This window comes from Bubalus bubalis, chromosome 12 (genome assembly GCF_019923935.1).
Source record: "Bubalus bubalis isolate 160015118507 breed Murrah chromosome 12, NDDB_SH_1, whole genome shotgun sequence".
Lineage (NCBI taxonomy): Eukaryota > Metazoa > Chordata > Mammalia > Artiodactyla > Bovidae > Bubalus > Bubalus bubalis.
Genome location: NC_059168.1, coordinates 87,312,121 through 87,373,068, shown reverse-complemented (window position 1 = coordinate 87,373,068; position 60,948 = coordinate 87,312,121). Strand labels below are relative to the sequence as shown.

Below are 60,948 nucleotides of genomic sequence, written 5' to 3'. Positions count from 1 at the left end.
CCACTTGCAGAGCTGACATTTGATACTGGCCAAAGGGCGGGCGGATGCAGCCTCACCTCATCTGTCTCGGAGAGTCGATGGGCTTCTAGACGACAGGGTCGCCATGCGCGCCCCACATCTAATGGCTCGGGTAATGGAATAAAAAGCTAATGAATTGCAGGAGGCTGAGCCTTTGTAAACTGACAAAAATGAGCTCTCCAAGAAGCGACAGCTGGTGCATGTTTTAAAGTGACCTCCAAAGGGTCCAACTAGCAGCTCAGCTGGTAAAGCATCCGCCTGCAGGAGACCTGGGTTTGATCCCTGGTTTAGGAAGATTCCCCAGGAGAAGCGAAAGGCTACCCACTCTAGTATTCTGGCCTGGAGAATTCCATGGGCTGTATAGTCCTTGGGGTCACAAAGAGTCGGACACAACTGAGAGACTTTCACTTGATCTCCAAAGGAACCCCATTCCTGGAGCCCCTAAGGGACCATCCAGGAAGAACAGCCAACCAGCAAAGACCTGCTGTGGAGGTGATGGGATTCCAGTTGAGCTATTTCAAATCCTGAAAGATGATGCTGTGAAAGTGCTGCACTCGATATACCAGCAAATTTGGAAAGCTCAGCAGTGGCCACAGGACTGGAAAAGGTCAGTTTTCATTCCAATCCCAAAGAAAGTCAGTGCCAAAGAATGCTCAAACTACCACACAATTGCACTCATCTCACACACTAGTAAAGTAATTTAGTAAAGTAATTTTTTACTAGCTCAAAATTCTCCAAGCCAGGCTTCAGCAATACATGAACCGTGAACTTCCAGATAGATGTTCAAGCTGGTTTTAGAAAAGGCAGAAGAATCAGAGATCAAATTGCCAACATCCTCTGGATCATCGAAAAAGAAAGAGAGTTTCAGAAAAACATCTGCTTTATTGATTCTGCCAAAGCCTTTTGCTGTGTGGATCACAATAAACTGAAAAATTCTGAAAGAGATGAGAATACCAGACCACCTGACCTGCCTCTTGAGAAACCTATATGCAGGTCAGGAAGCAACAGTTAGAACTGGACATGGAACAACAGACTGGCTCCAAATAGCAAAAGGAGTATGTCAAGGCTGTATACTGTCACCCTGCTTATTTAACTTCTATGCAGAGTACATCATGAGAAACGCTGGGCTGGAAGAAGCACAAGCTGGAATCAAGATTGCCGGGAGAAATATCAATAACCTCAGATATGCAGATGACACCACCCTTATGGCAGAGAGTGAAGAGGAACTCAAAAGCCTCTTGATGAAAGTGAAGGAGGAAAGTGAAAAAGTTGGCTTAAAGCTCAACATTCAGAAAACTAAGTTCATGGCATCTGGTCCCATCACTTCATGGCAAATAGACGGGGAATCAGTGGAAACGGTGTCAGACTTTATTTTTTGGGCTCCAAAATCACTGCAGATGGTGACTGCAGCCATGAAATTAAAAGACGCTTACTCCTTGGAAGGTAAGTTATGACCAACTTAGCATATTCAAAAGCAGAGACATTACTTTGCCAACAAAGGTCCGTCTAGTCAAGGCTATGGTTTTTCCAGCAGTCATATATGGATGTGAGAGTTGGACTGTGAAGAAAGCTGAGCGCCGAAGAATTGATGCTTTTGAATTGTGGTGTTGGAGAAGACTCTTGTGAGTCCCTTGGACTGCAAGAAGATCCAACTAGTCCATCCTAAAGGAGGTCAGTCCTGGGTGTTAATTGGAAGGACTGATGTTGAAGCTGAAACTCCAATACTTTGGCCATCTCATGCAAAGAGCTGACTCATTGGAAAAGACCCTAATGCTGGGAAGGATTGGAGGCAGGAGGAGAAGGGGACGACAGAGGATGTGATGGCTGGATGGCATCACCGACTCGATGGACATGGTTTTGGGTAGACTCCGGGAGTTGGTGATGGACAGGGAGGCCTGGCGTGCTGCGATTCATGGGGTCACAAAGAGTCGGACAGGACTGAGCGACTGAACTGAACTGAAAGACCGGCTAGCGAAGGCTTCGGACTGCGCAGGCGCCTCCTCCTCCCGCCGGCCCCATCCCGGGCAGCTCGCCCCGCCCAGGTGTCCAGCCTGGCCCCGCCCCTCCGCTATCCGCCCCGCCCGGATATCCGGCGTGGCCCCGCCTCCCGGCCGTCGGCATCATGGCGCTATGCGAGGCTGTGGCGAGCGGGAGCCCTCTGGTCTGGCCTCGGGTTCTGCTTTTCGGAGACTCCATCACCCAGGTGACCGCCGCTCGGCCCCGCGTCCAGTCCGCAGGTCCCGGCTCGGCCTCTCCGCGCCCCCTGGGCCTGCGGCCCCGGCCGAGAACCGCGAGCCTGGTTTCTTGGCCGATCCCTGGCTCCCGTTTCCCCCGACTGTCCCGAGGTTGCGGGGCCGCCGCCCCCCGCAGCCCGCCGCCCTCAGGCCGGTCGCCTCCGAGCCCGGCAGCGCGGGCCCCTTCGTGACACCGCCCCGGTGGCTCGTTTATCGGCGTGGGTAGTGACGGCCTCGGGGGGGCGGCGCGGCCTCGCAGTACTGGACCCGGGTCTTCTTGAGTCTTCGGGAGCCCGTTTGACGGAGGAGACCGTGTGCGGGCGCGTTCAGGGGCTCGTCCCGGCCGCGCCCTGGGGTCACAGGGCCCGCGCTGGCTGCCCTTTCCTCTCCGCGTCATTTTTCATGGAAATCTCAGCAAGCCCTGGCACGCTGTCTCCAGTCGTGTTGTCTTCCTGCTCAGTGACCGTTGTCCTTTTCCCTGAAAGGGACTTTTTTTTTAGTTAATATTTTTTTATTGAAGGATAATTGCTTTATAGGATTTTGCCGTTTTCTGTCAAACCTCAACATGAATCAGCCATAGGTATACATATGTCCCCTCCCATTTGAATCTCCCTCCCCATCCCACCCCTCTAGGTTGATCTAGAACCCCTGTTTGAGTTTCCTGAGCCATACAGCGAATTCTGAAAAGGGACTTTAAAACTCGCTCACAGCAGGAGCAGGGCACTCTGGTATCGCAGAGCTTCCCTGGGCAGGTCGCCTGCACAGGCCCCAGGGTGGGGCTGAAGCACTTTCTGCAGTTTTGTATTGCCTGGGCTCCATGCAGAAACCCTGGAACCAGTTCACCTCTGTGCTTCCTCTGATGGAACAGGTTGATCCAGAAAGAGATACCTCCAGGTGTTAGCAACCAGGGTTCTTGGCCTTTCCCTAATCAGTTGGTGAGAGACCAGTCAAGGAATTCAGGCAAGGCTTGGTTGGAGCTCCTGGGGCCACATGGAAGGAGTGAAAACAAGTAACATGTTCCCTTGCTTGCTCCCCAAGGTGGGGCAGACTGGTTCCTTAGATGGGGTGAGGGTAGGTGTGAGTCTTGGGGTCCTGAGGGGCATTGGCTTAGGTGGTTTGCCCAGGCCCCAGTGTGTTGAGTGCAGGGGGCACTGGGCAGTACCTTGCTTTTGCTCGTAACACCCCACTTTTGTTCCCAGCTCTTCAGAAGTGGCAATTGGATTTTTGGTCTCTGTATCTTGTCCATAATTGGCCCCACCTTGGCATGGATGCAGCTATATTTAGCCCCTTAAGGTGTCTTTTTATTTTGTTGCTCCCCTCTCCAGAGGCATACACTGCAGCGAAGAGCCAGATCATCTTTTCACCCAAGATTATTTCATCTCTCATCAGAGGAAAAATAGATGTTCTTACTTCAGGGAAGGAGTGCATATTTAAAATTACCCTCTTGCGGCTTTTATTTTGTTAGTTATTTTTCTCACATTCAGACATGACTTCTTAAACCAGTTTTATTTTTAGGCTCCTGAGGACTTTCCAGATTCCACAAGGGAATGTATATCAAAAATACTGAGTTCTCTAATTTCCTTATTAATTCAACTATGGTGAGATAGTGTAATGTGGATTTCATTTCCTAACTAGACAGTTGGTTTTATTTCTTGTATCTCTCTTAAGTATCTTTTCTAAATAACAGTGACACTAATACAGGTCTCAGTAAGGTGCAGCCGGGGAGTTCGCTGGTGGTCCAGAGGTTAGGGCTCTGTACTTCCACCACAGGGGGAGTGCGAGTTCACTCCCTGGTCAGGGAACTAAGATCCTACATGCCTCATGCTGTGGCCAAAAAATAAATAATAAAATGCAGCTGACTGGCTCAAATCCTGTTGCCAGGGAAGACCCCTCACTTCTAGAGCGCTGCTGCAGCGCAGCTACGGTAATCCCTGAAATGACCTCGGAGCAAAGCGAATGGTGCAGGCCAAGAAGTCAGAGAATGCAGAGAGAACAGGAGGGGGGTTGCTGAACAGATTGTCCTGATGACATGGATAAGTGGTAACCGGCTTTTCTTTCTTCAGTTTTCTTTCCAGCAGGGTGGATGGGGAGCGTCACTGGCTGACATGCTGGTCAGGTGAGAATAGTTTCTAGATTGATGCTTGAGTGCTTATTGATGGAGAAGAGAGGGAATGGTGGTGCCCAACAGTAAGTCCCTCCTCTCTTCCTCTTTTCCACCTTTCCCAGTTGGTGTATGTAAAGGTGTGGGGGGGCGGGGGGTAGCACTCAGGTTCAGTTAAAACTTGGCCACCACATGAAACCAAACCCTCAAAGTTGTGAAAAAATGTATCAGGGGTTTGGATCCAAAACATATGGCTATTCACTATCTAAACAAGACAAGTTCTTTTTCACTTATGACCTGAATAATTAGCAAGGAAGTCAAATGAAATAAGACAAAATATGTCCCGAAACTATAGTTGGATTCCTTTTTGGGTAGAGACTTTTTCCTCCCAAATTCACTTTATAAAATATAACAGAAAAGAAATATATATATAGCAGAAATAGTGGGGGTGGTGGGGGGAGAAATAATAATGATTTTGACATCCCATTTGCCAAAATTCATTTAAGCATATGCTAATGGAATTATTAAAAGGAAAACATGCCCCAGCTCAAGAGGTTAAGAAATATTTAGCAAGATTTCCACACTAGAAACAGGAGACACTAGGATCTGTGACTGGGTTTCAGTAAGCCGATCAGCAGTTTTCTTTTCCTCCTTCAGAAGAAACAACAAGCTGGGTGTCTGCCGGCTTACATTACTTGATAGTTTTCTTCAGCAGTATAACTAACACACCAAGAAAATACATTTAACGTAATTTCTGAATTTGAAGTGTTTTAAAATGTCTTCATTTCTTCTTCATCTCCTAAACTAGAAATGAAAAGAATGACTTTCCAGCTTTTTCTATTTCCAAATGCTTTCTCTGTTTAAATTGACTTAATCTAAAAGCCCAAAAGTGTTGTTTCATTCCTGTTTTCTCTCCTGTAAGAAGGGTAGGAGGTTCTAATAGCTAACTTAATTTCGTGCTCACCAGGTGCCAGAGAGGTTAAAAACACTTCATGTTTATCGTCTCATTGAATCTTGACAGCTACCGGTAGCATAACTGGGGAGTCCTCCCATCCATTATAGCTGAGAAAACTAGGGTGGAGAGAGGTGGGCGAGGTCGCCCAATAGCAAGTGTCAGGTGTCCTGGCCTTGAGCCCAGGCTCCTCCCCTCTGCAGATGACAGGGACCCTGCTCTCCTGTTGGAGGGTGAGTGAGCTACTGGGTGCTGCTCAGTCAAGTACTGGGCTCATAAGAAGTGCTCAGCAAACGCTAGCTTTTGTTTTTAGTAATTCAGTACCTGTTTAATTGATCGATTAACCTTTCCTGATCAAATAGAAGATACTGAAAAGCAGAATATTCCAATCATCTGAAACTCTAGAAATGTCTCACCAATAACTGTTTTCTGAATCATTTTAGTACTAAAATCTGGTCAGAACTGTTTGTTTACAGGTGTGATTGCTAAGTGAGTGAGTGAAAGTCTCTCAGTTGTGTCCGACTCTTTGTGACCCCATGGACTGTATAGTCCTGGAATTCTCCAGGCCGGAATACTGGAGTGGGTAGCCTTTCCCTTCTCTAGGGGATCTTCTCAACCCAGGAATCAAACCCAGGTCTCCCACATTACAGGCAGATTCTTTACAGCTGACCCACAAGGGAAGCCCAAGAATACTGGAGGGGTTCCCTATACTTTCTCCAGGGTATCTTCCCAACCTAGAAATCAAACCAGGGTTTTCTGCATTGCAGGTGGACTTCCCTCGTGGCTCAGACGATAAAGCATGGGCCTACAATGCTGGAAACCCGGATTCGATCCCTGTGTTGGGAAGATTCCCTGGAGAAGGAAATGGCAACCCACTCCTGTACCCTTGCCTGAAAAATCCCATGGACAGAGGCACCTGGTAGGCTACAGTCCATAGAGTCGCAAAGAGTTGGACACGACTGAGCGAATTCACTTTCACTTTTCTTAACCAAGTGAGCTATGAGGGAAGCTTGTGATTGCTAAAGACCATTTAATTAGAAGCTAGTTAATTTTCAGAACTGAGAGTAATTGTAGGGAATTCCCTGCTGCCTAGGACCCAGATTCAATCCCTGGTCGGGGAGCAAAGATCCCACAAGCCACACAGCCAATAAATAAAGAAAATTATGTGTATTTCTTAAAGATGAAGTTGTAGACCATGTATGGATATGTCACATTTTAAAAGCATCTTGTGACAGAAAGAACAAAACTGAGCGGCTGTGGCTGACCCACAGGGAGGCCTGCGTGGGCTGACATCTCCCTGACTGGGGCTCTGCCCACAGAGCCTGCCTCCCCGTCCCCTGGGCTCTCTGACCTCAACCAAGGCCACTAGAGCCTGTTGTGAACCAAAATGCCATGTGGAACAGAGACTAGCAGCTCAGCAGCAGGGGTTCCTCACGTGGGCGCCCTCAGCCCACCTTCTCCCAATGGGCAGGTCCCCGGAGCAGCACACCCAGCATCAGAGGCACTGTCTGCATCACGCTGCGGTCCCCAGTCCCAGCCTGCCCTCCCTCTGTGATGCTCCTTTCCGTCCCACTGATAACTGCCCTTTGGAAGGACACGTTCTGTCTTTAGCCATGTGAAACTTGTTGTGAGTATTTTTTGCAGACCTAAGCCTGGAACTGATTTGATTCAGTTTAAACACTGAATTAACGTACCTAATTACTTACCTTACTAAGAATCACCTTACTGTAACTGCCCTTCTGTACTTCCTGGATGAGCATGCGTGTGCACTGTTGCACCGGACTCTGCGGCCCCATGGACTGTAGCCCACCAGGCTCCTCTGTCCATGGGATTCTCCAGGCAGGAATACTGGAGTGGGTTGCTATTCCTTTCTCCAGAGGATCTTCCCAACCCAGGGATCCAGTCGAGTCTCCTATAGCAGTCTGGTTCTTTACACTTCGCCCCCTGCCTGCATGGAGAGCAATACGCTTAAGAAATGGAGTCCCATAGGGAATCCCGAAATTTTAGCTTTAAGTAAAATCTTTGTATATTCAGTACAAAAGCATTTTAACAATTCTTAAATCTACTTAAATGCTTTTGAAATTTATTGATAAATATTAACACTTTGATTAATTCTTTTAGCCTCTGAACTTAAATTCCTATTGTTAGCCAAGAATTTATGTGAAAACCTTTCTTAATTTTCCAGTTTCTTTAGCCATTTGAATAACGTGGGCACTACTGATTGTGTTAGTCAATCCAGAGAAACTTGGATACTCTTCCCCTTTCAGACAGGAACTGTAACAGTTTCAACCCTGGGCCTCACTAGCAGTTTTTTCCTGGTTCCCAGCCTTATTATAATGACTTTTTTTTTTTAATCTATAATGGCTGGCATTTATTGAGCTCCTTATATAGATCTGGCCACTATATTACTTTTAATCATCAGGTAACCTAGCAGATGAGGTACTAGTGTTCACCTCTCAGTGGTGGGGAGACAAGCTCAGGGAAATTGAGCGGCCAAGGCCTTGCTGGTCGGGGGCGGCGAGGTCCAGCCACCGGCTGCTGTGACCGCAGCCCTCACTGTGCCGCTGCCACACCACGCGGGCGGCGCAGCTCTGCTTGTTTTTTAAGTGCGGCAGGGACATAACCACTGGATGATGTAAGACAGACTTAGCAGATTCTAGAGTGCTCCACTGTCGAGTGTTCTAAGTGGAGGCATTAGAACGGCTAGTCAGGTTTTTATAATCATTATACGCTAAGAACACAAGACTCAGAAGTAAATGTTCCTGAATTTCTGTTGTCGCTCCGAAGACTCACAGATGCTGAGCTATCAGAGCAGAGGCCCTCCTCCTCCTCTCTTGGGCCTTTGGTGCCCCAGCTTCTCTGCTTAGTTGCTTACATGTAAGAATTTGAACCAGACAACAAAACTAACCGCATCAGTTTGCTAACCATAAACTGAACTCAGATTCACTGGGGAAAAAATTGTTTTAATGGGTAACTTGAAACATTTACAAACCTACCAAAGATCATAGCTATTCAGTGTTAGCTCCATTTCCATGGTTTGTTTTTTCAGCATTCCATACAGTACTGTGAATCAAGTCATATAGTTTTAAAGAGGAATAAAATGCCTGTTAGAACTGGTTTAAACTGAAACACAACTAATTTACTGAATCAAAAATTACGACACGGGGTGGTAGTGATGGCAGTGTCGTTGGTGACCTGAACACATGCCCACTGTGGGCACTGCAGACAGCGGGGGCGCGCGGGCAGCCTCTGCCTTCTGCTCCTCTTAAAGGCAGCCCACCAACCAGGCATGGCACCAGCGAGTCTGCACAGCCCCTTCGTCTTCACAGCCTCTGTCACGGAGGCCTGGGCGGACTTCCCTGGGTCTCGGAACCAGGAAGGAGTCTGACGTGCCTCAGCCCGGCCCTGCCCCATCCCACACGGTAAAGCCGGGGCAGTCAGCCGCCGGGCACTGCCTGCCTCCTCACAGACACACCCCCTCCCTCACCAAAGCATGGCTGCAGGGGGCCGAAAACAGTTCTCTGCCCACAATTCACCTTTAAATTTTTTTTTTCGTTTTAGAAAATGTGACGTCCTGAATCGTGGATTTTCAGGTTACAACACCAGATGGGCCAAAATTATCCTCCCCAGACTCGTCAGGAAGGGGCGCGGGCTGGACAGCCCAGTGGCTGTCACGATCTTCTTTGGTGCCAATGACAGTGCGCTCAAAGGTACAGGCACTTGTTTCCCTAGGCCTTTTGTCGCTGTTTTCTGTTAAAGCCAACTTAAGTTTCTACACTTTTTTCAAATGTTTTCGTTATCTCCCAGGAGGTAGTTTTGCCAAACTTACAGTAGGTTCCCCAAGTTTACTTCCATTCATTTCTTCTGTCTTCAATGTCAGTCGGTTTTACTCCCGACCTCGCAGAGGCCTGGGTCCTCGGCAGACCTGCAGCTTCTGGAGTTTAATGTTTTTGGAGTCCATCTGTGCTGCGCTCGGTTCCTGAGGTCCCTCTTTAGCTGATGCAGTTGGCAGGAGAGAGCCAGCTGTACACGTTGCGGTGCGACTCACACTGACGGAGAAAGGACCGCTCTGGGCAGCGGCACCCTGACCAGGTTTGAGTCCCAGGCCACGGGAAACAGGTCCAAACAGGAGACGTGTCTCCGTATTTTTGGAAGAACTGTTTCTGTGACTGGAGGCACAGCTGGCGAGCGCAGGCCCCTCTTCCTTCCCTGCTCGTGAAAGGAGGGCCCTCTGATCAGAGTAACTGAGAGGAGCAGCGGCTTCCTCCCCTCTCCGCAGCGCAGGTGGGGCCCTCAGGTGAGGCTGAGAGCAGGGAGGGGGCAGCTCCCAACTGTAATGAAGGCTTCTTGCACCTGTGAGGTTATAAACAACAAGTGTTGGTAGAGACTAGAAGTGCTCTCCATGAGACAGAAATTTCCCAAAGAAGTGATTTCTTTCAATTCAGGACAAGGAAAAACAAGTATGAAAACAATGGAGGAAATTGCCAAGGGAAAAAATATAGATTTATGAAATAAAATAGCCTATGTCAAAAAAAAGAAAATGACACATTAAGGAAAGTATTTGCAAAAGCATGACAACAGAAGGTTAATGTTTTTAATGTAGAAATCAATCAGAAAAATATTCACTCCAATTTTAAAAAATGGGCAGAGGCAGGAACAGATGGATCACAGCAGGAGAACTGTAATAGCCACTACATGTTCAGAAATGTGTAAAGCCTTCCGTCACGCACAAAGGGAAAACTGAATATTGACTCTCACATCAGTGCATTTAAGCAGCATTACTACAGCTGCCAAGTGGAAAACAGGTGCTCTTACAGGGCTGGAGGAGGGGCGGGGACAGGGAGGACTTGAAATCTTTCTGGAAAGCTCCCATCCAGACCCCCTCATTTAGAAACCTGGCCAGCCAGGGCCATGTGCAGAGACGTCTCTGTCATTTACAACAAAACGTTGGCATGCTACACAGTAAGGAAGTAGAAGCGTTCACTGTGGTCACCCTACAACCAGGCACCAGGTTTCTGAGGACTCCTTGTGAACACAGACACGCTTATAATGTATGTTTAAAAAAAACACAGTATGGTCATTTATCTTTAGTGTGATGTCTCTTCTTTTGTGAAGTATACATTTCGGCTTGGAAAGGACTGGAAAGAAGTATAGCCAAGTGCCAGCAGTAGTTCTCTGGGTGGTAGGATCATGAGTGCTTTGACTTTGCTCCTGAGTTACACTTCTGTGGGGTTTACAAAAAGCCTGCAGCGAGCCTGCGTGAGCCCGTCTAGAAGGAAACCTTTGCAGCGATGCCAGCTGTGCTTAGCTTCTTACTGAGCTTCCTTCCCGGCAGGCACCTTGCTCTCAGCGCCCGGCACACTTGGCTGAGGTCATTTCACAGCAACCCCGCGAGGCAGACCCTGCTGTCACCCCCAATTTACCTGCAGGAAACGGAGGGCCAGAAAGGTGGATCATTTGTCCAAGGGCACAAGGCCAGCCAGTGACAAAGCCAGGCTAGAACCTGGGCAGGCTCCCTCCACAGCTCGGGTCTCCTTTACAAATCCAACCTTTTGGGTTCATGACGACAGGACAGAAAAGCAGGAGAGGCAAGCGCACTTACAAGGCTCCAAGCCAGGGCCACTGAAGTCCATTTTATGAAGAACCCTGCGCTGGAACTCTCCCCACTTCCCCGCCCTCGGTGCCACACATTTCCCCGGCAACGTCAGGGTCGGGGCCCACCTATGAACATGCATCAGCCTGACCTGTCACCCCTTAAAAAAGCCTGCTTTGGGGCTGAAGTGTCTGTCTCCCTCCTGAACAGACGAGAACCCCAAGCAGCACGTGCCCCTGGAGGAGTTCGTGGCGAACCTGAGGAGCATGGTGCAGTACCTGCGGTCCGTGGACGTGCCCGAGGGCAGGCTCATCCTCATCACACCGCCCCCGCTCTGCGAGGCCGCGTGGGCGCAGGAGTGCCTCCAGCAAGGTGAGTGTGGGCTCCCGGACACAGGGCTGCATCCTCAGGGGTCAACTCCCTGTCTGTCCGCTTTCAGTCAACAGAGGTCACAGAAGAGCTCCCATCGTGTGTCCTGTTGACAGAAAGCGTGTAGGGGCCAGCCCTTTGCAGAGGAACTGAGTGAGCACTGTGGTCCCTTGCGGCTCTCACCGCCTCCGGTTCAAAGTCAGATGGATGGCTCTTCCCCCGTCCGGCAGCAGCCTCTCATTGCATACGCCAGTTGAGGCATCCGGGCCCCGCAGTCTTCCCCACCACACCCCGTGCCGGCCCCCAGCCTGACTCCATCCACCTCCAGCCAGGGCTCTAGCCAGGCCGCTCAGCTCCCCCGGCCCCTATCTGTCCTGTGTCCCCTAAATGCCCTTCATGGCTCCATCAGCCTTGGTCCCGTGCTGGGGAGCAGGACACGCGTGACCTGCGAGGCCCGTCCTGTGTCCCCTAAGCCCCATGGCAGGCCAGTTCGGGTCCGTCAGCAGGTACCCATTCACCTGCGCTGAGCCCTCCAGGTAGTAGGGCTTGCACAGAGGCCAGCACCTGGGTCTATTGGTTGCACCTGGATTTTCTTTTCTCAATAGGCTGCAAGTTAAATCGCCTGAACTCCGTTGTTGGTGAATATGCCAGGGCCTGTTTACAAGTAGCCCAGGACTGTGGGGCTGACGCACTCGACCTGTGGACCCTGATGCAGAAGGACAGTCAGGTACAGTGGTGTGCACACTCCTGGGGGGACCTGGTGCAGAGGGTCGGATGGGTGGTCCTCTCCCCCGCTGGGATGGAGTGGACGCGGGGGAGGGGACATGGAGACGCTCCGGGAGAGCCTGCAGTCGCAGCGCCCCAGCTTGGCCATGTTCTCCCCCTGCATTCAGCAGCTGGTATGCTCTGGGAAGCCCTCTGACAGGAGTTGGCACACAGTGAAACAGATGAGCAGTAAATGGTCGATGGCGTGGGAAAGTACTGCTGCTAGAGAAAGGGGCTGGCGGCTCTCAGCGTGTCACGTCCGAAAAAACTTCCCAGGGGTCTAAAGCTGGGAAGGTCTTCCTTGGCAGTCACCTGCTCAGAGCAAACTAACGCCCAGGAGCGGTGCAGCCTGCGAGTCCTGAGCCAGCTCCCGATTCTGCTGGGCGGGGTGGGGAGGGGCTCGGCTCAAGCAGAGGAGAAAGGGCTCCCACGGTCAGTGTTCTTGAGATCGGGGGCCGCGGGGGTCTGGACTCTTGGCTGGACGGTACAGATTCTTTTTACCTAATCGTGCACCTGTCAATATAATACCCAGACTAAAGAGTCAGGACAGCTCAGGACCCAGTGTGTCAAGCAGTTTCTCATGCGTTTCACTTTGTTGATCACAGTCGAGTGCTGTATTCACTCAGTGATTCTCTTCTTCCATCTGCCGGAAGGACACATCAGCTCAGGCGCTTTCTGATGCTGTGAGCGTGGGGCGCTCCGTGTGTCCTCCGCAGAGGACAGGGGGCGTGGGACGAGCTAGGGCAGCTCCAGAGGGCCGCCGGGCAGGCTGGGGACCCGCCGGCAGACCAGCACACGCCTTTAACCGGGTTCTCTCCCCCTCACAGGACTTTTCCTCCTATTTGTCAGACGGACTACATTTATCACCAAAAGGAAATGAGTTTGTGTTCTCCCATCTCTGGCCTTTGATAGAGAAGAAAGTCTCCTCCCTGCCTTTTCTCCTCCCCTACTGGCGAGACATAGCAGAAGCAAGACCAGAACTGAGTCTCCTGGGAGATGGGGACCACTAGTCACTGGGAACCAGGTCCTGCTGTCTCTCTACAGAACCTGAAGTCGCTGGTGCACAAAGACCCCAAGAAAAGTGGTCGAAGAATTTTTTTTTAAATGTTTTAAGTCTTTTGCTCATGACTCTGGAACAAAAAGTACCGTCTGCCACCAAGATGAATAAAATCATTAGAATTTTCTTAGGACAGCTTTGTACCTAGGTCCATTATGTTTTGATAATAAATATTTATTGATTGATGCAGGTGTCATCTGTGCCACAGCTACAAAATATGCCCAGAGCAGCTTGTTAATAAGTGGGAAAAAAAGGTAAAGACAGTTTTGTTTCTTAAAAAGTCACAATTTTATAAAAAATGGTTTTCTTACATTCACTCATACATACACCCACACACCCCACTCACCTTCTATCCGACTGCAGGAGTGTAACTACAATGTGAGAGTATCATGACTAGAGACAGCAAATACCATGAGGTACAGGTTCAAGTATTAGTGTAACAGGTATCTGCGTAACAAACGTCCTTAGGAAAAAAGATACGATTTGTCACAGGTTTGGATGATTGCCCTCAAAGCTTAAAAGTTATCTCAGTTAAAATGTGTTGGCTGGTGAGCACAGTTCAGAACTTAGCAGGGGAAGAAAGCTTTTAAAGCAGATCAGAATTCAACCTGATGGTTTTATCCTTCACATAGTAAACACAGACGTTACTGAAGCACTAGATCAAGAATGAACACAGGTGAATACCAAGGGTTCTTAGAAGTCAGTTGTGTGGGGAGAAAGCCCCAGGCCAGCACATCACACCCTGTTCCTTCGGCAAGAACCATCTCACATAGCCTCTTGGCCACTAGTGTTTGAGCAGAGGCAACCATACCCTTATTCTGAAGTAGTTCAGGTTTTCTAAATGGCAAATGTTTTAAGAGCATGGTAACAGTGCTGACACGTGAAGATACTTACAAAACACAGAAAAACTGCCCAGCTCACTAGGCTCCAAAAACTGTTGGCAGGATTTTGTAGATTCATTTGGCTATAATTTGTAACCTTCACTATAAGCTGCTGCTAAGTCGCTTCAGTCGTGTCCGACTCTGTGCGACCCCATAGACGGCAGCCCACCAGGCTCCCCTGTCCCTGGGATTCATTGTTTTAATTCTAGAAATTAGAAATTCTAACAATTTAGAATTAAGAAACATTAACCTATTTCTTAGTGTAATTCCCTTCTTCTGTTAACAGGTTCTAGGTAATACCTAGAACCACCTAGAAACAGAACCCGCATTTTTGAGATAATGTATAACTTGTTGGTTTTATCACCCTTTGTCTTGAAGGCAAAAAGTAAATCTGTGTCTGGTTACCCTCACACAAAACCACTACATGCCTATGTTCACTAGGTCATTACAGTGTATTTAAAAAAGAATCTGATCATCTCCCTAATCAGTGCTGTTCTCAATGTAAAAAGTTAATTTACAAAAACGTAAATATTCATAACCTAATCCAGCCATAGTTTCTGCTTCTGCACCACAGGTTGAAGGATACTTTAAAGATCAAAAAAACTGAAACCTGAAAGCCTCAAAATAAGCCAGATTCACCTTACCTCTTCAAAGGAAAAGGGCCTGACCACACCAGTATTACGTATGCAAAGGAAGTCCAAACACATGACCAGCATCTGCTGTGAAGTCACTTCCTTATTTCTCCCAAATCTTCACAAAAAATAGGCAGTGATTTGGGGTCAAATCCCTAAAAAATACTCTGTCCAGGAAGTCAGAGAGCCCAGTACACAGCTGGGGACTAGCACTCGGTCTCCTTGCTGTCCACGCGGTTCTGACGCTGCAGCTTGAAGGACGAGGCTTTTTCACTTCTGGTGACTGGATGGTCTGTAAGGTCCTCGAACGACTTGGCAGCTGCACTGCTATTTGGGAAGGGATCCTTCTCAAAGCCATCCTCATCGGCATGCGAGTCCGTGCTCGGGTCCTCCTGGATGGTGTCCATCCGCTGGTGGTCCAGCTTCGGGGCCACGGGCGCGGAGGGCGCGGGGGGCATCACGGGGGTGGTCTGCAGGCGACCAGGGGTCTGGGGCGCAGGAAAGGGCTTGATGATGCGCACCGAGGCCGAGTCCATGCTGCTCAGCATCTCGACGTTCTGGAGAGACATGGGGCAGGGGGTGAGCCCCACCAGACGGCCGCACCCATCAGCACCCTGATCCCCACCCACCTTCTGAGGAAAGCACCCTCAGAAGCAATTAAACAGCTTCCAAGTGTCCTGACAACCCATGTGTGAAAACCCAAGAGAGTCAGAAGAACCCTTGTCAAGTTAAGATCCTAAGACAGGAAAAGCTCTCCAAACGTGAAAATAAGTCAGCGCCGAACAGCCAACTACTCAGGGCAGCAGGGAGGGCAGAGCGGGGCTCCTCTGTAGTGTCAGTCTCCATCCAAGCGACTGACTAAAAGATCACCATCAAGAGGTTCATGTTCACATCCTGCCTGCCAGAAGACGGCCCTCCAGCCAAAGAAGGCACAGCTGGGGAGGCCAGTGAAGGTGTCTGCTCAGCAGGCCTCCAAACACAACCAAAAATGACTTCCTTTTGTGTGAGATACTTACACTGGGGTGGAACAGAGACAGAGACTCAAACTGCTTATCCAGTTTCTTATCCTAGAAAGACAAGAAAAGCAGGGTCATTCCTACAACCTTCTCAGTAGAGGCTCCGTCCTCCTAAGCCCCTCCTAATAGTAACTAGTGAAGAGCTAGCTTAGAACTTGAGTTGTAGGAAGAGGGAGCAGGTCCAGCAGATGAGAATGTGAGTTCTACTCAAGCTTGAGGGGTTCTGCCACAAGTGTTTCCTCTTACACTTGAAGGAAGTATGTTTTTTGGCATTAACTGCAGAAACAGGCAAGGTTCAAGTGCTGTTTTTCTGAGAGACTTGCTCCACACCCGGGCAGGAACAACCAGGGCACCTCCATGCGTGCTCAGCACTCAGAGACGAGGCTGACCCTAAGGGCAGCCCTAGGAGGTGGAGGGGCAGTGCCCGTGGCCTCATTTGGCACTGACCTCAAAGTGCCCCAGACCCCCCAGCCTCAGTACTCTTCTCAGCGTGTCCTGAGTTTCTGTGGCCCAAACTCTGAGAGGACCTAGGCCTCAAGTCCCGAACTGGCTCTCAAGTCATACTCTGCAAGGCTGGACACACAGTCCTCCCTCCACCCTGCTCCCTGTCTGGGGCTGACTAGTGACAGGTGACCACGAGCGAGGCAGGAGGCCGAGCCCAGGCCTGACTGCCCTGACCGTCTTCTGTGCTTGGAAACCAGCCACTGCCCGCCCTCCTATCGGCAGCTCTGCTCAGAAATCAAAGGTCAGGCCTCCATAGTGGATGGCACTGTTGCCGTGTATCAGAGCTTCACCTCTTTTAACAGAGCGGGACTTGAGCAGAGGTTTCCTCAGGCTCACCAGGCTCATCAACCGGAGGAAGAACCGTCACGAGACAGCGCGCGAGGGAAGGCAGCCAGGGCCACGAAGACCCGAGAGTTCCCTGCACCGCAACCTCCCACGTGCTCACGGGAGGCACCCTGCTCAGGGCTTTCAGAGCAAAGACCTGGAAGCCTGGGTCTGAGTGCCTCGTCTCTGCACAGCAGACAGATCTTCACTTTCCCACAGAAGCAAGGAGAATGGATTTATAAGAAAACTTATAAAGTGCTGGAGCTTCTCAGCGTGCAACCAAGCTTGTTAGCTGTTACTCGTCTTGAACAATCAAATGACTGCTCGGTGTCCTCACAGGGAAGGATCTGAACACCCCAAACGGTGCTGCCGGGACCCTGGACGAGACGGGACAGCTCTCTGGACAGCTGCTGGTTGCCATCTGCGCTGTGACAACAGCCTGAAAACGCTCAAGCCGCAGCTTCACTCAGAAGTCCTAGACAAGTCCAGCTAAACAGTCTCTGGTGCGTAGAAAGTATGAAATTCCTCAGAAATTACACACGAGAACAAAACAGCCACACAAAAAAATACCATTTTTTAAAATTTAGTCTTTTAACAAGATACACTTTCCTGGGTGTAACACCGAAAATGTCATTAGAAACAGGTCAGAGTTTTCTCAGAATAAATCTTACTTTTCAAAACAGCCCTATGGTTGGAGGTGCTCAAGTTTAACAAAATGTTTTGATTACTTAAAAACTGGTGACTCACCACACAATGGACCAGAATGCTGAAAGGAATCCAGAATATCAAGGAGAAAACCAGGACGGAACCGACGATGTTGTCTGCTAGAAACTTCCCTGTGAACAGTTCCAAACAATGAATGTCCTGAGCAAGGACTCAGAAGTCGAAAAGCAGTGTTCTTAGAGTATCATCAGGCGTCGGGGCACAGACTGCCGGCGGGGTACCGCGACGTGGCTGGCATTGACAGGCCGGAACCATGCCACCCACGCAAGACCGAGCACCTCCCCACTCACGGGCGCTCTCCCCAGAAAGGCCCAACGCACTTGTGGAGGACACGTCACATCCCGGGGCGGCCCACCGGTCCCCAGAGGGACGCCGCAGGGGGCTCCTGCTGGAGGAGGCTCCTACTAGGAACGATGCTCGCCAAGACAGTGCTGCTGCTGTCTGGGCACTGTGGTTATTTCTGGGACTAAACTCAAGTATGCACCCTAGACATAGCGTGCATCCTCACTTCTGGAAAATCTGAGACCCACTTGTAAATGAATGATTCTCACATCACGCAGGATTCTGGCAATCTACAGCTTGTAGTCTACAATCTGATGCACGCTTATGCTGTCAAGAGTTCATTTCCAGTAAAGCCGTCTGTACTTTCTCTTCCCTTGTCTGAAAATCTGTGTGTCCATGCTATACAGGTGCAGACCTGTAAGTCCATTTTTTTTTTAGCCAACAAAGTCACTTCAGAACGTAAATGGTGACTATTTCCATCCTCTATTGAAGGACTGTTAGTCGCTCAGTTGCATCTGACTCTTTGTGACTCCAGGGACTGTAGCCCGCCAGACTGCCCTATCCATGGGATGCTCCAGGCAAGAATACTGGAGTGGGTTGCCATTTCCTTCTCCAGGGGATCTTCCCAACCCAGGGATCGAACCTGGGTCTCCTGCATCGCAGGAGGATTCTTTACCCACTAAGCCACCAGGGAAGCCCACTGCAGGATTCGGGCATATCAGTCTGAAACCACACTTTCTAACGTTGTTGGGGAAGTCAGCTCAGTTCTAAGCAGCCTCCCACCCAGGGAAACCATGTACCGAAAGTATTGATGCTCAGCTTGTCAATGAACTCCCAGAAACGCTCGATGACATCCTGCACTCGCTTCTCACATTTGCCCTGAAAACAAAAAACATCAGGTGTTATTTCGAGGGCCATGCATTTAGAAGGAACGTGGCTTCCTTCATGTTAAAACACAAACTAACGTGAAAAGGGATCCACTGAAACCAAACAGCCCAAGAGACCCACCTGACACACTGAAATGGGGACCTAAAATCCATTTTTATAAGTGAATTTAGAGTCACAAGACACACACACACACAAGGGATCCACTGAAACCAAACAGCCCAAGAGACCCACCTGTGACACACTGAAATGGGGACCTAAAGTCCATTTTTATAAGTGAATTTAGAGTCACAAGACACACACACACACACACACCCGGACAGCCTGCAGAAGCCTTGGGGACACACACACCCACCACACACACACCCGGAGGGCCTGCAGAAGCCTCGGGGACACACACACACACACACACACACACACACACACCCCCGGAGAGCCTGCAGAAGCCTCGGGGACACACACACACACACACACACACACACACACACACACACACACACACACACACACCCGGACAGCCTGCAGAAGCCTCCCAAGCCCCTAGCCTGCAGAAGCCTCGGGGACACACACATACACACACCCACACACCCACACCCACACCCGGACAGCCTGCAGAAGCCTCCCAAGCCCCTAGCCTGCAGAAGCCTCGGGGACACACACACACACACACACACCTCGGGGACACACACACACACACACACCTCGGGGACACACACACACACACACACACACACCCGGACAGCCTGCAGAAGCCTCCCAAGCCCCTAGCAACCCTCTTCTGTGAGTGTGCTGGGACAGTCGTGTTTCTGTGAGGAGCACAAGGATCTGACGAAGGCCGCCGACACATCATTCCTACGTACTCTGTACCCATTTCAAGGTCAGAGCCCACAGTTCTGCAGCATGAGTTTTACAATTAGCCTAGAAAACCAAGTAAGTGGGAAGTGAAGTCGTGTCCAACTCTTTGCAACCCCATGCACTATAGCCCACCAGGCTCCTCTGTCCATGGGATTTTCCAGGCAAGAGCATGTAAGTGGGACTCACTGCCTGCAAGCAACCAGCTTTAGCATGAAGCCCCCAGGGCCTGTGCAGTCTCCCGAAACACCCACGGAACCTGCCTGGACTCACATGAGGACAGTGGTCAGACGTGGCACTGTCTGTGTTCTGATTTCCTTCCGCTTGCAAAGCCAAGCATTTACAAAACAAAAACTTCACATGAATAAACACTGTACATAAATACTCACATTCGTATCACAGAAGCCTACTGTACAGGGCTTGCCCTTCCTCAAAAACAAGTTCTTCTGTTCGGCATTGACGTAAGGCACGCAGCGGCCCGAGGGGTCCCTGCAGCACACCTTGCACGAGTTGTCGGTTTCTGAAACGGAGCAGAGCCTCACATACACGGTCCTCTGCTGCCCTGACCCTGCTGGGCCCCCAAGGGCGGGGTCGGGCTGGCAGGCAAGGGCCACCTCCGCCCCTCCTGCCTTGGACACGCACTCACCATTACACGCACAGGACTCCAGCCTCTGCTCGCGCTCGCAGAAGGGCACACACTTGCCGTCCTTACACTTGCCGAGATCCAGGCACACGGTGTCATCGGCGGCGTTTCCAGGAGGCGGGCACTCGCTGCTGTTACCTGCAGCGCGGGGGAAACGGGCGCCCTGAGTCACCCGGACCTGCTTCATCGGGAGCTGGGGAGCACCATGCCGAGCACTACGCTACCCAGTGTCCGCTCAGCCCCGCGGCCTTGCCTCCGTCAGGACCTACTCGTTCCAGGTATCCTGCTTTTTTACCTCTTCATAGTGAAACACAACGTGCGTATGAAAGAATGTGTATGTAAAACAGATCCCTACTGCTGCCACTAACACAAGACGCCTGTGAGCCCTGACTTGACTGCACACTCCCCCAGCGGGCCTCCTGCCCACAGCCCTCCCCGGCCCACACGCCCACCCTTCTTCACCTTCTTCCATTCCTCTCACCTCAGAACCTTAACGCACGCTGCTCAGCCCCCAGAGGGTTCTTGTCTCCCTCTTTCAGGAGGCCAGGCTGGCCTTCCTCACCCTTTACATTTTCTCTCAAGCATCTCCACCCCCAGATGACCTGAGAACCACACCTCCACTGGAGGCCCCTCACCCCATCAGGCCCCATCACTGCACACCTCTCCCCGCCCACAGCACCTCTTGCAGTGTGCATCCGTCTGATTATCTGTGAGGCCCCATCACTGCACACCTCTCCCCGCCCACAGCACCTCTTGCAGTGTGCATCCGTCTGATTATCTGTGAGGCCCCATCACTGCACACCTCTCCCCGCCCACAGCACCTCTTGCAGTGTGCATCCATCTGATTATCTGTGAGGCCCCATCACTGCACGCCACCCCTCCCCCTACAGCACCTCTTGCAGTGTGCATCCGTCTGATTATCTGTGGTTCTTTTCTGTTTCTGACCACCAGACTGGTAAGCTCTATGAGATCAAAAACCAAATCTATTAATGAATCAATGTATGTCCAGTTCTGTCACACTGTAGGTAAACCACAGATATTTCTTGAAAGAATCAATGATTCTTAAGGACAAAGAAAAGCCACCCAAAAATGTTAAATTCAGGAGAATGGGTGAAACTAGTGACTCATTCTGGAAAATGAGAAACACAAGCAGTTAGAAGTCCACACTAAAAGAGAAGAGAAAACGACTGTATGAAGACACTATAGGCCTGGCCTTTCAAGTGAGGAATGAAAGTTAAAGTCATTCAGTCGTGTCCAACTCCTTGCGACCCCATGGGCTATACAGTCTATGGAATTCTCCAGGCCAGAGTACTGGAGTCGGTAGCGTTTCTTCCCTTCTCCAGGGGATCTTCCCAACCCAAGGATCGAACCCAGGTCTCCCACATTGCAGGCAGATTCTTTACCAGCTGAGCCACCAGGGAAAGCCCCCAAGTGAATCAAAAGAATTCAGACCTAATGGTCTGTGAACTTAAAGGACTCTGCCCTTTTCCCCACAGAAGCAGACTTTCATTAACTACCTAACGCAGATGACACACTTAGGCTGTTAACCTTTGCCTCTGATTTTATAAAAATGTGTCACGTGTGCTGGGCATTCAAAGTGTCATCAAGACTGTCTTACAGACAACTCACCCCCACTGAACGCAAGCTCTGGAAAAAGGACAGCAAGTTCAGTGCAGGTTTATACTCTGAACTGTCACCACATTTATGTCATGCTGCTCTCAGCAGATCCAAAAAAAAAAAAAAAAGCTTTTGTTGAACATCTGCTCTTAAAAGATTAAAATCAGAGCATGAAGATGCACAGGAAAATAATTAAGAACACAGCATCACCTATTCAGCACAGTCCTCCGCGTGGAGCAGGCACCGGGGTCCCCCAGGGGATGCCGTGATAGAGCACAGGCTCTGTCCAGAGTGGCTGGTGCAGGAGGCCCAGGGACGGGCCGGAGCATTTCTAACAGGAGCCCAGGTGATGCTGCTGCTACTTCATATAAATACCATGGGAACAAAAGTCTCTTTGATAAGGAAATCTTTTTTCAAACTGTTTTACATGTATTTAAAAAGAAAGCACCTTCCTGAAACTGTTTGGTTATTACAGTAAAGACTAACACTGAGCACAGCCAGAAAGTGTTTTTTAAAGGTTGACTGAGATATCCAGGCTCCTGATATGTGACAAACTAATGTGATACTGACAGATGGCAGAATGTCTGAATCATGAGTAACAGAAAATGCACATTTAAAAGCTGAGGGAAGAATCGAAGTGAGATAAAACTTCACATCCACTAGGATGGCTGTGATCAGAAAGACGGGGGAATTCCCTGGCAGCCCAATGGTCAAGACCGTGCTTTCCACTGCAGGGGACACGGGTTTGATCCCTGATCGGGAAACTAAGATCTTGCATGCTGTGCAGAGCGGCCAAAAAAATAAGACAAATAATAACAAGCACTGGTGAGGATTTGTAGAAATTGGAACCTTCACACATGCTGGTGGGAATGTAAAATGGTGCAGTCACTTTGGAAAAAAACCTGGTAGTTCTTCAAAGGATTAAACAGATGCACCACAGGACCCAGCAATTCTACAACTGGATACACACACACACAGACACGAGAGAAATAAAAAGCTAAGTCTACACAGAAACTTACACACAAATCTGCATAGTAGCATTACTCACAGCAGCCAAAAGCAGCAACAATCCAAAATCCATCAATTGATGAATAAGAAAATGTGATATATCCATACAATGGAATATTATTCAGCAATAAAAATAAATGAAGGACTGATTCATGCTACAACATGGATAAATCCTGAAAACACTCTGAAAGCAGCACACATATTGTATGATTCCATTTACATGAAACATCCAGATCAGGCAAATCCATCAACATAGAAAGTAGAGTAGTGGTTGTCTGGAGCTGGGAGAATGAGGAGATTCGAAATGATAGCTAAAGGGTCTGGGTTTCTTTCTGAGGCAATGAAAACTGACTGGTAGGTGGATGCACAAACATGAATATACTAGAAACCACTGAACTGACACTTCAAGTGGACAGGCGGTATGATATGCTTATTATCTCTCAATAAACCTGCTCCAAAAATCAAGCCAAGCAACCAAAGGATACATAAATTAAAAAATATAAGACGGGATAGATACACCAGACAAATAAGGACACCATGACCACACAGGTAGCAAACTGAATATTAAACAATTTAAAAGAGGATATGCATAACTGTTTCACTCTGCTGTGTGCCTGGAACTAACACAGCACTGTAAATCAACTGTACTCCAATAAAAATTTCAAAAATTAAAAAAAAATTAAATCACAAGGGTCAGAAAGGAGCATTACATAGTGATGAAGGAATACCAAGACCAAGAAGATGTGGAGAACGTGTACCTGATAATACAGCTTGGAGATTTTTGAAAGGAATAACTGACAGAACTACAGGGAATATTGACAATCAATACAGATAATCTTAAAACTAGCTTCAGATAGATTAAAGTCCTAAAGATGAAAGAAAATTACGAAGCTAACAGAACCAACTGTGGAAAATATCTTTGTAATGATGCACAACTCAAAATATACACACACACACAGAAACAAAATGACAGATTTAATGAGAGGTTTCTGTTCCAGAAGGACAACAGACAGGAGGAAGGCATATGCAGTATTTAAACCAGATAGATTATCATGAAAGAACTCCTCCAAAGCAATAACAGCAAAAATTAAACCCAATTTTTATAAATGGACCAAATAAATGAACTAATTATGTGCAGAAGAAATCTAAATAGCTAACAAATATACAGATGTTCATGGAAAATGTAAATAAGGAGAAGAAATCACCTTACACTCAGACTGGCAAAAAAGAGCTACGTAATACAGTGTGTTGACAAGGACATCAGAATACAGGAACCTGGACGCCCCACGGTGGCACTGACTAACCCATACTGCTGTTCCAGAGACCACTGGAGTGCCACCCTCCACGACTAGGCAATTCCATGCTTCCCTATGCACCCAGGAAGCCCTCATGGCTCCCAAAGGAGATGTGTGAGGATGCCCAGTGTAGTCCTACAGGCAGTATTAGGAGAGAAATCCTAGCGGCTATTGCTTGGTGAACAGATAAGCAAACACAGTGTATCATAGTAAATCACTGGAAACCCAGCAAGGGCCCAAAACAATGAACTAGACACACACAGTAATACAAAGCAATAGAAAACACAATTGTAAAAACATGGCATCGAGTTTTCAAAATAGATCTAATGTAGAGTATCATTTTAGCACATTAAAAGCACACATGTAGAGAGTTTCCCGGTAGTCCAGTAGCTAAGACTCTGTGCGCCGCTGCAGGGGACCAATTTGATCCCTGGTCAGGAAACTAGAGCGCACATGCTGCAACTAAGACCCAGTGCAGCCAAATAAATATATTTTTTTAAAATGTACAGAAAATAACGGGCTTCTCAGGTGGCTCAGTGGTAAAGGCTCTGCCTGCCAATGCAGGAGATGCAGAGATGCAGGTTCAACCCCTGGGTCAGGAAGATCCTTGGAGGAGGAAATGACAACCCACTCCAGCATCCCTGCCTGGGAAATCCCCTGGTCAGAGGAGCCTGGTGGGCTATAGTCCATGGGATCACAAAGAGCTGGACAAACAACTTAGCAACTCAACAACAACAGCAACAAAAAATAACACTATCTCAAGGACATACACCTATCCAGGCAAGTATCAAAGACACTAAAGCTGATGCCTATGAAGGAAAGGAGAATGGAAGTGAATGATCGCAGGTCCTGCACTGACCAATGCGAAGTGTGCTGCGATCAACTCAACTCTGTCCGTGAGGTAAAAGGTTCGAGTCATCTGAATGAAACCCAACTCTGCTTTCAAACGCAGGCATGCCCACCTGAACAAATTATTCTAAGAGATCCACCAGGAGGACATACCTGTACAATAAGACACGCCTTTGCAAGTAGCGTTAATGGCCTCTTGGCACTTCTTCTGGGCCGTTTCGAACTGACAGTTTTTACAGCAAGGACTGTTCCTGTCACTGCAGAGGAAGAGCACACAGTCCAAGTCAACGGCCAGCATCACAGCGCAGACTACGGTCACGCCACAGGCCCCAAGAGGGCAGGGCAGAGCCTCCTGAGGCCACCCACTCCTGCACAGACTCCCAGGTGCTGGCACCACCAGACATGGTCCCTCTGCCCTTTCTGATGCAGACACGGGCAGCAGAGTGGTCCACAGTGACTCATCTTTAAACCACCTTGGTGTCCTTGGTTTTCATTCACTTAATAGATTTTTTTTTTAAAGTGACTTTTTTTAAAAGGGACTTCCCTGGTGCTCCAGTGACCTCCCAATGCAGGGTGCATCAGTTTTCAATACTTGGTCAGGGAGCTAAGATCCCTCATGCCACATGACCCAGCCAAAAATTAAAGCAAAAAAAAAAAACAAAAACAAAAACCCACCCCACAAGGCAATCAGTAGTCAAGAAACTAGGCAGCCTGGTCAGTACTTACAGTGTTAATATGCACTGTATACAGTTCAATCTGCCATAAATTAAAGCTACCCCCTCTACTTCTCAGCCAGGCACAGGACATTAAAAATGGGAATATAAGACTTCTTTCTAACTTGTAACCTGTAATAAGTTAGAGATTTGTAACTAAACCTTCCTCCACATTTGGTTTCTGTGATTCAACAGCATTCTTTAAGGCTATTCTACACCATAGATACAAGTAATGAGTTTACGTCCCAGAATTGTTGTTATGAAAGAATGTGGCCATAAACCTCCTTGCTAAGTCATCTTCGTACATCTCTGCTTCCTTAGGATTCTCTGTACCACGGCATCGCTACAGCAGAGAGGATGCAAGACCGAGGATTTGTCATGGAATGTCAAACTGCTTTCCAGAAAACATTTTTTTTGCTGTACAGGGGTAGACACACACTTTCACAGGCCCTCTAATGATTCTAAAGGCCCTGGTTTTCAGCCCACGGTTCTGGGGCATCCCTCGTTGGGCGCCCGCACGCCTGGCGTGCCGCAGCCCTCACCTGCACTGCACACCCGGCCTCAGCGTGCAGTCGCTGTTGCAGCACGTGTCGTTGTTGAGGTACATGATGCCGGGGTCGCACTCCTCGCCCTCGTCCACCCTGGAGTTCCCGCACACTTTGTTGCTGCGTTCCTGGAAACACTCCTGGGACTTGCTTTCAATGGTCTTATAGATGGACTGTTTACTGCAGTTTGAAAACATCTTAAGAAAAGAAAGGCCACACAGGACCCAAGATAACATAAAAATTCAGGTAAGCGCTTATTCTCCAGGGACAAACTTTAACGCAAAAGCCACAACCAGAACCAGCTTGAAGGCTTATCAGGTTCACTGTTGCCTTTAAATGCCATTTGCTGGCACCTTCCTCGGCAGGAGGCTAGAAACATTATGTGAATTTGGTGAAGAGCCTAAAATTCTTCACAGGAAAGTAAGCTACACAAATGCGGAGACCAAACACCTCCACCAGTCAGGCATGAGCAGAGTCACCAGACTAAGCTCAGTGACTCAGTGGCCGAGAGTGGCCCCACTCAGAGTGGCCCCACTGCGGGGACACTGGGAACCGGGCAGACCCCTGTCTTCCTAGATACAATGATCCAGGCCTGCAGAACACGTCTGCTCTGATTCTCTGAATTTACATCAGTCATCCATGTTTAAAGTGTTTTAACAGCTGAGTTTAGTAAGAGGTGTGATACTTCATATATATGTGTGTGTGTATGTATATATGTAGTCTATTAAAAGATTAAATTCCAAATTATTACCTAAATGTCTTCATGGGTTCCCAAGATCTTAAGTTTGAGTTGCTACAGCTGACCCCTAGCTTGTCCACTTGATATGCAAAACCATAGAAATGACCTACATTTGGGCATTTTTCCTGATGCTCTAAATAGAGTCCAGTTCCCAAACAATTTGAAAATATCAAGAAAAGCAGAACAAGATTTGGGTAAAACTCAGCCTGAGTACTTTTAGAGGTAGGGCCTCCACAGTCTGCAAATGACTAAAATGGCTTCATCTGCCACCCAAACAAGTGCCATAAGACCCCTGAGGAGCAGAGAGCACAAGACCCTCATAAGACAGTATAAAACATACACTCGTCTCTGGCCACAGCTCCTGGCACAGAGCTCCTGAAACCTCCATAATTTCCTAGGTAATAGGAGTGTCTTTTGTCGTAATGAGCAGACTCTGAGTGGGCTCCTGAGTGGGCAATGGTCACCAGAAAGACCAAGCCATGGTTAGAAGCTTGGAATTTTCAGCCCCACTTTCCATTCTCTTGCAAAACGGAAAAAGGACCAGACAGACATCTATGAAGACTTTCAGTTCAGACTCTACAAGTGAGTCACAGCCACTCTCAGGAAGTCTCTGAAGCTGTTTCCCATGTCCCAAGTCAACGAGTGTCGAGTATTCCAGACACCTTCAACAGAATATGATGTCTCTACTTACTTGACAAAGTAAATATTATTTACTGCATACCAGGTACCCTGAATGAGCATTGGAGACAGAGCTGTAAACCAGAAAGGCAAGCGCCTTACCCACAGGACACTTACATCTGGCAAATTACATATTTTGTTGCAAAAGTTTATTAAAATATGCAAATTATGAAGCAATGTAGAGCTAATATGAATGATACGCTTATAAATGAAAGAAAATTTTAAGTGAAAGTCTAAGCCCACCAGTCCCTGCAAATTAGAATTCCAGTGCAAGGCATTAAATAAATTAACTTTCCATACAGCTCAAAGCAACACATGATTAATCTTGACAACGCACAGTCCAAATGAGCAGATTTAGATGGACCACGTTTCAGGGTGCTTGGTAACATGCAATTCCATCCCTAGCTGCTGCTGTTCAGTCACTCAGTCATGTCTGACTCTTTGTGACCCCATGGACTGCAGCACGAATGGAAAGCTTTTCTGGGCTCTCTTATCATTCAGCATCATCTCTTCTTCCCTAATCACATTAAAAACAAAAGCGCCAGAAGACACGTACCTTATTGTTCTCGTGGTCGCCGCTCACAGCTATGGGGTACATGACATACTTCCCCCCCTGGTCCTCATTTGGGGCACATTCCGCCAGACCATCTGGGTCGTGCTCTGCTCCAAAGTTGTGCCCCAATTCGTGAGTTGTAACGAGGTCAGCTTCCTGAAGGATCACACAGGGAAAACGTTACTTCCTAACACCTAACCATCACCTGCTGTAGCCAGCTGGGCTCCACTCTCTTAAATGGGACCTGATCAGTCAGATTCAGATCAACAACAGGGCAACAGCTGGACTATGACTTCTTCTATCAGTTATAGAAATTAAATGGAATATTTAAGATTGTATTGAATACTGTTAAGTAGTATTACATGGATGAATTTAAATCAATGTGAGAAAATATAAATTAAAAGATAGACTGGAACACTCAATGTGGAACCAAACACTGGCCATTCCAAAACTGCCTGGCACTGATAAACCAAAGAGCTAATAACCAATCACCCAAGCCCCTCGCCCTCCCACCTCTCATCTCAGTCACACTCCCGTTAGATCTAAGTGTGGCGGGAAGGTTAAAACTAGACAACTAAAGAAGAGCAAAACAATGTTCCTTATCCCAGTGACTGAATTCCTGTCCAATGACAGTGACCTAGACCTAGAGGTTCAGAATTTTGTTCAAAATCCAGTTGAAGGGTTGTACTGAACCTATCAGATCACCAGAGGAGTTCTATCTGAATAGAATGGTAAATTTAGCCAGTAAAGCTAAAAAATTTCCCATATTTAACTGCATGAGATAACAAATTACTGATTTTGTTTTCCCCTGAGATGGGAGGGGGGAAATCACTCCATGGACATGAAAATAATCTATACATATTTTACAAGACACTGTATGTTTTTTTTAAAACAAAGAGTCCCAATTCTGAAACCAATGTGTTGAAGATTTCCAAGTGTTAATATTAAAATGGTAGTAAAGAAAACTTTGCATTTTTAGCAAAAAATATTCAAATCCCAAAGGTTCAATATGGGGAAGTAATTCCATACTATGCTTTGGAAAAATTCATTAGTGGATTCTCCAATCCACTTCAAAAAAACAGACTAACATTTTAAGAACTGCTTATCATATTTTCTTCTTTCATCCCATTTCACTTTTTTTTTTTTAATTCACCAAAGTCCGTAATTTATATTAGGTTTGCTCTTTGTGTTGTACTTTCTATGGGTTTTGGCAAACATATCACGTCTTTTCTTTTTTAAAAAAATTATTTTTGATGTGGACTATTTTTAAAGTTTTTATTGAATTTTTTACAATATTACTTGTTTTATGTTTTGGTTTTTTGGCCATGGGGCATGTGGGATCTTAGCTTCCTGACAAGGGATCAAACCTGTACCCCCTGCATTGGAAGGCAGAATCTTAACCACTGGACTGTCAGAGAAGTCCCCACATAATGTTTTATATCCATCACTAAAGTATACAGAACAGTTTCAACACCTGAAAGAAAACCCTCTGTACTCCACCTACTCATCCCTCCCTCCACTCTTGGCAACCACTCATCATTTTACTGCCCCCATGGCTTTGCCTTTTACAGAATGTCATATAGATAGAATCAAACAGATTGTCTTCTGCTGCTGCTGCTAAGTCGCTTCAGTTGTGTCTGACTCTGTGAGACCCCATAGATGGCAGCCCACCAGGCTCCCCCGTCCCTGGGATTCTCCAGGCAAGAACATTGTAGTGGGTTGCCATTTCCTTCTCCAATGCATGAAAGCGAAAAGTAAAAGTGAAGTCACTCAGTCATGTCCGACTCTTCACGACCCCATGGACTGCAGCCCACCAGGCTCCTCCATCCATGGGATTTTCCAGGCAAAAGTACTGGAGTGGGTTCCCATTGCCTTCTCCTTGGCTTCTTCTACTTAATAATATATTGACTCTTTGGGCCAGACAATTATTTTGCGTGCTTGTGGCGGGTGGTGGTGCTGTCTTGTATATTATAGGCGGTTTAGCAGCATCCCTGGCCTCCAAAAAATATATATAATATACATTTATGGTTACTCCATGTGTTTATAACTTGATAGCTCTTTTTTAAAGTGCTTAATAGTATTCCATTATCTGGATGTACCAGTTTGTTTATCCATTCACCTACAGAAAGACATCTTGGTTGCTTCCAAGTCTTGGCAATCACTAATAAAGCCGTTATAAACATCCACCGGCAGGTTTCTGTGAGGACTCCTTTGACTACATACTAAGGGTGCTGAGTCCAATGTAACACCCGAGTATGTTTATTTTTCTGAGACACTGCCACACTGTCTTCCTAAGCGATTGTATTAATACCATTTTGCATTCCCACCAGCAATGTATGAGAATTTATGTTGTTCCACATCCTCACTAGCATTTGGTATTATCACTACTTTGGATATTAGCAATTCTATTAGTTTTATAATGGGCTCTCCTTGTTTTGATTTGCAACTGCCTAATAACATACAGTATTGAGCATCTTTTCATTATGCTTATTTACCATCTGTATATCTTCTTTGGTGAGGTATTTATTAAGATCTTTGGCCTATTTTAAAATTGGGTTGTTCGTTTTTTTTATTTTTGAGTTTTCAGTATACTCCTTATATGTTCTGGATAGCAGTCCTTTATCAGGAGCTGCAGATGAAGGGCTCCAGAAAGGATGTCTTTAGGAAAAACAATAATACCAACTGGTCTCAAAAGAAGTTTGACAGCTGACAATATTTCTTCTTTATACTTTTCATATTTGTCACTAAAAACATATATCTGTTTAGGCAGAGACAAAGAACAGTATGCATTACTTTTTAAAAAGATATCTACATAAATATGTAACTGCTGAGGTCCCACTACAATAAACTCAAAATCTACTCTTTTAAAACTTGAAGAACATACCTTTGTAAGGATGGTTTTACCATAATTTTTTGTGCTGGTCAAACCACTATTCAAATAGATGTTTTTCTTTCCAATTGGACTGTAATAAGCTACAGGAAAAAAAAAACAAATGGCTTGTTCAATAATTATAATGACATAATTATATCATAATCCAATCACCTTGCTATTCCCACATATTTCACACAACAAATGGAAAACTTACCCTTTGGACAAACACCTCCGTGACTGTTCGCTCTGGGAGAACCAACATAAGCTAAGCCAAGGGTTCCCATATCAAAATCTTGGTACGTGAAAAGATGTGCTAGGCAGACTTTCGATGCTTCTTCAGCAATATCAAAACTAAATTGCTTTTAAAAAAACAAAGTGCTCTTAATTAGATTAACAGTTACATCAGACTAAGAGATGTTTCAACTAAATATTCCAGAATACTACCATACTGTACAACTGCATTTTTTTACATTTTTTTAAAGCCAAAGTATAGTTGTTATAAAATACTGGCTATATTTCCGTGTTGTACAGTATATCCTTGTAGCTTATTTTATACTTAACAGTTTGCACCTCTTCATCCCCTACCCCTATATTGCCCTTTTCCTCTCCCCCCTGGTAACCACTGGTTTGTTCTCTATATCTGTGAGTATTTCTTTGTCGCCACATTCACTAGTTTGCTGTATTTATGGATCGCATATATAAATGGTATCACACAGTATCCTTCTCTAACTTATTTACTTATCATAAGACCCTATACATCCATCCCTGTTGTTGCAGATAGCAAAATTTCATTCTTTTTCATGGCTAAGTAATATTACACAGATACAACACTCTATGGATCTCAAACTAATAACAGCCTTAATTCCCCTCAAGCTTTGAAAACCTGACTTCACTTCAGTCTTGTGAGACTCTAACCGGAGAATCCAGATGAGCCACACTGTGCATGGACTAAGCCTAGAAACCATCAGATAAACAAAGTGCTGTTTTAAGCCACTAAATTTGCAGTAATCTGTTACAGCAGCCATGGGAAGCTAACATGTTAACAACACAGAAGATAAATGCTATCACTTCACAGAAGGCCATTTTACAACAAAGCAAAGGTATAGACAGCGTGTGTGTTAGTCACTTAGTCGTGTCCAACTCTGCAACCCCATGGACTGTATGTAGGCTGCCAGGCTCCTCTGTCCATGAAATTCTCCAGGCAAGAATACTGGAATGGGTTGCCATTTCCTTCTCCAGGGGAATCTTTCCAACCCAGGGATCGAACCTGTGTCTCCTGCATTGCAGGCGGATGCTTTACCATCTGAGCTACTAGGGAAGCCCATAGACAGAGACCCAGGGACAAAAATGATAAATTGTATCTTGTCAGGACAAGAATCCATATGGCATACAGTATTTATGTTATCCTTAGTTACCAGAATAAAAACACACAAATTTAAAATTTCCTAGAGTACTTTCAGATCTCCACATTACACCTCTACCATCTAATACATTTTCATACCATTTGGTAATTACTGACCTCAGAGATCGACTAATAAGCTTCAAAGAGACCTGAATTAACAAAATCATGTATAAGAAATTTATTCAGAATAAGGTGGATATCCATTTATCTCCTAAAGCCCCATTACTTCACTAGATTCGCAGAAATTTTACCATTAAGAAGCATTGCTTTCTAGCAATTTTCGCTTTCAGTTCTTTCCACCTTGCTGTCTGCCCAGCGACAGGGGAAGAGGTCACCACTGGATCAGCTGGGGTGTGCTGACCCTGGTGCTCACCACCTCTAAGACATCCCCTCATTAACACAGACATGACCCATATTTTTAGAAATCACAGAATGGTGTTAAACAGTATCACACTCAGGGTTCCACGACCTACCTCTAGCAACATCTTCACATCCCAAGCATCTTTTTCTTCATTTGGGTAACTTTTTGCCATATTGAAGTGCCTTTCACCAGGTTTTACCACTTGTGGAGACTTGAGAATGCGAATCTATACTTAAAAAGATAAAACACTTAGAACACTTCAGAAAAGTTCACAAGACTAAAATAATACTGCATTGTTTCAACTAAAAAAGACCATTGACCATTCTTAAAAAAAAAAAAAGTTTTAGAGTCAAAATTCCATAAAATTCTTCAATTCTAACATCCAATGATTAAAAACAAACCGAGAAGCAAAATGGTATGAAAAATATGTCAAAGAATGATTTATAAATTGTAAGTGTGCTCCATTTTATTTCTTCATTTAGTTGGAAAAAAAAAAAAAACCTAGGTTCCATGAGCCTAAAATCATTTATTCCAGTGATTCAGAGATAAGAATGAGATGTACAGCTCTGCACACCACAGACACATGAGCAAAAAAAAAGGAAAAAAAAAAAAAGGAGTTTTTCCTTATACATATAGCACAAATTCATATTAATCCTACTTTAAAAAAAAAAAAAGGGATGTTGGTTTCTCTCCAAAGGCTAATGCAGAAAGGAACAAAGTCATGCTCAGCTCACTGTTTCTGGCATCTCTTCCATATCTGCCTGCCTACAGAGGGGATACTGCAGTCTGCTCCCCCTCCGAGTGGTAAACTCACTGGGGTGGGCTCTGAAGCTCTAGTACTGGGTGATCAAGATCCATTCTGGGATGAACTAGGTGGGAGACCACTGTGACTGCACATCTAAACCACATTCTCCAACCCACCTATCTTCATTAAAGAAGCTGGTATTTCAATCTCCTACCAGATCTAGTTTTTTTCAAATGGGTTCCAAATTCCTAAAGCAAAAAGCAGCTTTATTTATTGGTCTGCTAAAATTCAAATATGCTGCAGCTATTTTAAAGTGAGACACCTTTATTGTATCATAATGGGATAATCATCAACATATTCATGAAATGAAAAAGCAAGGTGCAAAAGAGTACAACGTACCACACACAGACAAACACATGCTATACATGCATAAAATATCTCTGGGGAGATGTGGATGAAACTAGCGACATGGATGTCTCTGGGGAAAGGAACTGGTTTGACAACAGGTAGCTGAGGAGACTTACTTTTCACTGGCTTTTGTACCATGTGTATATATTACCTATTCAAATAAAAACTTTAAAAAGGAAATGCAAAAGAGTAAAAGAAAATGGAAAAGGGAAAAATAATTCTTAGTTTTATACAAGTACTATAAAAGTGTAACATTTATTAAAAGTATGATACATGATTTCAAAAGCTTTTTTCTTTTTGTTCTCTATAGTCTACACTACAGAACCTGTAATATGGCTACTTTAGTACAAACAACCTGATAAAAAAGAGATAATTTCCTTAATTTACATGTCAAAATATCTGTCCAAAGTAATAACCAATTTCAGAATACTTGTTAATAACAAGTCTTATCAATTTGGAACAATTTTTACTATGTGATATAATTAGGATGACATCAATACATCAGTGATGGACATCATTAACAGATAGGAACTCAGAAGATTCTTAGGAAAAGAGATCTAATGGTTCTATATGTATAAATGCCTTGAAAACATACACATAGCATTGTTGAATGAATTTTCTAAGGCTTCAACAATGTGTTAGAATTCTAACTAAAGACATTAAGCATAATCAAAAGTAAAGCAACACAGAAGAAAAAAGGCCATGAATTCAGAAAAAAGGGAAGATCTTAGTAGCATAAGGTTTCCTGCCTAAAAGAAGCCTAAGAACAGAATATTTCATAATCTATAAATAGTATCAAAACACTTAAGTTTATCAGATAAAAATCACTGACATATCAGAATATTAATTCATGATTAAAGTAGAAGATAAGTTTCTGGGCTGTTAATACAAGTGACAAATATTTATACCACGCAACTTAGTTGAACATTATAACAAACATCCATTGATAAATACCTGTTCTATCTGTATTCCATAACCTTTAAAACCTGCATTGTCCCATGAAGTGTTTCGATAGATGTCATCAACTCTGTCAATTAGCTCTATCTGTGTGTATAAAAAGAGAGTAAGAGAAAGACATTATGTATATTTTACCATTCTTTGTGGTCTAATATAAGTTCTTCAGGGATTAAAAAAAAAAATCAATTTAAATACCACTGTAAAAGTTTCACCAAGTAAAAAAACTGACATTAGGATGTTACTCTTAACGTTGACAGTTCTATCAAAGAAATTATTCCTAGCCTCAAACTTAAAATGTTACCAGAATAAAGCAGTTGCACAATTAACCCCCAATTTCAGGTAATCAACTGCATAAAGAATGGAAATATCAAGTAATGGGTTTTTTTTTTAAAAACTGCCACTCAACTATGGAAATCAAAGTTAATAGTCAGTTTACCTAAAATAGCCCAAAGAAGTACTCTGTTCACTCTATCTCTTGCCACATACTTCAAAAAAAAAAAAAATCCTTCAGAAAGTAGTAAGGAGCAGTGGCACATACCACCACCACTATCCCAGACCCTCCCTAGGCAAAGTTCAGCACCCAAGCACAAGGCAGAAACAGGAGTGAGCTCTCACCATGTCTCCTCTCTCCCGTCCTCTGATGGGGGTGGGGGGAGAGGTAGAGTAGAGACCACTGAGGGAGGAGGGACAGTATAATAGCCAAGTATGATCCAAACTACAGTAGGAACAAGATACGCATTACCTATCTTTTCCTTAAGAGAAGACTTTACTGTTCAAACTGGGTAAACAAGGTTTGTTCTGGCAACTGAGAAGCATGTTACAGGTCTAAGAAATTGTTCTTTGCTTATGGTAACTCTAAGACCAAGAAATTCAATTTCTGGGAATTCCATGTGGTCCAGTGGTTAGGACCCTGCCTGCCAATGCAAGGGACACGGGTTCAATCCCTGGTCTTGGAAGATCCCACATGCTGCCCAGTAACTAAGCCTGTGTGCCACAATTATTGAAGCCCGCATGCTCTAGAGCCTGCAAGTCGCAACTAGACAAAGTCCACACTCAGCAACAAAGACCTAGAGCAGCCAAAAGAAAAAGAGAAATGCAATTTCTAAGACAAGACCTTACATTATATTCATATTCCTGGTATAATGAACAAAGAAGTAAACTAACAGCCCCTAATACAAAACCCACACTAAGAAAAGAAGCCTCTCAAGAAAGAATACCTAGGCTTCCCTGGTAGCTTGGTGGTAAAGAATCTGCCTGCCAATGCAGGAGACACAGGTTCAGTCTCTGATCCAGGATGATCCCACATGCTGTGGAGCAGCTGAGCCCTACACCTGAGCACCCAACTGTTGAATCTATGCTCCCCAACAAGAGAAGCCACAGCAATGAGAAGCCCAAGCATCCCAACAGGAGAGTAACTCGCTGCAACTAGAGAAAAGCCCGCACAGCAACCAAGACCCAGCACAGCCAATAAACAAATTAATTTAAAAAAGAAAGAGTTTCTTACTTAGGAACAAGACCTATAGTGACTTCACACACTACTCCTACTACCCTCGTAATAAAATTACTTGACATGGAGGGCAAGGGAAAGAAGGGCACAAAAAAAGCACAGTATGGGGCCAGCAAGGCGCGGAGAAAGACGGCTTTGCTGCACTGGGCTCTGCAGCACTACAGAATGAATAGCCACATTCTCTTTAACTCCCTCAACGTCACTTCAGTCACTGCCAAGTGATCACGAGGAATGAGGTCAGACTGATAAAAAATGTAATGAAATATGATTCCCTTGACTTTTAAAATGACAATAGTAAATGCTGAAAAATCCAGCATCAGTGGTTCTGTAATCTTGCCTTCAAATCTCTGCGCTACAGTTACGCCACTACAGTTCAATTTATTTCACCCAGTTACCGTCTAACGATTAGATATTTTACATGATACAAACCAAGTGACCAATCCCTCTGATAGACACATATAAGCAAAAAGAACACGCACAAGTTCATACAGATACTTCTTCCCCCCACTCTGGAGTATACACCCATATGTCCCACCAAGGGGACGACGTCATCACAACAGTGACGTTTTCACAGAGTTCAGGTCTATAAAGACAGAAGGTCTACGTTATGAACTTTCCTTAAACATAATATGCATAAAAATTCTGATGTGCAGAAAAGCCTAGTTGAAAAGTAAAATGGTTTTCAAAAATTTGAAAATAGCATCAACAACTAACAATAATCAAACTGCATTATTGTTTAAATAATGTTAAGAACCTCAGGTGATAGACCTCAAATATTCTAGGAAATCACAAACCATCTGAAACTGATCTCATTTCATGACATTTCAAATTACAGCAGTCTTCTCTTAAATGGCACTTGCCCACCTAAGGAACGTTTCTGCCCATTACATCCTCCACTGTCAAATACTCACCAAGTAGTTGGTAGTTGTACTCTCTTCCCCTCTGCCCATGTATTTGTAAAAGCGATGATCTGCTACCACCAATAATTTACACGTGTTCTTCAAGGGATTAGGGTCAGCTCGTCTCTTCACCCGATGAACAAGCTCTAATATGAATTTGGATGCACTATTAAATCAAAATTCACCAAAACAAGGAGTTTTTTTTATAGCAAATTTTTAAATCTAGCATATTTTTGAAACAAATATTATTTGAGCTCAGTATCCTTAACAATATCTTGAACAAGAAAAATTTGGAGAAAGAAAAGTGAAAATTAAGGATGAGGTTTTCAAACTGTAGAATTCAAGGGACTTCCCTGGCATTCCAGGGGTGAAGACTCCGCACTGCCGCTGCAAGGGCGCAGGTCAGTCCCTGGCTGAGGAACTAAGATCCCGCATGCCTTGTGGCACCGCCAAAAAAACAGTAATAATAAAAAAGTTTTAAAAAAAAAGTGTAGAATTCAAAAGCAAGGAAAAGTGTAAAAGTACTTCACAGAATAAAATAACCACCTATCTATTGCTTGACTATGGAGGTGTCATTTTCTTCTAGAAGAAGTCTACAAATTAACTAAAGTAACAGTAAAAATATCCAGATAATCCGACATTAAAAAATTAGTGAGGGGACTTCCCTGGCAGCGCAGCGGTTAAGACTCCGCACTTCCAGTGTACCAGGTGCAGGTTTGATCCCCAGGCAGAGAATTAGGATCCACAGGCCACTTGGCATGGCCAGAAAAAAATTTAAAAATAAAACAAAACTTGATTTTTTTTTTAATTGGAGGTTAATTACTTTACAATATTGTATTGGTTTTGCCATATAGCAACATGAGTCCGCCATGGGTGTACACGTGTTCCCCAGCCTGAACCCTCCTCCCACCTCCCTCCCTGTACCATCCCTCTGGGTCATCCCAGTGCACCAGCCCCGAGCATCCTGTATCATGCATTGAACCTGGACTGGCGATTCGTTTCATATATGATATTATACATGTTTCAATGCCATTCTCCCAAATCAACCCACCCTCTCCCTCTCCCACAGAGTCCAAAAGACTGTTCTACACATCTGTGTCTCTTTTGCTGTCTCGCATACAGGGTTATTGTTACCATCTTTCTAAAAAAACTTGATCTTTAAATAAAACAGCAATAAATGGGTAGACGATCTTTAAAACACTCTAAATTCATCTGTCCCAGGGCTGCTAATCTTCTTTTAAACAAAACATACCCCTCTTGCTACCAACTGATTTCTTATAAACGTATCTGAAGATTGTTTTTTCACTGTACTATTCTGTCATTTCTAAATACCTGCTAATGAAAATGTTTTTCCTCAGATTATTCAATTGAATAATCCCCTTTCCCCAATCTTTTTTCTAGTGTTTTCAATTATTACAGGCAAAAAAATGTAACTTAAGAAATTTCTGAACAATATTGTTTCCTGTCTATAGCCATACCACCCTGAACATACCTGATCTCTCCTGAACAAAACTATTTTCAAGCCAAAATTAATACTATAGTTACTTGATAATCACGTTCTTTTTTTTTTTTAAATCAACTAACAACCACCCCTACTGAAGACAGCTGTTATGCTTGCTTTTTATTTGAAATGTATGTTTTTCATCTTACCATCAGGTGGCTCGCTGTCTACCAGGCCTTCTGGAAGCAACTCTTCATTATTTGCCTTTATATAACCACACACTTTTGGAGACTGCAAACGTGAAACATTCTTGATATCTTCAGATTTATAAACTAACATTCTTTTGTCTTGAGTATCATTAATTAGTCTCCAAAGTGGCTAAAATAGAAAACAAATATAACTGAGATGGAAAATATAAAAATGCTTAACTATTAAATTCTTATACCATTCTTTGCCTATTTTTAGATATCAGTAACATTCATTTCCAGGTTAAGTAAACTGACTAGTCAAGACCAAGTTCTTCTCTGTAAGGACACTGGTCTCATCAGAATTAGATAGCTCATACAAAAAAAGATGCTATGTCTGTGTATCTGTGCATCTGGTATCTCCATATCCATCACAGAAATGAAAATCAAAAACTGAAGGACACCATATCCACTACAATAGCTGTAATCAAAAAGACATATAACAACAAGTAAGACATATAACAACAATTGGCAAGGAGGTGGAGAAACCCTCATCTACTGCTCATGAGAATGGAATATGAAATACAGAATGCAGTAAATGTAAAATGCTGAGGATGTAAACTGCAGTCACTATGGAAAATAGTGCAGCTGTTTCATAAAAAGTTAAAAAAGGAGTTACCATATGACCCAACAATTCCATTCCTAGTATATTACATACCCAAGAGCAATGAAAACTTAAGCTCACATAAAAACCTGTTCAAAAATGTTCATAGCAGGATTAGTCATAACAGCCGAATAGTAGACACAATGCAAATATCCAACTGATGAATCAATAAACAAAATGTGGTATATCCAAACAATGGAATATTATTTGGCAATAAAGAGAAATGGTGTACTTGACACATGCTATAAGATGAATGAACATCAAAAACATTCTAAATGAAAGTAGCCAGACACCAAAAGATCACATGTTGTGTGATTCCATTTATATGGGTTGACCAAGCAAATCTAAGGAAACAAAAAAACAAATATAAACAGAGAATAGATTAGTGATTTCCTAGAGCTGGCAGAGTTGGGGGTGGGAAGCAGACAGTGAACTTCTAAGTGAGTAATAAACCACTTGATCAATTTAAAAATTACTAATCTCATGCTAAAGTCCTTCAACAAACCTGATGAGTTTACTTTTAAGTGACCATTTCACAGGAAAATGTTAATTATGATCATTTTTGTACTTGGTGAAACAGAGACGAATGAATAAAAACAGAATTCCTAACTGTCCCAAAGGGAATTATTTGGAAAAGTGAGGAATCTGAGAAAATTTAACTTGGATCTTAGGGCTTCCCTGGTGGCTCAGCAATAAAGAATCCTCCTGCAATTCAGGAGACCACCTGTGATGCAGGAGACATGGGTTCAAGCCCTGGGTCAGAAGATCCCCTGGAGAAGGAAATGGCAACCCACTCCAGTATTCCTGCCTGAGAAATCTCATGGACAGAGGAGCCTGGCAGGCTACAGTCCAGGGGGTCAAAAGAGTCAGACACAACTAAGTGACTAACCACCATCACCAACTTGGGTACTAAATGCACACATTTTTGGACTAAGAAAAGATGATCTTAAGGAAATAAGCAAACATGTGCACTGTGGCAGAAACAATGCTCTGAAACACTCTCCCCACTGTTTATCTTTCTGAGCACAGGAGGTTAGCTTTTCCAGCCTCTTCTGTAGGCAGATCAGAGACAAGAGTTCTGGAACGTGGGCAGAAGTGACGCAGGCCACTTCTAAGCCTGGCCCATAATATTCCCCTGTGGAATTCTCCAGCTGTTTCCCTTCTGTGGCAACCTCAAAGAACATGTGTTCATGTTCCAGAGTATTCTCTAGAGACGCAGAAAACACTTCAATCCACAAATCAGAAGCAAACGGTTTGTTTTCTGGACCGGTATCTGATATGCAGTGATGTGTCTCACACAAACGTGGCTCCTTTGGGCTTGGTTTCGACTGCTAGGGTTTCAATGAAAGAGTGGTCAGAGCCTGAGTGTCCTATAGCTTCGTCTTTTAACTTCTCAGACTATGAACTGTCATCTTTTATTGACCACGTACTTCTAGAGCATCTAGGAAAGAGATTTCCCTTTTATCTTTGAAAAGTTTTACCTTTTGGAGATTATTAAGAAAAAGAATAAAAGAAAAGAGGAGGGAAAGAAAGTTTCCTCTTCTATTATCCATCCCACATGTGCCTTTCTCTCAATTGTTGTACTTAAAAATACAGAGTGCGTCCTGTGACAGTATCTTAGATATGTTTTTTAAAAGTTTTTCATCTATTTTTCTGGTCTTAAAAAAATAAAATTTAAATACAAGGAAAAAAGAAGTGTAATTAAAGACCTTTTTCTTCCTGAAACAACTGTGAAATGGCTTTCTAAAAATGAGAGACATATGCTCCTTGAAAAAAAACTGACAAGCAGACTTACCTCTATATTATATTCTGCCCCATCTGTGTTGATTCTTATTGTAATATCATCATCTCCAATGTGTGCTAGAACCCTAGAGTCAGGTTCACCTTAAAAAAAAAAATAGCCATTATTTTAAAAATTTAAGCCAAAAAAACTATGCACTACTGTCGACAAAAATCAACCACACCCTTCTACAGCGTGGAATGCGCCCAGGCACCGTGGAGATCTAAGGAAGACAGGCCCAGAAAGTGGGTGGGTATTCTCACTCCCGAGGAGGAATCTCAACTCTAGTCATCTGAAACCGGCCTCTTTCCCTCAGGTCTCCTATGAGAATTATCTACAGTGTGTTACAAAACAAAAGAAAGTACAAATTTTCTTCTGGAATAACTTTACCTACTCTGGGGTAAGACAGGAGGCAGAAAGCATGATCTAGAATATACAGGTCTGGAACTATACTTTTTGAGTATTTTAGGGCCATTTTTTTTTCTTATTGCAGAAAAATTTCCAGAAGTAAACTGCAATTGCTTGTTTAATATAATTTATTAAATAAATACATGATAAAAGGTAAAATAATTGATCTATGATCCCATCTTCCTTGTTTACAATCTCATAAGGGAAGTCTACAGTCCTGGAGACAAAAGGAGGTTAAATTCATATGACTTAAGAGGAACTCTATTGTACGATGAAAATACCCAATCAGTAATGACATGCTGGATAATACCCATTTCCTCCTGTTTGCATGCTTCTGCTTCCAGACTTACAAAGCTCAAATAAAAGAGACAAACAATAGAACTTCTTTGCCATCCCATTCTCCTCCCCTCAAAAAAGAAACTACAACTCTAGTTTAATCTGGACACCCAACCTCCCAGCAGTGGTAGCAGTGTTAGTCACTCAGTCATGTCCGACTCCTTGTGACCCCACGGACTGTAGCCCTCCAGGCTCCTCTGTCCATACACAAATGAACACCTACTCACCAACCACGTGTCCGCTAAAGAAGTCCTGCCATTTGACGGGGTACTCCCTTTCATCTTTCCCATCTACCACCACGACTTTGAAATTTTTGGAAAAGCGTTCAGTACTTGATGTCAGGTATAATTTAAAATGCCTAAAGAAAGAATGCATCTCAACTTGAAGCACATAAACATGTCAACATCAATAAGCACTTATAACATGTACACCCCTGACCCAATACAGTAATTTACCTTTTAGGAATGTATCCTAAAAGGATACCTAGACAAAGTATATTTATAAAGATATTCCCCGGAGCACTGTTTGTTATACAGGGGGGAAAATCACTTTGACTAAACAATATCCCATCTGCAAGGTACTAAAAACAGGAATATTTATGCAGCTGTTAAAAATGAGGTAACTCTATGCTATCCATATCACCTACACATATATAGATCTATATGCAAAAAATACTCATTAAAATCTTTTGGAAGCTTATAAGGAAACTTGCTGGGTCTGGGAAGTGTAACAGAATTAGAAGTAAAAACCTCTTATACTTGCTGTATGGATTTTTAGGGAGTGGGGGCCCCAAGCCCTAAGAGATCTTAGTTCCCCCACCAGGGATTGAACCCTCACCCCCTGCAGTGGAGGCCTGGAGTCTTAACCACTGGACTATCAGGGACACCCCTCTGTAGTTTTTTTTAAAGCTAGGTACATATATTACTTTAAAATACTTGTTGGAGAAGGCCTATCCCATGTATAAAGAAAAAGTCAGCCCATTTATATCCCTCTGATGTTTATTTTTTGATATGAATGAAACTCTAAAAAGACTTTGGAAAGAGGCCTGTAATTATCTAACAAATTTACATCTGCAAAACATGAGATATTAAAATTAATGACCAAATAGACCACACATCTATCCATGTATGCTATGACATAAGAGCAATTCAATGAGGAAAGAGCACTGAATTGTAGACCCAGCTCACCACTAGGCTGTGAGCTAAATAAATCCTTTATCTCTAAAGCTCAGTGTCTTCATATATAAAATGAAGACAGTACTCAGTATAAGGCTGACAATTCTAAAGCAGCACCAAAGTATTACAACGATTCAATTAATTAAAATTCTTTGTCAGAATTCCAAAAAATAAATTATACCATCATTAAACAACAATAAACAACCATCATTAACACTTTTGGAACACACATTTAATTTTTAAAAAATAGTCATTAGTATGAATTTTAAGCAATACATTATTACAAGAAGCAGGACAGACTATAATTATACTAATCACAAATCTTTACAATGTAACTTTCTAAGATTTAATTAGACACTCCAATTTTTCTGCTTTTACCAAACCAAGTACCCCACTGCCCCAACATTATTTTATGAATACTTGAAATTACCTTTTCAAGGCTGAAAAAGTCAGCAGTGTTTCTAAGTGTGTCGAGGCCTGCAGCTCCCTTTTTCTCACAGAGTGCTGCTGGATATTGGATAAGGAGAGGATATCGTAGTCTGAGAGCAAAGAATCAAGCTTTTCTGAAATAAAGGTAAAAAGATTATTAACACTGAAACCTACGAATCAATTGTAGTATCATTAAAACGAGAGTCAAACAACAAACTCTTCCTGATGTAATGTCCCAGCAGTATCAAAGTATTCTTATCAAACACACACACACACTCACATACCCCTGAATCTAATTAAGAGCAAACTTACAGTTTTTAAGACAAAAAGGGATTAGAGGTTGCCAAATTAAATAACCACCTTAGGAAGTCACCAGCCACACCCAGAATGTTCCATTCCTGCAAAACAAATGACCCAATTTTTCCAGGAAACAAATGGCATGAGAAAGAAGGGAGGGGTGCAGACAGAAGAGACTTGAGAAACAGGAAGCGAGTAGAGGTGTGAGCCTTCCGAGTTCCCAGGTCAAACGAGTGGGTTCTGGAAAGAGACCTGGGACACGTGAACGTGAGTCCATGTCCATGTCCTAATAAATTTAATACCTCAGAGAATATCATAGTATGCAATGAACTAACTTCTAAATTCAAGGCATTTATGGCTATATGTTCAGAATTTCTAAGAACAAGGCTGCCTACATGACCTGCCCACTACCCACCTGGGCAACATCAATTCCTTACCACTTGATGTAAAGTAACAATGAGCAACAAATGTACCAGTGGTCTGGGCAAACCAAACTGGAAAAGCAAATCTTTTATAGAAAAAAACATACTCCAAATTAGAAAGCAAAACAGTGGTGATATCTCTATCACTGTGCCCTCAACAGACGCAGAAAAGCATCCCATGGGACACCAAGAAGTGCAGTGCTAAGACCAAACGAATCCCTAAGAAAAGAAATCTAACACTTTTTCACCAGACTGACTTGGAACCCAAGAAAAGCAAAGCTGCACTGCCGCAAAGGCAGAACAAGCCTGAAAGTTCCTGTTTGGCAGAGTAAACACTGTAGGTGGAAGTCACTTTATCAATAGCAACTCTGCTGTCTCTCCCACAGCCAGGAAGGTTTCTGGAAGACACTTTCAGTGACTTAAGTCTCTGTAAAAACTGTCTAAAAATACTTGAGCCGATGTTTCCTTTCCTCTCAACAACTATCACTGCAGAAGCAACGGTATTCAAAATCATTCCAGTGGACTTAGAATGTCCTCAAAATAGAGCAGCAGGAGCTTAAAATACAAGTCTGTTGCTGCTGCAGTTAAAAATGCTCACAAAACCATTTTTAAAAGAATCTACCCTATACTTTTCTCCATCCTCTTCTAAATACCCTCAACTGGTTCTTTCATCCATTCATTCACTATGAGCCAACCACTGGTCTAAGGGCTAAGATACAGCATTCAACGAGCAAAGTCCTTGCCTACAGCAGTGGGAGAGACAGACAACACTCAAAAACACCCACGCCAGTGCTGTGGGCATGAGTAGGGGAGCAGAGGCAGACAGCAGGGAGGGCCAGTGTCCAGAGTGGCCGAAGAAGGGAAAACGCCTCCCTCTTGCATGGTATTCAAGCAAACCTGCGGAGGCACACTGCTATGTAGGCAAAGGAGATTTAATCAAAGTCCATTCAAGGCTCTAACTCAAGATTAAAGGGGTAGCAAATTTCACACTCATTGGGTACCACCCATTTTCTGTTAACAAAAATTTGCCTTTTAATTTTATTCCAGAGGAAAGCTGTTTCAGAAGGCGTAGATCTCCTTTATGCCAATGGATGGTTACTGGTGACTTGCACAATGAAAAACCTTCAAGAAGCTTGTCATTTATTCAACAATTTGAGTGTTTTGTCTCCTACAAGACTCCATACTAGGCATTTCACGTTATCTTCACAAACATCCTTGGGATATTTCCCTACCTTACACATGAAGAAACAGAGAGAAGAGTATCACAGAGCTAACATAGCACAGTACAAGGATTTGAACTGGGGCCTGTCTGGCTGAAAACCTCAACCTTTATTGATTTCAACTTTGAAACTGTTTAAAAATAGCCTAGCTCTTCCTGGACCCTCCACTTCTTGGCCGCCTCCTTTTTGATGTGTCAATCAAACATGATTCTGCCTCCCTCTGAATTCTGCAGCCTTTTGTTTACACCTCTCTTCTGCATTTTTGAGTTATATTTGTCTTACCTCACAAATGGACTGTAAGACGGGCAAAAGTGAGCTCCGTTTTAAAATCACAGTATCCTTACCTCACAACACCTGGCACAGAACCCTGCACAAAACAGCACTCCCACGTTCCCACGTTCCCAAATTGCACAAATTCTCAATGCTGAGATGCTGACACAATCCTTTAGCCCTTCAACTTCCTTGATACAGGTTGGTACATGGACTGAGTTTCACTCAAGATCATAATCACTCCTACTGACTGGAATACTATAGTTTTATTGTCAACGATACAGGCTAGTTGTTCTCAGAATGTGCTCCCCACAACCAGTACCACCTGGGAATCTGTTTTCTCCTCAGTTCTCCACAATCGGAAATTCTAGGCAAAGGGCCCAGGCATTTGTGTTTAAGGTGCCTTCCAGGTGATGCTGACGTTCACCGCAGTCTGAGAACCACTGAACTAGGCAACTAAGCAACAGCTCAAAGTGAAGGGAAAAATCTTCAAGCGCAAAGATGTTCACTGTTCAGTCTTGCATTAGTTTTAAGAACAAAAAACTGGAAACAAACTAAGTACCTGGCAAACAGAGAAGTGACAGCACTTCCTAATGACAAAGAAAAGAAATCTGCAACCATTTAAAAGCTGTCAATAACAGATTTTAAGAACTTAAGAAAATACTTATGCTATAATATTAAACAAACAAAGGTAGATTTTAAAATCTATTCATATTGCATGACCTTAACTATGTACAAAAATAGGGCTAGGAAAAAAATAAGAGCAAGATAGTAACATCACTGGTTATCTTTAGGTATTTTTCTATAATAAGCACTTTTAAAAGGGAATTAGCTAAAGCATGTTAAAGTACTTAACTAATACGTTTCCACTGTAATTTACCCTCTTTTTAACCAGACAGCCTGCAGCCATTACAGACAGACAGCAGACGCCTCTTGTCCTGGACTCTTGAGCTCCTGCTCTTATGCAAGCAGTAACCTCTCAGATGCTCAGTATTTCACGGCACTTCACCAACTACTGGTGATCCAATTTTCCATAGCTTTTTCAAAAGAATTTCTATATCCCCCATCCAAATCCAAAAATCTCCAAAAGCTTAAATATAAAACCCGTAACTTCCTGCGGTAGAGTTTACGACAGTCAATACCAGACAATGCTAAGAGAATGATCTTATCAGCTCAGGTCACCTTCATGTTCTCTCTTTCAGAAACTCAATGGCTGCCCAGCACTGTCCACATGAGAACACTTTCCTCGCTTCCTACAAGTTGCTCCAGCAATCACCCTGAACAACAGAGCTTTTCTCATTTCAGCTGCTACAAACACAAATTGGAAAAAGACACTATTTAAAAGAGTACAGCATGTAATTTATACTGTAGTAATACAGTATAGTGGGCTTCCCTGATGGCTCAGTGGTAAAGAATCTGTCTGCCAATGCAGAAGACTTAGATTTGATCAGGAGGATCCCCTGGAGAAGGAAATGACAACCCACTCCAGCATTTGCGCCTGAAAAATTCTAAGCACAGAGGAGCCTGGCGGGATACGGTCCATGGAGTCGAAGAGAGTCGGACATAACTTAGGGACTCAGTTCAGTTCAGTAGCTCAGTCATGTCCGACTCTTTGCGACCTCATGAATCGCAGCACGCCAGGCCTCCCTGTCCATCACCAACTCCTGGAGTTCACTCAGACTCACGTCCATCGAGTCGGTGATGCCATCCAGCCATCTCACCCTCTGTCGTCCCCCTTCTCCTCCTGCCCTCAATCCCTCCCAGCATCAGAGTCTTTTCCAATGAGTCAACTCTTCGCAGGAGGTGGCCAAAGTACTGGAGTTTCAGCTTTAGCATCATTCCTTCCAAAGAAATCCCAGGGCTGATCTCCTTTAGAATGGACTGATTGGATAGTCTTCTCCAACACCACAGTTCAAAAGCATCAATTCTTCGGCACTCAGCCTTCTTCATAGTCCAACTCTCACATCCATACATGGCTACTGGAAAAACCATAGCCTTGACTAGACGGACCTTTGTTGGCAAGGTAATGTCTCTGCTTTTTAATATGCTGTCTAGCTTGGTCATAACTTTCCTTCCAAGGAGTAAGCGTCTTTTAATTTCATGGCTGCAATCACCATCTGCAGTGATTTTGGAGCCCAAAAAAATAAAGTCTGACACTGTTTCCCCATCTATTTGCCACGAAGCCAACTTTTTCACTCTTGTCTTTCACTTTCATCAAGAGGCTTTTGAGTTCCTCTTCACTTTCTGCCATAAGGGTAGTGTCATCTGCGTATCTGAGGTTATTGATATTTCTCCCGGCAATCTTGATTCCAGCTTGTGCTTCTTCCAGCCCAGTGTTTCTCATGATGTACTCTGCATAGAAGTTAAATAAGCAGTCTGACAATATACAGCCTTGATGTACTCCTTTTCCTATGTGGAACCAGTCTGTTGTTCCATGTCCAGTTCTAACTGTTGCTTCCTGACCTGCCCACAGGTTTCGCAAGAGGCAGGTCAGGTGGTCTGGTATTCCCATCTCTTGAAGAATTTTCCACAGTTTATTGTGATCCACACAGTCAAGGGCTTTGGCATAGTCAATAAAGCAGAAATAGATGTTTTTCTGGAACTCTCTTGCTTTTCCCATGATCCAGCAGATGTTGGCAATTTGATCTCTGGTTCCTCTGCCTTTTCTAAAACCAGCTTGAACATCTGGTTCCTCTGCTTTTTCTAAAACCAGCTTGAACATCTGGAAGTTCACAGTTCACATATTGCTGAAGCATGGCTTGGAGAATTTTGAGCATTACTTTACTAGCGTGTGAGATGAGTGCAATTGTGCGGTAGTTTGAGCATTCTTTGGCATTGTCTTTCTTTGGGATTGGAATGAAAACTGACCTTTTCCAGTCCTGTGGCCACTGCTGAGTTTTCCAAATTTGCTGGCATATTGAGTGCAACACTTTCACGGCATCATCTTTCAGGATTTGAAATAGCTCAACTGGAATTCCATTACCTCCACTAGCTTTGTTCATAGTGATGTTTTCTAAGGCCCACTTGACTTCACATTCCAAGGTGTCTGGCTCTAGGTGAGTGATCACACCATCGTGATTATCTTAGATGTGAAGATCTTTTTTGTACAGTTCTTCTGTGTATTCTTGCCACCTCTTTTTAATATCTTCTGCTTGTTAGGTCCATACCATTTCTGTCCTTTACTGAGCCCAGCTTTGCATGAAATGTTCCCTTGGTATCTCTAATTTTCTTGAAGAGATTTCTAGTCTTTCCCATTCTGTTGTTTTCCTCTATATCTTTGCATTGATTGCTGAGAAAGGCTTTCTTCTCTCTTCTTGCTATTCTTTGGAACTCTGCATTCAGATGCTTATATCTTTCCTTTTCTCTATTGCTTTTCGCTTCTCTTCTTTTCACAGCTATTTGTAAGGCCTCCCTAGACAGCCATTTTGCTTTTTTGCATTTCTTTTCCATGGGGATGGTCTTGATCCCTGTCTCCTGTACAATGTCACGAACCTCAGTCCATAGTTCATCAGGCACTCTATCTATCAGATCTAGGCCCTTAAATTCTATTTCTCACTTCTACTGTATAATCATAAGGGATTTGATTTAGGTCATACCTGAATGGTCTAGTGGTTTTCCCTACTTTCTTCAGTTTAAGTCTGAATTTGGCAATAAGGAGTTCATGATCTGAGCCACAGTCAGCTCCTGGTCTTGTTTTTGCTGACTGCATAGAGCTTCTCCATCTTTGGCTGCAAAGAATATAATCAATCTGATTTCGGTGTTGACCATCTGGAGATGTTCATGTGTAGAATCTTTTCTTGTGTTGTTGGAAGAGGGTGTTTGCTATGACCAGTGCATTCTCTTGGCAAAACTCTATTAGCCTTTGCCCTGCTTCATTCCGTATTCCAAGGCCAAATTTGCCTGTTACTCCACAACAATACAGTGCGCTATTCAAGAGTACTGCATCATTTAGGATCTCCTGCCAAACCTCTCAGCTCTCCACTGCCACACGTTATTTTCCCTCACTTGGCCTCTTCTGCCTAGTCCTCCTTAGGGACCTGACTCTCACTCCTTTTTAAGGCCTTCCACCCCCACCCCTTTCTTACAAACACATCCTGCACGTACTCCTCCCCTTTCCACCAGACCCCACCTACTCATTTACTCAACAAATATTTTACTGAAAACCTCCCAACTTCCAAGCACTAGGGATATTAATGGAGAGAAAGAAGATATATTTCCAATATTGTGACTTTGGGAGAAACAGCATGATACCACCACCCCCCCCCCAAAAAAAAATCACGATACAGTACTTCACAAGTCTAGGGAGAGGAAACTGCAAGAAGTTATAAAAGGACACAGAGGGAGCATGACCTGTGTGGCAAGCCATGGATGCTTCCCCAGAGAACAGCATTGAAGTTAAAACCAAAAGGAGGAGGAGGCGGCCAAGAGAAGAAAAGGACAGGGTTCTCAGTGAGGGCATATCTATGCTGAGGTCCACAAGAAATACAGAACATCATACACTCAGAGACCTGAAAGCAAGTCAGGGAGGCTGGAGGGCAGATTGGCAGGGAGAATATGAACAGGTGGGAGGCTGGAGAGGCAGGCAGAGGTCTGGTCAGGGAACTGAATTAAGGACGCAGGACTTTGGACAAGGGCAACAGGTATCAATTGGAAATTTCATCCTGACTGTGAAACCAAATCCCCTAAAACAAAGTTCTCTTGCTGAGCTTATGATCAACCTCTCTATCCAAAACTTCACCTCTCTATCCAAAACTTAGGACTGAAACCAAGCAGGACCCTCCCAGGTACAAAAGCCTTTCTGTCTCCTGTTGCTTGTTTGTAGAAAAGGCTTTAGCCTCCCAAGCATTCCCTGAGTTCCAAACGGCAGATTCAGGCAATTACTAATTAGAGAAGTAAGGGACTGCAGAAACAAAGAAAAAGCAGCCAAGAAACAACAGAGTCCGAGTTCCTCCTCCAGGGATATACAAAACAAAATGACACAAACGCCTGAGTTGTTCTGCAGGAACTAGGACACCTCCCCCTTCCCCGGCGGAGGATGGTGACAAGCTGACCACCAGAACGCAGACCTGACTGGTTGGAACCAGAAGGCTGAAGATCAAGACTCAGGAAACACCACCCTGTCGCCTCACCACCAACCAATCGGAAGGTCATGCTCCCTGCAACACTCACCCCAAACATTACCTTTAAAAACCACGGGCAGCCAAGAAGATGGTTCTGAGACAAGCCTACATCTCCCATCTTCTCCACTGGTGCCCTCCCAATCAATAAACCTTTTTCAGCTTCAAACTCAGACATTTCCATTTGTTGGGCCTCACTGTGCGTCAGGCACATGAACCTGGGTTCAACAACAACTGCAGTGACTCTTTGCGACCCCATGGACTGTACCGCCCATGGGCTTCTCCAGGCCAGAACACTGGAGTGGGTAGCCCTTCCCTTCTCCAGGGGATCTTCCCAACCCAGGGATCGAACCAGGTCTCCCGCGTTGCAGGCATATTCTTTAATTCCCTGAGATTCAGATTCCCTGAGCCACCAGGGAAACCCTGAACAGGCTAGAGGAGGACAAACCTGCAGTCTGGGAAATCAGCTAGTAAGCTGCTGGGCAATCTGGGTAGAGATCACTAGCTGACCCTCAAGCTTCTCACTTGGATATCTGGGTAGACAGTGGCACCACATACACTGATATTACAAAAAAGAAAACACAACTGGGAGCAGGTTTGGGGAAGGGATTTGTTAAAAAGAAAACACAAGCCTATGATACCAAATCAGGCTTAATACCTAACCTAACTGTAGTTTCAATCTTCACCAGACAAGTAATCTTAAGCAACAAGTTTGGAATTGCCTGGTCAGCATGAAGGAGGTAATCCGTCAAATGGGCCCCTTCATCCCACAGAGGAAGAAGAGATATTCCATATGATAAAATCCTTGCCAGTTCCCTTCCCCCCTAAAAAGATGATGTCTTGGCCTAAAATTCTTTCACTCACAGCACCCGTGTCCCATCCTTCTTCCTATCCAAAGCTTCCATTTGGTCCAGACCCTCAGAGAACCCTTCCAGCTGCTGGCAGGCATGCTGCCCAATGCATAAAGTGCCTCGCCAAGCCAATTAGATCTTCAGATTTACTTGGCTGAATTTTGTTTTTAACAGGTTGACATAAGGGGACAAGTGGATGCTGAAAGATTCTGAAGTTCTATACTACATCTTGTTCCTTTATCTGCAATTATCATTTACATATAACTTTTTTGAATTAAGTCGTCATATGTTTGCAGTTGCATCACTGAAAATTCAGTGATTTTAGGCAGGGAAAGAGTAAATTTGTTAGTCTATGATGTTCAAAATCAATATCAGTGATAAAAAACAGCTGATACTTTCTTCTTTATGTTCTCAAAGAATACAGAGAAAGCTGCACCTTAAGGTCCGCAACAAACCAGCTTTCTGGATCCAGAAATGGAGGGGCCCACGGGTTTGATAAACCTTCCACCTTTCCCTCAAACCTGAATTGTTGTATCTTCAGGATATGCTTTTATGGCCACTGACTTTGGTACAATGACATAAAATATACCCTTGTTTCATTCATCGTGTCCAGAGTCAAGTTTTTAAAGTAAAACTGATTTTCGTGGGGGAAAAAAAAAAAAAAAAATTTTTTTAACATCAGAAACATTTTGCTTTGGGGTATAGCTGATTAACAATGTTGTGGTAGTCAGGTTAACAGCAAGGGGACTCAGCCGCACATACACATGTGCGGATACACATGTATCCGTTCTCCCCCAACCCCCCTCCCATCCAGGCTGGCATATAAAAATGAACCGAGTTCCATGTGCAACACAATAGGTCTTTGTTGGTTATCCATTTTAAGTAGAGCAGTGTGTAGAAAACCTTCCCAAAGTCCCTAACTATCCCTTCCCCCTGGCAACCGTAAAATTCATTTTCTAAGTCTGTGAGTCTCTTATTAAATTTATTTTTAAACAATGAAGTGTTAGAAGAATCTGGAAACATCTGTGAACTTTTTACTTGATTTCTCTTTTCTTTTTGCAATCAACCGCATCTTCCTGGAATTCAGCCTACGGTTGTCATGCAGCACTGTTGGAGCACTCTGCTCACTCTCCACGACTCTGCTGCACAGAATGAACAGTTCCTCCACAACCAGAGTCATGTCCTCACTTCTCGCACAAGTGGGAAAGGTAAAGCCAGGGCTGCAGTCAAGTGTGTATTTCACTTGTGCAGAAAACACAGGAGACGTGACTGCTCTTCAGTGCTCCTCCAAATATGCAGGACAAGGGAAAGGCCTGGTCACTTTGCAACGAGCCCTAGGCATGGGAGAATCCCTCCTTAGGACTATGGGATAAGAAAAGAAGAACTGGGCTGTCTGCGAGGCAGTGGGCCCCAAAGACTGGGAACTAAAAACTTCATTTTGTGGGTTTATACCAGTTAGGGGGGATGAAGGGTGAGCTGCCTCAAATAACTCCTTATCAAGAGCCCTTCAACTGGGCTGGGACTAAACCTGGGCCAAGACTCTCCAGCAAGACCAGTCACAGGGAAACTGAGCCAAAGGGAAAGTAAGCCTAGCTCAACGTGTGTTTAGTCGCTCAGTCCTATTCGACTCTTTGTGACCCCACAGGCTCCAGGTCCATGGGATTCTCCATGCAAGAATACTGTGAGTGGGCAGCCATTCCCTTCCCTAGGGGATCTTCCCAATCCAGGGTATTCCCAAACCCAGGTCTCCCGCATTGTACTTGGATTCTTTACTGTCTGAGCTACCAGAAAAGCCCCTGACTAAGGGAACCTTGCAAAAAACCCTGGATTGATCCATAAGGCTCTGCAGCTGAAATGGATGCAAATTCATGTTAAGAAATGAGGTTACTTCCACAGTTTGCAACATTGCTGCCTATTCCTGGATTAAATCTTGTCTCCTATTTACATTCTTCTAATCAAATAGATAAGAAATTCTGGACATCTGAAGTAAGTGGACATTTGAAGTATCTGTGAATACTGAGATGGATACATGAGAGTGGAGCTTCAGAGAACAAGCCTAGGTCAGAGATCTATATTTGGTAGTTATCAGAACAGTCAAATGGTAAGTGAAACCAGGGTAGCAGATGAGATGGTCAAAGCTTACAACTCTTATTCTAAAATCATGGCATCTGGTCTCATCACTTCATGGCAAACAGATGGGGACAAAGTGGAAAACAGTGGCAGATTTTATCTTCTTGGGTTCCAAAATCACTGTGGATGATAACTGCAGCCATGAAATTAAAAGACGCTTGCTTCTTGGAAGAAAAGCTATGACAAACCTAGACAGCATATTAAAAAGCAGAGACATCATTTTGCCAACAAAGGTCCGGCTAGTCAAAGCTATGATTTCTCCAGTAGTCGTGTATGGATGTGAGAGTTGGACCAAAAGGAGGCTGAGCAGTGAAGAATTGATACTTTTGAACTGTGGTGTTGGAGAAGACTCTTCAGAGTCCCATAGACTGCAAGGATATCAAACCAGTCAATTCTCAAGGAGATCTACCCCGAATATTCACTGGAAGGACTGATACTGAAGCTCCAATGCTCTGGCCACCTGATGTGAAGAGCCAACTCACAGGAAAAGACCCTGATGCTAGAAACGAGGGCAAGAAGAGAAGGGAGCAACAGAGGATGAGATGGTTGGATGGCATCATCAACTCAACAGACACTGAGCTCGAGCAAACTCTGGGAGATAGTGAAGGACAGGAAAACCTAGTGTGCTGCATGCAGCTCCTGGGGTTACAAAAAGTCAGACACAACTTAGCAACTGAACAACAACTCTTATTAAAAGGCAGGGTGGGGGGGGGGGGGAACCACAAGGAGGGACGTAGGGAAGGAATACCCGGCTCCTTGGCTCACTTTAGGACTAAGGGACATATGAGAACGCACTTCATTTCACCTTGCTACCTCTATGAAAGTGAAAGTGAAGTCGCTCAGTCATCTCCGACTCTTTGCGGCCCCATGGAGAGTGTAGCCTACCAGGCTTCTCCGTCCATGGGATTTTCCAGGCAAGCCATACTGGAGTGGGTTGCCATTTCCTTCTCCAACCTCTATGAAGGTTTCCCTGTGAAGACTTTTCCTGTCCTTTCCTCCCTCCCTCCCAATCTTCTGACTTTCTTCAAATTATACTTCCAACAGAAAACACTCAACACCTCTCACAAATACAAAACAGTGAAGTATCTGATATTCAGCCAACTGGGCCTTGAAAGACACCTACACTTAATGTTCTGGAAAACCCCATGAGGGCCAAAAGGAATTCTCCAGTTTCCCCACCCTGGCTCTCTGCTTAACTCTTCGTTCTATTTTAGAAATAGTTTATCTCTTTCACTAGTACACAGCAGAGCTGCATTAAATTTCTCTTGAAGTAAAGTGGGGTGGGCAAGTGTTTCAGTTTCAATAGAATCCATCCTGTAAGCAAAACTTACATCAAAAGAGGAAGTCAGATGTCAAAAGATTGAGCAGAATGATGCCATCAATAATGAGAAATGAGCACTGCAAAGTGGAGAATCCTCATACCAATTACCTCAGGGTACACGTTTCAGATACAAACTTTCACCCCTCATCTGTGACAGTATTTTTTTCTTTCCACCCACTATATTCTCTTTTATTAAATGTTACACAGGGAAAACTTTTGAAATCAAAGTGAGACTTATATACCCCAGCTGCAACCTCAACAAGATACCATGACTAGGCTCACATGACTCATAAATTTCCTAAATTATGCAATTCGTAACAGATCAACTGAAATCATTTTCCACGGTCTATGCAGTACTCCAAAAGCCAGGATTCTATTATATATATGTATTCTTCAGAAAATGTTGTCAAACCCCTAATCAATATTTAGTACTGTGGTTATACATGGTAACATTTATAGGATAAGAAGGCTGTTAAACAATAAACCACATTCTTTAACTATGAAATTACTCATTGGCCTTGACCAATTCAATCTAAATGCTAGGGCAGAGTTAAGCAACAAATTACATTCAAAGCCATCAAACACATACACACACACACACAAACATTTTTCAAAAGAAAAAATACCCACAAGGCAAGTATTTATTGGCATATATTTATCACTAATGGTATGAACCTGACCGGTCACTACACTTTTCTGAGACTCATCTTTCTTGCCACTTTATTTAAAAAACTAGACATGCTCTCCAAGTTTCATTTCAATTCTAACACTAAATGCCTCCATCAGGAATGTCCTTGTTTTCTCTTTTCAGCTACTTAACCTTACAGCTGGGCTCAATATCATCACCTCCGTCAGGGAGCCTTCACTAGCCTTCCCCAGCTAGTTTCAGTACCACCTGATGAAAATAATTCCCCACCATAATGTCTTCTAACTGTCTCCTTCATACTCTTCTAGCATTTTCTGCGTAGATCTCTCTATTCCACTAAACCAAAAGCCTTTTGAAGATGGATTTGTCTGATCATTACACTTTCAATGTCACACATAATACCTGTATACAGTATGCATTCTTCAAACATGCAGTGAATAAATGGCTAAGTCTGTGCATTTTTCTGGCACCAACTGTCTGCACTTTGCAAATAAAAACACATGGTCAAAAAACAAAAACAAACCCTTAAGATTCGTGACTGTTCCTGAGAATAGACCTAGAAAGCAAGGTTTTCTTAGAAGAAAATATAGATAGTGCAGGTACTATGTCCATTCCTAGGATTTGTGCTACTTAAAGATTCCCACTTGTGAACAAGACAATGATAACAAAACTGAAAGTTGTATTAGTGGTACAAATATCTGTATTTCAGTTTTGTTATTCCTCTTGTTCACAAGTGGGAAACTTTAAGTAGCACGAATCCTAGGAATGAATATAGTACCTGCACTATCTATATTTTCTTCTTCTTCTTTTTTTAATATTAGGGCTTCTCTGGTAGCTCAGCTAGTCAAGAATCTTCCTGCAATGCAGGAGACCTGGGTTCAATCCCTGGGTTGGGAAGACCCCTGGAGAGGGGAAAGGCTACCCACTCCAGTATTCTGGCCTGGAGAATTCCACGGACTACTCAATGGGGTCACAAAGAATCTGACACAACTAAGCAACTTTCACTTTCACTTTTTTTTTCTCCATCCTTATGAAGTGGATCCTTACCCTCTTCCTCCATTCTGACCACCCCTAACTTACCATTTTCCTTCAATCTGTATTAAGTTACTGCATCTCAGCACTTCCTACCAGGTTCTCCCTAGCCGTTCATTAAACTAATTACCTGCAACTCATTTTCAATTTGAGATAACCACAAAGCAGTAGTTCAAGTGAGAACACACCTTTAATACTTTCCGTCAATTACGGTTTTTGTCCATTTAATAAGGAAAAAGGACTGCCAGGTAAAGTAATGCAAATTTTTTACTGGCCATAAAAAATTTACATAGTGCACAATATTAAGGCATTATGGTGAGATTTGGAGACCAAAACAACCATGAAAAATCACCGAGGCTACAGCTTTTCAAGTGGGAAAATACAGTTTCATACTTTATTACTAATTAACCAAATTCTCTTACATGTTAACTGTTAACAGATACAGAACCCTAACGGTCACTGTAAGTTTTCACTAACTTCCACCAAATTTCACATCTCTCAATGTTAGTCCCCTAAAATCCAAGCTCTTCAGAAAATCTAAATAACCCTCTACTTCTAGCCTCAAAACTGATCAAATTGGGGGTCCCTGATCATTTTTGTTTAAAATGACAAGGAAGGCGTTCCAAGTAAACGGCATCACGAGCTGGCCTAGCAGGTTTAAGAACCTCCAACAAGCAGCTACATTTTAAATAACTACACACACGATGTTAAGATGTTCGCAAAATCCAACTCCAAGAAGAGTTCTCCAGTCACCGCCTTCCAACCAGATTACAGCCTAAGGACCTCCTAGGCAGAAAATCTAGTTCGCTTCCTTAGAGCCGTGCAAGAGATGGGGAGCTCTGGGCCTTCCTATCCTCCTCCAGAATCCTGCCTTTGCTAAGAACAAAATGTAGCTTTGTTTGTTAGCGGGGCAGGACCGGGACCGCATCTCTCTCTCCGAAGACGAGCCGTCACCACTCCCTGCCTTACCGCTTTCCGGAACACACGCCCAAACACAAACTCTAGGGGCAGACCGCTCCCAGGCCCTCAGTCACTAACAGGAGGCCCCCCACCCCACCCTAGGACCCCTTTCCCATTCAGAAAGACAAGCCTAGCTCCTCTCCTTCCCTGACTCCGAGAGCCACACCCCCTTCCTACACCGAAAACTTCGGGACGCGCCACCGTCGTCCAACACCCTGCCTCCAAACACCTGAGAGATCCCGCTCGCCTACTCTTCCCCCCAAAACCTGCGCGTCCCAGGCACCCGGAGCCAACTCCTCTGAGTCCTTACCGAATCGCCGCGGGGATTCCCGCTCGTCAGGAGGTCGCGGCGCCAGCACCAGATGCACCAAGCTGGTCAGCAAGAGGACACGGTGCCTCATGGTCCCGGCCCGGCCACCGGCTCCACCTCTCTGGGTGGGGGCAGCCTTCGCCTGAAGAGGGGGCTCGGGACGCCGCTCACATTGGGAGACGAGGGGATCCGCCCGGGCCGGCCCTTGAAGCTGCTTATTCCTCCCGCGCCGCCTACCGGAAGACTCCAAAGCCGGGATAGAGGCCCCCAGGAAGTGCAGGCACAGCCACCAGAGGCTGGCGCAGCCTGCTTCCGGCCGCCTCCGACCCCGCACCGCCCACAGCCGGAAGCCCGGCGCCACGCGCGGCATGTCGGGAGGCCTGCGATCGCTCCGCCCCGCGCCGGCGCGCCGCCGTCTTGCTGCCCCTACCCAGTCCCGTCGAGGGTTCCGCCGGCGCCGCCTCTGACGCGCCGTGCGACGTCCTGACTCGACCCAGTGGGGCAGCCCCTCTGTCCCAGGATGACCTCCGCCAGGGGCGGGGTCGCTCACGAATGGGCCCTCAGAGGTGCGTCCCCCCGCGTCCCTCGGTCCCACCACGTCTGAAAGCGATGGCCGTCCGCTTTCAGTTGTGTCCGACTCTTTGCGACTCGATGGGCTGTAGTGCGCCAGGCGCCTCCGTCCATGGGATTCTCCAGGCAAGAATATTGAAATGGGTTGCCGTTTCCTTCTCCGGGGCAATCTTCCCGACACAGAGATGGAACCCGGGTCTCCCCGGGTTGCAGGCAGACGCTTTACGGTCTGAGCCACCAGGGAAGTCCATCTGGATAGGATCCCTGTTTTCCCTGGTGGCTCAGAATCCGCCTGCCATAAGAGAGACCCGGGTTCGATCCCTGGGTCGGGAAGATTCCTCTGGAGAAGGCAATGGCTACCCGCTCCAGTATTCTATCCTGGAGAATCCCATGGACAGAGGAGCCTGGCGGGACTGTAGTCTGTGAGGTCGCGAAGACTGAGTGACTTTCCCTTTCACCCTTTTTACTAAGCGAGTTGTAGAACCCTGGGGTCCAGAGCGGACGAGGAGCCCCTGGCCGGGTGTGCTAGGGGTGATGACCCAGCAGCGAAGTGCTGGAGCGAATGAAGGACAACTCCAGGGAGCGGGAGGCCCCCCGCGTCCGTCTCCGCGCCAAGTTCTGCGAGACCAGCCTCCCAGTTTCAAACGCGGTGCAGCTTGGCTTTCCGGGCCCCGCGTCGGACCAGCCGGGTGTCTTAGGCCTCCGTCCGTTATAAGGAGAAAGGCTTTTTTTTTTTTTTTTTTTGTCAAGGACAGAAATAAACAGGTGCTTCCTTAATGCAGTTTCCCTTTGGCCCCACTGTACGTAGAAGGTGTACAAAGCGTTCCAGAAACTATACGTTGGACCTAACCCCTCTGCCTGTACAGGTTAGGTTCTAGAATCGTCCAGCAAACTTCTTGAAATTCAACTTGGTGGCCACTTTTTACTTAGATTGGAGATTTGCCAAGACAGTTTGTGTTTTGCAAATCCTTTGCATCATTTTAGCTCTAGTTGAGTGTTCATGGTACTTAATAAAACATTCTAACAGCGTTGGATGTGAATTGATGTTTTGGTTCAACTAATGTTTATTCGAGTAGGACATAATACATTTTCCACGTAAGAATGAGAAATACAGCCTTTTCTCCATTCAGTTCAGTTCAGTTGCTCAGTCGTCTCCGGCTCTTTGCGACCCCATGAATCGCAGCACGCCAGGCCTCCCTGTCCATCACCAACTCCCGGAGTTCACTCAGACTCACATCCATTGAGTCGGTGATGCCATCCAGCCATCTCATCTTCTGTCGTCCCCTTCTCCTCCTGCCCCCAATTCCTCCCAGCATCAGAGTCTTGTCCAATGAGTCAACTCTTCGCATGAGGTGGCCAAAGTACTGGAGTTTCAGCTTTAGCATCATTCCTTCCAAAGAACACCCAGGACTGATCTCCTTCAGAATGGACTGGTTGGATCTCCTTGCAGCCCAAGGGACTCAAGAATCTTCTCCAACACCACAGTTCAAAAGCATCATATGAAATGGTAAATTGTTAGAAATGGAGTGTTATTCCTGTCTGGCCAAGTCTTAAGGCTTGGCCTTAAGATAATCATACTGTGGTTTAAATTTAGGTTCACAGCGACATGCCTCAGTAAAATCTCAGCAGCTTTTCCCAACAGTTATTATCCATAGTTACTAGTTTTGTGCATTTTTGGCATAACTAAATCTTCATTAAACATACACATTGATAACATACCTAATCAAAAAGTAAAGCAGAGGTACACCTCTGCCAATTGTATATAATTTTTAAAAGATGTATACCATATAAAATGAGTTGGGTACAGTTCTTTGTACAGTAAGAATATATTTTCTGAGCATCCAGATACAGCCTTTTCCAGCTTATAACTTTAACAGATCCTAGATTGCATTGTCTCCTACCCCAGCTCCTGTACTGTGCCTAGATCACAGTACTTAACTGTTTAATAAATGCCATTTTAAAATAGTAAAATTCCTGATTGATTTTCTTATTCATATCCAGAAGTCCTAGATTTTCAGATAGTCAAACTTTCCAGTAATTTTTCCCATTCACAAATCAGGACCCAAATTATAATTTCCTGTTTGAGGTTTATCTTAAATTTATAAATTGTCCATATAGTTAAGATACAAGAGCACCACATGGGGGAGATAAAGAGCCAGAAGAACAGGGTAAGAGGGATGCACTGGATAAAACCAGAAGTCTGAGCCAGCTATCTTCAAACATTTATACTCATCCCCAGAAGAATTTTTTTTTAATATGTACATTTTTAAATCATAAGCAATGGCAAAGGATGAAATTTCCAGCATAGTGTAGATACTAGCATTTAAAACTAAAGCTGTTAGGTTTAAATGTACCCAATGGAATATAAATACCTGACAGATTTGAAAGTCACTATCATGGCCGAG

The 60,948-nt window shown here is 44.5% G+C and overlaps 2 protein-coding genes across 6 annotated transcripts; one reads left to right on the top strand and one right to left on the bottom strand.

Moving 5' to 3' along the window:
• Positions 1-2,065: 2,065 nt before the first annotated feature.
• IAH1 (isoamyl acetate hydrolyzing esterase 1 (putative)) lies at positions 2,066-13,274 on the top strand. 3 transcript variants are annotated; one of them, XM_044926263.2, is made up of 6 exons: positions 2,066-2,221; positions 4,316-4,368; positions 8,867-9,015; positions 11,109-11,270; positions 11,873-12,010; positions 12,048-12,900. In XM_044926263.2, the coding sequence occupies exons 1-6, from the start codon at positions 2,141-2,143 to the stop codon at positions 12,314-12,316; spliced, it is 852 nt and encodes a 283-aa protein (XP_044782198.2). In that variant the 5' UTR covers positions 2,066-2,140; the 3' UTR covers positions 12,317-12,900. The 3 variants fall into 3 exon arrangements, with proteins under 3 accessions (XP_044782198.2, XP_006073849.2, XP_044782199.2); XM_006073787.4 differs by having other exon boundaries at positions 2,070-2,221; positions 11,873-11,994; positions 12,860-13,274; XM_044926264.2 differs by lacking the exon at positions 2,066-2,221 and adding an exon at positions 3,055-3,290.
• Positions 13,275-13,353: 79 nt separating this feature from the next.
• ADAM17 (ADAM metallopeptidase domain 17) lies at positions 13,354-58,358 on the bottom strand. 3 transcript variants are annotated; one of them, XM_006073786.4, is made up of 19 exons: positions 57,974-58,358; positions 43,399-43,531; positions 42,021-42,151; positions 41,065-41,153; positions 38,630-38,798; positions 36,992-37,125; positions 34,571-34,660; positions 32,576-32,689; positions 30,915-31,059; positions 30,713-30,801; positions 27,832-27,984; positions 25,856-26,055; positions 24,754-24,857; positions 19,835-19,969; positions 19,578-19,708; positions 18,252-18,330; positions 17,194-17,282; positions 15,619-15,669; positions 13,354-15,159 (listed from the first exon to the last, which is right to left on the bottom strand). In XM_006073786.4, the coding sequence occupies exons 1-19, from the start codon at positions 58,341-58,343 to the stop codon at positions 14,809-14,811; spliced, it is 2,757 nt and encodes a 918-aa protein (XP_006073848.4). In that variant the 5' UTR covers positions 58,344-58,358; the 3' UTR covers positions 13,354-14,808. The 3 variants fall into 3 exon arrangements, with proteins under 3 accessions (XP_006073848.4, XP_044782196.1, XP_044782197.1); XM_044926261.2 differs by lacking the exons at positions 41,065-41,153; positions 42,021-42,151; positions 43,399-43,531; positions 57,974-58,358 and having other exon boundaries at positions 36,992-37,145; positions 38,630-38,768; XM_044926262.2 differs by lacking the exons at positions 36,992-37,125; positions 38,630-38,798; positions 41,065-41,153; ... (1 more) ...; positions 43,399-43,531; positions 57,974-58,358 and having other exon boundaries at positions 32,576-32,694; positions 34,571-34,650.
• Positions 58,359-60,948: the final 2,590 nt, after the last annotated feature.

Coding starts and splice junctions, on each gene's coding strand:
- IAH1 (XM_044926263.2), top strand. CDS start 2,141: ATGGCGCTATGCGAGGCTGTGGCGAGCGGGAGCCCTCTGGTCTGGCCT. Junction 2,222..4,315: donor TCGGAGACTCCATCACCCAG/GTGACCGCCGCT, acceptor TTCTTTCTTCAG/TTTTCTTTCCAGCAGGGTGG. Junction 11,271..11,872: donor GCAGGAGTGCCTCCAGCAAG/GTGAGTGTGGGC, acceptor TTTTCTCAATAG/GCTGCAAGTTAAATCGCCTG.
- ADAM17 (XM_006073786.4), bottom strand. CDS start 58,343: ATGCCGCGCGTGGCGCCGGGCTTCCGGCTGTGGGCGGTGCGGGGTCGG. Junction 24,858..25,855: donor AGGCCGGGTGTGCAGTGCAG/GTGAGGGCTGCG, acceptor CTTCCTCTGCAG/TGACAGGAACAGTCCTTGCT. Junction 15,670..17,193: donor GCATTCTGGTCCATTGTGTG/GTGAGTCACCAG, acceptor TTGTCTTTCTAG/GATAAGAAACTGGATAAGCA.